General features: G+C 38.8%; 1 protein-coding gene across 2 annotated transcripts; it reads left to right on the plus strand.

Moving 5' to 3' along the window:
* The first annotated feature begins 25,834 nt into the window (after positions 1–25,834).
* Positions 25,835–32,372, plus strand: LOC133778443 (disease resistance-like protein DSC1). 2 transcript variants are annotated; one of them, XM_062218375.1, is made up of 8 exons: positions 25,835–26,467; positions 26,794–27,898; positions 27,981–28,280; positions 28,360–29,676; positions 29,925–30,144; positions 30,340–30,984; positions 31,070–31,566; positions 31,974–32,372. In XM_062218375.1, the coding sequence occupies exons 1-7, from the start codon at positions 25,956–25,958 to the stop codon at positions 31,558–31,560; spliced, it is 4,590 nt and encodes a 1,529-aa protein (XP_062074359.1). In that variant the 5' UTR covers positions 25,835–25,955; the 3' UTR covers positions 31,561–31,566; positions 31,974–32,372. The 2 variants fall into 2 exon arrangements, with proteins under 2 accessions (XP_062074359.1, XP_062074358.1); XM_062218374.1 differs by having other exon boundaries at positions 29,925–30,984.
* The last annotated feature ends 28,493 nt before the right edge of the window (positions 32,373–60,865 follow it).

Below are 60,865 nucleotides of genomic sequence, written 5' to 3' on the forward strand. Positions count from 1 at the left end.
CCATTGTACACATTTGGTGGGTTATTGCCTCTCCTATCTTGAGATAGGTTATTTGGGACATTCCCTCTGTTGCGTACTTCGGACAGGGCCCCCCCTGAGCGAGCCTGGCCACCATCTCTAGCTCGGTCCTCTCTATGAGAGTTGAGGCGATCTCGAAGGTCGCCTCCCTGGGTGGTTTGGTGACTTTGTGCCGAACTTAACCGCTGACGCAGGTCTCCCCCAGAGAGATCACTCCGGCGACTGCCGGTCCAGTGGCTCCTGCTGGATAGGCCTGGAGTCCACCTTTGGTGGTGACGACCTGAGCTTTCCCCTGGCGCACTGCTACGCCGGGAAGGTCCAGCTGATGGCAGGTTTCTCCTACTACTCCCATAGGCTGGGATGTCCCGGACGAGCCGAGGAGGAGACGGATATCTGATCGGAGATGGAGGATGCCTGACTGGGGAGGCGATCCTAGTTCCGTCTGGACGGATCAAGTTTGGTGGGGGCCTTTCGGCCCTGCCAACTTGCTGGTCCTGCGCCGAGTGATCTGGACGAGGCACAGGACGGTCGTCGGGGACGGGTTGACGTCGCGAGCCCTCCCCGGATCTCCTTCGGGAATTTCCTCGAGCTCCCCTGGGCGTTCTCGAGGATGGTTGGGAGCTAGGAGTCGACGTCCTAACCGAATGGCTGTATTGCTGTTGTCCGGTCCTAGGCATTTCCTCGAAGTTTGCCTCTCGATGGTGTGATGAAGGGGTGGAGTTGGCTGCCGGAAGTCTATCCGAACGGCTACGCCTGGACCGGTTACCCCGGCGAGACTTAGGAGCCTCGCCTTGCCTCTCTCCGACGTTAACGTCGGTTGTGAGAGGGGGTAATCGGGCCAGGATATCCTGGATTTGCTGGCTAGCTGTTGCTAACTGGCTCCTCAGTTGAGCGTTCTCCATCTCCACCGCAGTATAATAACATGGGTTCGGATTAGGTGGCCGAGGCGCCGAACTACCGGTATCATCTTGGCCCACCGGTTGCTTTCCTGGCCGCTGCTGGACTTCAGGAACTTGTTCATCAGGGATGGTAGTATGATGAGCCTCCTGCCCATCGTGTTGTTCTGTCTCGTTACCATGCCTGGACCGCGTAGTCACCATAGTTGGATGTTTGCAGCAGCACTAGTCGAACTTGCTCTCAATGAAAGCATCAAACTGTTGACGCGGTTCTTCGCCAACAGGTAATTAAAAGAAGAAGAGAGAGGGATTAGTGCTAAAGGTGAACCAAAACAGATATATGATCTTAGAGGATGAAAGAGGTGACTCAAGACACGGTTTTTAAGTGGTTCAAAGGTTAAAATCATTCTACTCCACTAGTCAATATTATTGATCTATACTGAGTATTTGATTACAGAGTATTTCTTACAAGAGATTATTTTTCCAACCCCTATCAACTCCCAGGGTCTCCATATTTATAGGAGAAGGCACCTGGAAGTTGGTAGGAAGGTCATCCTGTGACCTTCTTACTTGTCGTATCAATTCTGTGACATTCATGATTAATTCCTAAACCTGACACATAAGTGTGGTCAAATCAATAGGTAAGGAGGTATTGGGCCGCACGGCCCAACCCAGTCGTGGGTGTCTGAACACGCACGTTCCTGCTGCGTGTCCGAGAAGTCAGGAGGATATCAGACACGTGATGCCTGATATATGCACGTTTACCTTGCGTGTGTTGACTTCACAAAGGGTCACAGCCTCCATATCAAGCTCGTACCACGAGCTTCATACTTAGCTCGGTCTTCGACCTTCGGAGTCCCTGCCCCGGCCTCGGGCAGTGAAGGTGAGCTCTTGGGGCTTCCTCGAGCTAAGAAGGCACGACATTACGACAGAAGCTCCAGCCTTGGGGATGATCATGAGGTAATCATGGTTAGGCCGCAGCTTGGCTTGCTAATCAGCCCGTGTAAAAATCAGGGCGTACAATCATAATAATATTTTATAACACTTAATTTATATTAATATATATTAAATATCTAGTTTTGTATTGTATATTATTATAATAATGATATTTTATAATATTTGAATTTATATTAATATAATTAATAAATATATATATCTTTAATTAATTTTAAATATATATTCCATTAAATATTTCGTTAAAAGTAAAAATATATCTGTTAAAATAAAAAATTTCTATTATCTACACACTTTTTATATAAATAGATGTATATATATATATTTCAAGAATATATATAAATACATTTATCTTTTTATCACAACCAATATCTTTTCGTTTGTTTTGAAATCAACTTAATATCCTAATATTTAATTTAAAACCTTGTATGCATGTTGTATAAATAACTTTAAATTTATATTTTTCAACTAATTTTGGTAAAAGTAAATATATATTCTAAATTATTTTTTAATTTTTTAAATTATTTAAAATATATTTATCAATGAGAATGTACAATTTTAAACTGCACATACAAAATATTAAAGGGTGCTTCTATAGTCACGCCTTTTTTTTTCTCTCCTTAGCTATTTTCTAGTTACACTCCTCATAAAATTTAAAAATTTAAAAAAAAATCATACTCTTTTATAAAGAAATTGAAAAAAAATATTTACAATAATAATAATAAAAAAAATTAATACTTCTCCATATAAAAAAAAAAAAACAAAGTTTAAGTTTCATTCCCCTAAACACAAAATAAGAGCAAATAATATTAAAATTAAAAAAATAAGCCTACCCTCATTTTTTTTAGTAGGTTACAATATGTTTGACTTTTATGATTGTAATAAAATATAAAATAATGATATGTGCACTAAAATTATGCACTAAAATATTACACCAACTGACGCACTGTTTTTTAAAATAGTAGGTCCCACCTTAAATAAATTTGATTAGTTTAATGAAATTATTATATCAGTTGGTGTAATATTTTAGTGTATAATTTTGGTGCACATATCATTACTCTAAAATATATATCTTCTATATAAAAAGTGTGTAGATAACGGAAATTCTTAATTTTAATGGTTTTTTTATTTTTTCGTTAACTTTAACAGAATATTCTTATATTTAATGGTAGATTGTAAACATGACTTAAACTTAAATAAAATTAAATAAATAAATAATTAAACAAATTAAAATAGGATATTTTTGAGATGTTTTACAATAATAATTATTTAAAAAAACTTAAATAAAATAAAATAATTAAAAATTATATTTTTGAGATATTTTACAATGATAATTATTTAAATATAATAAAAATATATATTTTATAATTTAAATAAAATTTAATTAAACTTAAACTTAATATTATATTAAACATATAATATATAATCTTTTCTTGTCAATGCCAAAATCAAAAATTAGTTAAAACATAAAGTTAAACAAAAAAAATAATTAAAATAGGATATTTTTAAGATATTTTATGATAATTTAAATAATTAAATCATATTTATTTAAAAATAATAAATACATACATATCATTTTTTATCTTGTAAATTTGTGTCATAGTTTATTTTTTATCAAGTGATTGAAACTCTTTTTTCTTCATCAAATTCACCAAATGACATTGTGAGATACATTAGAAACTAAAGATAGTTGATGCATGTATATTACTGTCTACACTATGATTTTTTCTATTATTATTTTATTTCTATTATTAATTTCTTTTTAAATATTATTGTGTTTTATATATATGTCATGTAGCCATATAAATATATATATATATATATCTATGTTAATGTTGTGTTTAGATATCATATATGTAAATAATATCACATTAAACATATAATATAATCTACTGTGAATTAACAACAAATTTTTTTTTTTTAAATCTAGCAAGAAACTTAAATTTAAAATCCACGTATAATATTTAATATTACATTAAATATATAATATATTGTTATCACTCCCAAATTCAAAAACTATAACAAACATAAACTTGAACAAAATAAATAAATTATTTAATTAAAATATGATATTTATTTCAAAATTTATATGACATTAATATAAATTTAATAAAAATAATTAATAAATTCTATAAATAAAACTAAGCAAACGTGCATATTGCACGTTGCTTGTATCTAGTATATATATATATGTGGAAATTATTAATAATAATATTTATATATTTATTAAGACATACAATTTATATATTATGAATATATATCCAATTTGTTTTCCAAAATAACTTAATTATTAATATTATATGATGATAATAATATCTTCGAATTTTGTCCACTTAGGTTATTTAGGAGTTGATTAATTTAAATATATAAGTTTAAAATTTTGGGTATAAATTTTTAGTTATTAATATTTTGTACTATAAATTTTGTGTAAATTCTAAGACCATATTAATATTAAACTCAAAATCCAAAACCCTACTATTATTATAAATATTTAAACACTGCTATTATTAATAAAATTGGACGTTACTTATTAAAGATAAAATTGCAATGCATATATGTCATATATGTTTTTAAATATACTATTTAACTATGATAAAATATGATATATATACTAAATCATATATGTTTAAATATGTATGTAATAATAAAAAAATTAATATTTTAATACTAACCTGGTAGCACTCAAAGTGTTGAAGGTGAATAGAAATGAGTGTAATCCTGAAAGTAAAATTATAATAATAATAAAGTTAAATTTTTAATATAATTATATTTTTTATATAATAATATGTTAATCTACCAAACTATGTTATTTATATATGGAAATTAATAACAATAATATTTATATATTTATTAAGATATACAATTTATATATTAGGAATATTATTATTAATATATATCCAAAATAACATAATTATTAATATTATATGATGATAAGAATATATTCCAAATTTTGTATACTTAGATAATTTAATTTTAATTAATTTAAATATATATAAATACAAAATTTGTTTAACTAAGTTATAAATTTTGACTATAAATTTTTAGTTATTAATCTTTTATAGTATAAATTTTGGATAGATTTTAACATCATTGGTAATAAAAATTACACTTTATTGAACCAAACCCAAACTAATTAACTCAAGCCCAATAATTAAAGCATATTGAGCCAAACCCAAACTAATTAACTGAAGCTCAATAATCAAACCCTACCTACCAAACCCTAGTATAAATATATATCATTTAACAGATGAGAGGGGAGGGAGACGGCTAGGTTTAGAAATGAAATGGGGTGGGGGTAAATGATATATATTTATACTAGGGTTTGGTAGGTAGGGTTTCATTATTGGGCTTCAGTTAATTAGTTTGGGTTTGGCTAATAGGCTTTAATTATTGGACCGTATGTTTTGTTCCATCACCTGTTTTGACTATGTATTTTGAAAAATTATTTTTTAGACCATGTGTTTTATAAAATTGTTTAAAAAGACCATAGCCCAATTTTAATGAAAAAAAATAGAATATGACAGTTATTAGGCAAGAATGATTGTGTGTTCATTCTGAATTGTTAGTTCGGTGAATTATTTGTGATTTTAGTTTAAAATTTGTTGACCAAAATCGAGTTTAGATTTATTTGAACCACTTTTTACAAAACACATGGTCCAAATAAAAGTAATTTATCAAAACACAAGATTCAAACAGATAATTAGAAAAAATACAAGCTCCAAAAAAGTATAAACCTCACACAAAATAATAAATAAGAATATTTTGTTTGGTCTTTCGAGTAAGATCAAGGAAGTTAGGTGCAAGCCATAGCCTTGACAAAACTCAGTGGATCCAAGTACAGCTGTAAATGTGGGTCGGTCCGGCTCACATTTTCGTGCCTCCAGATAATTCGGGCCAGGGCGGGCCGACCCATATTTGAAAGACTAAGCCCAGCACGGTCCATGGGCCCGGCCCATGTTGTGCTCGTGGCGTGTCAGGCTCAAGTCGGGCCGGCCCACTTTCCTTATTTGGACCCAAATTTTGGCCCACTTTTAGGCCCATTTTATTATTGCCAAAAAATGTGAGGATGGATAATTGAACCATCCACATCTTCTTTAAGAATCAATAGACTTACTACCAATCCAAATACATTTCTTTGTGTAAATTATAGTTTTAGATATTTTTATATACTTTTTAACAATACTTTAGCCAAAATTATATCAAAGAAAATTATCAGAATTTGAATACCTACTAATAAATGCTAAAACATTTAACTCATAAATCTTAAAATAAATTAATATAATTATAAAAATATAAACATTGAGAAAAATAATAGACTTTTATTATCATTTTAATTTATAGATAATTGATAAATAAAAATTTATTATCATTATTAATGTCAAAATATCAGATTTTTTATCGTGTCGTGCTTTCGTGTCGTGCCTTTGGGCTTGTTGTGCCTGATCCAAGCCCATATTTTTTCGTGTCGTGCTTGTGCCTCCCGAGCTCATGTCGATTTCGTGCCGTGTAGAAAGTCTGGCCCATATTTACAGCTCTAGATCCAAGTAGGTAGAGAAATCAAGCAAATCTGAGCTCCAAAAAATTATATAGAGAAGAGGAAGAGGAAGGAATGGAAAAATATTTATTAAAAAAAATAAAAAAAGTTTTCGAAAATAGCCATTTTGTTATATAATTCCACATCTTTGCCCACTTTTGTTTGGCATTATTACTTTTTTTTAATGGTAAACTACCAACATATCCTTTTCTTGTTAAATGATTTTTGTCTCATCTTGTTTCTCCTTATTGATTCAAACTCTTGTAGATTTTTCTACATTCTTTTTCAAAATTTTCAATTTCATATTCTATTCACTCTCTTAATCTTTCTTTTTTTTCTTCAAATAAATGATTAATTAATTTAATTATAATTTCATATATGAATTACTGTTTTTCTTTATTTGATATGATTATTTTTTAAATCAAATTTATAATGAAAATCTTGCTATACCAATTGATTATAATACTTTTAAATTATTAAATATAGAAAATTTATTGATTTAATTATGCTTTACAATTTAATATAAATATTGTTTTAGGGTGAAATAATATAAATGTAAGATATTTCTAAAACATTCGTAAATATTAAATTAACTCTAAATTATAAACTCATGTTTACTCTGTCAAACTAATTTAAACATAAATATAAACCACTTGCTTACAATTTAAAAAAGAAACATATATGTAAACTACTTATAATTTTAATTTAAAATCAACATAATTAAAACATAAGTATTGCTTTGCTTGAAAAAAAAAAAAGTATTGTTTTTTTTATGCCTATTTTCAGCTTAGTGTGTCAGAATAAAAAAATATATATAAAAACTCATACATATATGTCACTCTTACAAAAATTACTTGTTTACGTTTCAAATTTAAACATAAGTATAATTTCTGTATGCATATTAGTTAAGTGTTGGTTATTTATAAAAAATGTAAATGTAAGTGTAAATGAATTATTTACAATTTCAAACTAACATCTAACATAAACATACTTTACTGTTTGAAATTTAATAATATAAGTATAAGCTATTCAGTCATAATTTCAAATTTTTGACAAAAATATAATTCACTCTACTTGATAATTATTTAATATTTAAATTACTTTTTTTTTCTTTTAACGTAAAGCAGTAAAGCAATATTATTTTATATTTTTTTGTGAGCATTATTTTACCTAAAAAGAAATATATATTTGAAATTAGGGTTGAAGATATGAGTTAAACTTTTTGGCATGACATGAAATTGGCATGTGCTCAAGAGGCACGAGTACAACATAACATGTAAAAATATTCACCTAGACCAAACACGACACGATGTTGTGGATTGACACGGTATGACATGAAAAATATGGGCTTAAGCATGACACAATACGCCAAGCTTGAATGCACAAGGGAAATTTCAGTTTGTATGCTTGATAAATGTTATAATTACAAAAAAATGTTAGGCATATTAAAGATTTCAAAATAATGTTACTTTTTAGCACTTTATCCAAAATATGGGTCATGTCAAGCTGGCTCGACCCACATCTACACTTTTATTTGAAACCTTACTTCAATAAAAATTAATAAGTGGAAACTACACTCTATATCACTATTTTTTCATTTAATTATTTTTATGAGAATTTTAATTTGTTATTGTTTTAATAGCTTTCTTTTTTAATTTTCAAATATATAGCTATTAGATTTCCATATAAATATATAAGTTAACAAATAAGTGATTGGTTTTGTATAATTGAATTGTAAAATTTGAAACTTAATTATTTAAAATGTCATATATTATATATGATTTTTTTAAAATTTTAATTTAAGAAAGTAACTTGATAAAACTATATTTTTATACGTTAGTTTTTAAAAAACCATATTTTAAAAAAAGTTCACAATTAATAATGTAACTTTAATATATAATATTTTTAGTATGACAGGGTCATTCTAGTGTAAAATCATTTAAGGAAAAAAAAGTATAAATCTAACTTTTCAAAAAAAGTGTAGTTATATGTTGTTTTTTATGTTGGGAATTGGTAGTTATATGTATTAAAATGGTATTATGTATTGGGAAATTTCAATTTGTATGATTGATAATTTTTATAATTACAAAAAAATGTTATGCATATTAAAATTTTTAAAATAATGCTATTTTTGGCATTTTACCTAAAATGTCATTTCCACTTCCTCCTCACTTCTCATTTCTCTCTTCTCTCTTCTCTCTTCTTCCCTCTCTCTCTCTCTCTCTTATTTCACTCTCTCTCACCTCACAACACCACCACCACACTAAATATTATATTTCGAACAGATTTGGACATGATTTTTGGGTTATTTTTGCGATTTTTTTTCAGATCTGAAACTCTGAAATCTGCAGAAAATCGACATTGCTCGATGGTGGTTTGATGGTGCTCGATGTCAGCTCGATGAGACCTTCAAAATCATGATTTTTTATGAAAAAATGGCTTTGCTCGATGGTGGTTCGATAGTGCTCGATGCCAGCTCGATGAGACCTTCAAAATCATGATTTTTTATGAAAAAATGACTTTACTCGATAGTGGTTCGATGGTAGCTCGATAGTGGCTTGATGGTGCTCGATGCAATTCTTGCAAGAGACATAATTTTTCACTCGGGTGTCCGTTTGGGTTTTTTTTTTTTTTTGGTATTTTTTCAAGATCTACACGTTTGATATGTTTATATGCACATTTGTGAAGTGTAACACTTGTAAAAAATACAAAAGTGCAAACATACCTCATGTGTTAAGACATCTTTTGGTATATTTTTAAGTTTTAAACTTCCCAAATGTGCATATGAGTATGTTAAACGTGTAGATCTTAAAAAAATACCTAAAATAAAAAAAAATCACCCCAAACGGACACCCGAGTGAAAAATTATATTTCTTCCTGAAGGGCGTCGCGGCATGCCTCCATTTCCAAACGCCCCAATGTTCTAAGGGGTCGCGACTTAGCAAGAACAGCGCTGCGGCCCGACCCCTCGAGCCCAGAAAAACTCACCATTTTTACCACAAAAACTAATCCAATTAACCCCAAAATCAAACCAACAATCCAAACCATTAATCACAGAAGCTCTACCATGTTTTCAGTAACAAAACCTAACAAAGAACTAGCTCAACACCTCATCAAATCTCAAGAATGATCATTCACCCAACACACATGCAAAACTAACATTTCAGCAGAAAACCAGCTGCAATTCAACACAACTCAATCATATTAGAAAGCTTACCTTAGGCAAAAGTGAATCCCTAAATAAGTTTTCTAAGCTCCAAGCCTCTAGCTCCCAAAATCCCAGCTAAAATTCCTTAGTCTTTGATTAGATTCACCAAGGTTTTCCCAAGCTTCCAAAGGATGAAACTCCAAGAGAGAGAGAGACAAAAGGGTGGGTCAGTTCCTTTTTTTTTCTAAAGGCTTCTTTTGGTTTTGTTTTATTTAACTCAAGTTCCTAAGGTTACCTCAAGACTCGGGGTACCAAAAACGTCCCCAAGGGCAAAATGGTAAATTTCTCCAATATTCCCTCCTAACATTCTAACCTAAAATATATTTCCAAATATTTATTTCCATAACCCGATAACCCCATAAAAATGTCTAATACCCGAATTACCCCTCGACTCGCCCCGAGTCGGATTTTCGACCCCGTTGTGACTTTCTAGCTAACCGCTCCCTAGGACTGTCTCGGATCGTGCGACACAGATTGTAATATCCAACATTTTCATTATACATTTTTTTTATTATAAATCAGAGTTTTAATACATAAAATGTACAAGTTTACAAATTTAAGAAATAGTAATGGAAAAATAGTGTTTAAAATATGATTTTATGTTTTTAATGAGATTAAAGAGAGAGAAACTTGAGTAGTCAAGTATTGGACTCAAATGTCATATAATTTTAATTGAGGATTTTTATAAAATTAAGAAAGTTTTGCTAAAGGGCTTATTTGAAAAGAATTTTAGTATTTTGGGTCCAAGTGTAATTTTTAAAAATAAAAATAAATAAAAAATAAAAAGAAAAGAAAAGGCTTCAGCCTTTCTTATTACCCGAGCCCCTCTCTCTCTCTCCTCAGAAACTCTCTCTCTCTCTCTCTCACTCTCTCTCTCTGCGTGTTACTGTTGCCGACGACGCAGGAGTACTTTCCGGCCACCACTTTTAGCCACGCACCGGATCGTTGGATTCAGAGGCCTCCGAACTATCGACCCACGCGGGAATCTAGAGCTCACTCGCCGATTAAACGCCTCAACTACTCGATTTAAGTTCGGTCACCCCGCGACTTCAAAGTTGCGATTCGGCCACCTCGGGCATCCGTTTGCCGATCCGTCACCACCATCGTGCTCCTCGTGTTGTGGGCTTCAAAACCCAATAACTTATTCCTACATCTACCATAGTTGGGTGGTGGGCCCACCACGAGCCACCGTGATCCACTGTAGACCGACGGTCGAAACTTAGTGTTCGAGGTTCCGAAGTACGTTTTGAGTTTCAAAAAATCATCGTTTGACTTGTTGTGGAACCCGATCATTTTGGTATAATTTCTTTAACCTATATATTGTGATTTAATTGTGATTGATTAGAGTAATTGTTATTATGTGTATTTATAGTATATAATTATATATTATTGATATATGGAATATTTTCTGTAATTTACTGGCTGTCTGGGATTATATGTATTTTTATACAGGTTTTGATTTTGGGATGTCCACTTTATAGACGTTGTGCTGTCTAATTTTCTAGAAAATATTAGATATTAAATAAAGTATAAAAATACATATTTAATTAATTTTATATTAATATAGAAATTATTATGATTAATTAATTTTAATTATTATTGTTATTGTTTTGTTAAGTAAATCAAGAATACAGATTCATATATATATATATATATAAAGTATGATTTATAGTAAACCTATTATCTAACCATTATTATTGTATATTAATATTTTTATTAATATTTGAATATTAAAATAATATCAAATATTAGTTTCTTACAGTTATTGATATTTGTAAGACCAGTGAATTTTGGAGAAAATATATTTATTATATCACTGGAATTGATATTATGACTAATTAATAATAATATAAATATTTATATTTATATTATTATCATTATATTGATTATTACAACTTTATGTTAAAAATATGATTTCTTTTATAAAATTACTATTTGAATATATACATTCATATACGTATTGCTATTGAAGTATTTTGTTATTAATATCGAAATAAGTTTAATTATAGACGATAATTATTATTTTTGTTGGGATTATTATTATTATTATCATAAGAGTACATTATCTTATGAGCAAGGTTTAAAGCATTGTTTTATATGAAGAGTTATTTGCATTACGTTGATAATAATTATTATTATTTATATAGTTTCTGGTATTGTTAATATACACTATCAATAGTGTATATTTACGATTTTGATAGAATTTAATAAATGATGTGCCTTGAATATGATTTGTATGGATTTGATTGATTGACTCTTGCTGAGCAATTTTAAAATAAGCTAAGGACCTAAGGTAAGTAAATCTCATCTTTTTGTGCTTAAGTGTAAGATGCATGACTACATTGATTGTGTACATCTAATGAGTTAAGTATGGTATGATGATGATGCATATGATAAGTATGTGAAGAATGGTTATATGAAAACCATAAGGGTGTTGTGTGATATGTAATTGATGAATTCCGTGATATGTGAAAGATGTCTTACTTGGTTAAGAATGATATGAATTATGTGCAAGTATGTGTTCTTATGTTGATGGATATGTGAATTACTTTATGTTCATGAATTGTTATATGTTATGATATATGAAGGGTTTAAGTTTTTAGGCTGGAAACCTTAGACCTGAGCCATAGCTCTACGTTAAGGTATAACAACGCCACTAACCCAAAGCTTCATGTATTATGACTAAAGATGTTTTGAGTTATATGAGATGTGATACAATGCCTTGATTGAATACCATCAAACATGAATCATGAACATGAACATTGACATTTCAGCATCAGCATGTATGCATGGCATGTACAGTTATATGATACATTATTATGTGATATAAGACCATGCATATAAATATGAGGAAAATTGTGAAATGCATTGAAATGTCTTATGTGAAGTGAACATTTTAATGACACAAGGCTTAAGCAAAGTGATAATAAGATGTTTAAAAAGGGTGCCACTGTTTTGATGAAGCAATCAAGTAAGTTCAGTAAAGAAGACGGAAGTCTATAAGACTTATAGTGGCTGCCTACTAGTGTGGGCTAGGTCAGAGTTGACCATTCAGATATGTTTGCCATGTTTCCGTCTTTCTCCTCCATATGTGTAATAAGTATGGCAGCTATGACAACGATGAAATAAGTGTTATGATGAGCCTAGCTGAGATGATGACTAGCCGGAGGAGAACTCATGGGATTCTATATGATATGTGTAACAAGCCCTGCATGCATTGGCTGAATCAAACAGTGTGCACAAGTGATATTGGGCCCATAAAAATGTGAAACTAAAAGAAATAGCATAAAAGTAAAGTTTGAAAGTGCTTGAGCAATAAATGAAATGCATAAGGATATAAGTCAGCATATTAGTATATGTGCACTACAAACTCACGACATTCATGTGTATGTGTATGCATGAGATTTGCTTACTGAGCGTTAGCTCATTATGTTATTTTCCAACATTTTTCCAGGTGTGGCTTTAGCTGTTGAGCAACTTGTGGAGCACAGACTCAGTAGCAATGCAATAATGGTTTAGAGTTTTCATATGGCTGCCTTAAATTTAAAGTATTCATACGTGTAATAATTTCTACTAATAAGTTTATATAAAAGTTTTAAATTTTTCTGTATTTCTTCGTATCTTTTTTTTAATTCTTTTGGTCAAGTGTCTTACATACTCGTAAACCCTAGAATTACGAGTATGTGGCAGACGTACCCTACCTTAGGGACGTTACACAGATATATCACAAGTATATCACAATTATCACATTTATGCCCTCAATGAGCTGAAATTGCATACATGCCCCTAATAACCAAACGGGGCCCACATGCATATTTAATTCACTTAAACATGCATCACTTATCACATATTCACACAAATTCACATATTATAAAAATAATTCACTTATTGCCTTCCAAGCATGCTAATCAAGGCCCTAAGCCTTATTAGCAAATTTGGGTCATTACAACTATCCCCTCCTTACAGAAATTTCGTCCTTGAAATTACCTGAACAACTCGGGATACCGCTCCCGCATCTCTGTTTCCAGTTCCCACGTCGCCTCCTCAACCTTGTTGTTCCTCCACAGCACTTTCACCAAGGCGATGGTCTTGCTCCGCAAAACTTTATCTTTCCGATCAAGAATCTGAACCGGCTTCTCCTCATAAGAAAAATCTTGATCTAGCTCCAAATTCTCATAACTCAGAACATGCATCGAATCAGACACATACTTCTGAAGCATGGACACGTGAAACACATCATGAACCCCTAATAAGGCTGGAGGCATCACCAACCTGTAAGCTACCTCTCCAACTTGTTCCAGAATCTCAAAGGGGCAAACAAATCTAGGGCTCAGCTTGCCTCGAACACCAAATCGTTTCACTCCCTTCAAAGGTGAAACCCTGAGGAACACATGGTCACTAACCTGAAATTCCACGCTCCTGCGTTGCAGGTCCGAGTAACTCTTCTGGCGACTCTGGGAGGCGACCATTCGAGCTCTAATCTTCTCAACTGCCTTATTGGTCCTCTGAACCATCTCAGGACCTATGTACCTCCTCTCACCGATCTCATCCCAATGGATAGGTGATCTGCACTTTCTCCCATAAAACATCTTATACGGAGCCACTTCGATAGTTGCCTGATAACTGTTGTTGTACGAGAACTCAATCAAAGGAAAATACCTACTCCAAGATCCCCCAAAATCCAGTACACAGACTCGTAACATGTCCTCCAGTACCTAAATAGTCCTCTCAGTCTGACCATCTGTCTGAAGATGATAAGCGGTACTAAACCGTAACTGTGTGGCCATAGCCTTCTGCAGACTCTCCCAGAACTTGGAGGTGAAGGTGGGGTCCTTGTCGGATACTATCGACGATGGAGTCCCATGTAGTCGAACAATTTCCTTCACATATAACTCAACATACTGTTCCACAGTATAAGTCGTTCTGACCGGTAAAAAGTGAGCGGACTTGGTGTACCTGTCCACAATCACCCACACCGAGTCATGTTGTCCCATGGTCTTTGGCAAACCAACCACGAAGTCCATGGCGATATCTTCCCACTTCCACTCCGAAATCCCTAGAGGCTGCTGATAACTCTACAAAATAGAGTTATTTTACCACTTTTTATGTGCTAATTGTTGCTTAATTCTTAAGTTTTTAATTAATTTATTAAGTTTTTAAGTAATTTTGCATTTATTAGGCTTATTGTAATTTTTTAGATTTTTATATGTTTTTATAGATATTTTATTGTTTTATGTTGTAATTTAATTAGTTGAAATTAGTGTTATTAGTTGAATGCTAAAAATATGATTTTATTGAAATTAAATGTTATGTAAATTAAATTTTAATTAATATTTTCATGGAAGTTATATGATATATTTTATTAGTGAAAATATTTAATTTTAATTTAGTTTATGATTTATTTTGTAGGGAGTATGTTGTTTGATTAGTGTTAGAAAAAATTTAAAGCTGAAAAAAGAAAGGTAAAATGTGGCATTTTCAAGAAAGAAACAAAGTAAAGTGGCATAAGCCTCATCAGCCCACAGCCCCAGCCTCCTGGGCCCGCCTGCTACAGTACCTGTCTGCCCAGCCAGGCACAAGGCCCAATTGCCTCCCAACTCCACCAGCACCCATCCATTTCAGCTTGGTTTCTCAAACTTCCCAGCACATAACACCTCAACCGAACCGAAGCACTCTTTCCAGCAGTGCCATTCTCCAAGCCAGCTGTCAACGCCTGAAGACCTTAGCTTGGCCCAATCACCCACGGCCCAGCACTCCATTCAGCCATGCCTGGCTGCCCATTGCCTCCAACCAAATAGCTCTTCCTAAGCGCATGACTCCACACTATCAGCCAGTGCATTGCCAAACATATTTTGTTATATGTTGGGCCAAACAGCCACCAATATGGCCAAAAATCACATGTTTCTTCCTAATATTTTTTTTCCTTTCACTCAAATATCAATTCACTCTTCTCTATTTTTCTTACCTAAATAAACATTCCTAATTTAATTTTTTACCATAACTTTTCACTAATCTTTTACCCAACCAAACATTTCATCTTTCTAATACTCTTACACTTATTCTATTTATCCTACCACTTCCCAACACAATTAAATTAATCAATTTATTTATTTTAATTTGATTAATTTAATATCCATATTTTGCCTATAAATAGAGTCTTGTAAGACCATTTAGGGAGCTTTTCTTCATCTTTTCAACTTCTTCCACACTTCATATTTTTCTCTCTTCTTTTTACTATTTTCTCTACCATTTTCATCTTTTGAAGAGCATGTCAAGTGTGTTATTTTGTAATTTTTATTTCAATCTAGTTATGAGCTTCTAATCTTTTTCAAAGATTATTAAGATGATGATGAAGCAAAATGTAACTAGATAGTATCTTGTGTATGTTGATTTCTCATTTGTACAACATTGTTTAAGGATTTTTCTATCAAAGATATGCATTTTTCATCTAGTGTTGATTGTCAAAGCATATTACACTTAGTTCTTCATTATGCAAAAATATAATATTCTTTGATTAAATGTTTTTCATTAAATTGTTCACATCCTAATTCTTAGAGCATAAGTATCATATTTTGCCTAAACATAATATCTTTGATTTTTTGTAGTTTCATTAGGTTGTAACACAACTAATGCTTAGAAATTATATCTTATATAAGTGAAGAAAAATCCTACCTTTTTTAAAGTAACTTGTGCTTGAATAGAAAATGTATTTTGAAAAAAATATAGTGTGATTTATTTCAACTATATCTAAACTTATGAATCAATATACTTATAAATACTATTGAACTTGCATTTTGTGGATTCTAATATCTTTTTTTTTTTTTTGACACAAATGGATTCTAATATCTTAATAATCTTATTTTACATGTCTCATTTGAAAACCATTTTTCTATTTAATCTTAAATATTTTTATTACTTGTATTTTATTTTTCTAAAACAAAATCTCATCAAATATTTGGAGCTAGGTTAAAATATTCTTGCTTTGTTTGAAATAGTTTCTTTTGATGTTGGCCAACTCCCATGAGTTCGACCTTGTACTTACATGAACATTATACTTCGAAACGATTCGTGCACTTGCGAGTTTAAATATTAAAACACCCTCTTTTGGGATTCAACAGCTGCAGCAACCTTGCTGGCCTCTGATGTTCAGCCTTTACCTGCTGACAAGTTAGGCATTTGGCCACATAATCCACCACATCCCTCTTCATGCCCGACCACCAATACAAAGCTCTCAGATCCTAGTACATCTTCGTCGTACCCGGATGTAAGGAATAGGGAGTGGTATGCAGTTCATCTAAGATCTATCGCCGGATATCTGAATCTATCGGAACACAGATCCGACCCTTGTACTTCAGTAATCCCATCTTCGAGATAGAGAAGTCCTTAGCCGCTCCAACTAAGACATTCTCCCTGTAACCCTTCAACTGGGAATCATTCCCATGTGCCTCCTTGATCCTCTCAAGGAGCGTAGACTGAAGAGTGATGTTGGCTAACCGACCAACCACCAACTCTATACCCGCTCTAGTCATCTCCTCCGCTAGCTTATTGGATATCTGTCTCGAACTGAACAACTGTCCTGAGCCTTTCCGACTCAATGCATCAGCCACTACATTAGCCTTCCCAGGATGGTATAGGATGTCACAATCATAATTCTTAACCAACTCTAGCCACCGTCTCTGGCGCATATTCAGATCCTTCTGAGTAAAGAAGTACTTCAAACTCTTATGATCGGTGTATATCTCGTACTTCTCACCATATAGATAATGCCTCCAAATCTTAGGTGTGAATACCACCGCTGCCAGTTCCAAGTCATGCGTGGGATATCTCTATTCATACTCCTTTAACTGTCTCGATGCGTAAGCTATCACCTTCCCAGCTTGCATTAGCACACACCATAAACCCTGTCTGGAAGCATCACAATAAACCACAAACTTCTCATTGTCTGTCGAAAAACTCAACACTGGCGCGGTGATCAATTGCCACTTTAACTCTTTGAAGTTGTTATCACATCTGTCTGTCCAAACATACTTTGTCTTCTTCTTTGTCAATTCTGTCAATGGCGTAGCTATCCTGGAGAACCCCTCAACAAACCGCCGATAATACCCTGCCAATCCCAGAAAACTCCTCACTTCAGGAACACTGCTCGTTCTAGGCCAGTCTCTCACTGTCTCAATCTTACTTGGGTCAACCAGAATCCCCTCCTTACTGAAAATATGGCCCAGAAATGTAACTTGCGGTAACCAGAATTCGCACTTGCTGAACTTAGCATATAATTTATGCTCCCTTAACCACTGCAGTACCAAACGTAAATGCTGCTCATGCTCTGTCTCTGTTGAGAGTACACTAGAATGTCGTCGATGAACACAATCACAAACTTGTCTAAATATTCCTTGAAAACCTTATTCATCATGTCCATAAAAGTTGTTGGGGCATTGGTTAATCCAAATGACATAACCAGGAATTCATAGTGTCCATACCTCGTCCGGAAAGCAGTCTTTGGTATGTCCTCTTCTTTAATCCTTAACTGATGGTAACCCGACCGGAGATCTATCTTAGAAAACACTGTCTTTCCCTGCAGCTAGTCAAACAAATCATCAATCTTAGGCAGTAAATACTTATTCTTAATGGTCAACTTGTTCAGTTCCCTGTAGTCAATACACATCCTAAGTGATCCATCATTCTTCTTTACAAACAACACTGGAGCACCCCATGGCGAGAAACTCGGTCTGATGAACCCCAAATCCAGTAACTCCTGCAACTGAATTTTCAACTCCTTCAACTCTGCCAGAGCCATTCTGTAAGGTGTCCTAGATACTGGCTCTGCCCCTAGTACCAACTCTATAACAAAATCAATCTCCCACTGTGGCGGCAGCCTTGGCAGATCTGCTGAAAATAAATCTGGAAACTCACATACCAATCTGGTCTTCCCTGGTCCAACCGACACAACCCTAGAGGTATCCACAACATTCGCTAGGAATCCTATGCAACCTCCTTACATTAGGTCTCTAGCCTTCAGTGCTGAAATTATATGTACCCGCAGTCCACTAGCTGTTCCCACAAATACAAAGGGTACCTCCCCTTCCGGTTCAAAGGTCATCATCCTGCGCTTGCAGTCAATCGTTGCCCCATACTTTGATAGCCAATCCATCCCTAGGATCACGTCGAAGTCATCCATTGCAAGCTCAATCAAATCAGCAAACAATTCCCTACCATCTACCTCTACTGGTAAAGCTCTAATCCACCTCCTATAGACTACCAGTTCCCCAGTCGGCAACAAAGTCTGAAAACCCCTAGCATACAAAACACTAGGTCTACACAGCTGATCTATCACTCTAGCAGACACAAACGAATGAGTAGCTCCCGAATCAAACAATGTAGTATAAGAAGAACTAGCACTAGAAATCTGACCTGTCACAACTGAGGGGCTAGCCTCCGCCTCAATCTGAGTCAAAGTAAACACCCTGGCATGAGCGAGGCTGTCGCCCTGCTTTGGCTCCTCCTTCCTGACTTGTGGGCAGTCTTTCTTCAGATGATTGGCACTTCCATAGACAAAGCAGGCCCTAATCCTGCACTCACCCTGATGTCGTTGTCTGCACCGAGGACACACTGGAAAACTCCTCCAGTTGTCATTTCTGCCCTGACGGCCACTAGAACCACCCAGTGCCCTCCTATCTGAACTGGGAGGAACAAAGGAATCTGGAGCCTTCCTCTTCTGCTCGCTGGAGCCACTACCCCGACTGGATCCAATAAAAGGAGGCACCGTCCTCCTGGAATCGCACCTAACAACGTTCTCTCTCCAAATCTAGTCCTCAGCCCCCTCAGCGGTAAGGGCCTTGTCTACAACCTAAGCATAGGTAGTAGTCTTTGGGTCTAAAGTGATCTTCACATCACAGGCGATCATAACGTTCAATCCCCGTACAAATCTGTCTCTTCTTGCCGCATCTGTTGGCACTAATTCTGGCACAAACTTCACCAATCAGTCAAATTTCAGAGCATACTCCGTCACAGTCAACCGGTTCTGAGTCAGGTTGATGAACTCATCAACCTTCACAGCTCGGACTGCAACACTGTAATACTTCTCATTGAAAATGTTCCTGAACTCTTCCCAGGTCATAGATGTCACATTTATCCTCTGAACTACTACATCCCACCAGATGCGGGCATCCTCTCTGAACATGTAGCTTGCACAAGCTACCCTCTCGTTCCCCTCAACCCTCATAAAATTGAGAATAGAGGAAATCATGTTCATCCACTGATCTGCTCGCAGTGGGTCTGGTCCACCTTCAAAGGTGGGAGGATGCTGCTTTCTAAATCTCTCATATAAAGGTTCCCACCTGTTCTCCACAACAGGTTGAATCGGCACTGGCACCATAATTTGCTGAACTGGCAACCTAGGGACCTGTGGAGGGGCCTGTTGCCTCAACTATCGAAGTTCTTCCTCTGCTCGTTGCAGTCTTGCTTCCACTTCGGCAAACATCTGTTGCCAATTCTGTGGGGCAGGTGGAGGGTCCTGACCCTGGTTGTCATCCTCAGCCCTACTGTTGTGAGTCTAGATGATTGTCGAGGCATCTAAACAAATATGCCTGCAATCAACGACGCCGCTCATCAGGCATGATAACAACATCCAAAACCACCTCCTAATCACATCAGTCAACCACAAACAACCATTCACATAACATACCAATAGCATTTAACACTCAACGGGCCATGCCCTAGCATCATGCATATATGTTAACTCATTCATCACGCTCTATATGAAATAAACAGGCAAACATGGCATTTAAGCACATATTCAAATATATAAGTCAATTATTACCAACCAACAGAGTCGAGCTTGTCATTAACAACGAGCGTGCATGTTCGGTCATTCTCCAGAAACATGAACATTGGCTCGCTCTGATACCAAGTTGTAACGCCCTACTGCCTTAGAGTCGTTACTAAGTGAGTTTTAAACGTGCATTTAAACTCGCTAATCGAGGTTTTAAGACAAAAGTGTATTAAAACCATAATCAGAGTCATAAACTTTGAAAATAATCATTTACTGAAAAATACAAAGTGTTTAACCTTTGGGATCCCAAAATACTGTTTGGAAATATTTACAACTAAAAAATTTAATCAAAGTCGGCTAAACGACAAAATTCAAGTTTAGTACAACCATCTCCCGAAAAAAATGCCCTTGGCCATGGCAGCTAGGCAAGCCAAACATGTACGCGCCGCTTCACGCTCTCCGTACTCATGGTTGGTCGACTTTCCCCTGCCCTTACCTGCACCATAGAGCACCCGTGAGCCGAAGTCCAGCAAGAAAACCCTCACAAGCAGATAACATATGTATATTACACACTTAACATATAAACAAGCCACCATCAGGCTAAACACATACGGCCATGCCGTCCCAGGCGCTTACCAGGCCCTGGGTTCGCGGTCCACACCGTGAGGATATCCCAGGTATCCTTTAGGGTCTCGCCCTGGCAACTCGCACTCTGTGTGCTAAACGCTGCTCTCGGCCCTTGCCGTTCTCGGCCTTCGCCGTTCCCGGCCCTCGCCGTTCCCAGCCCTCGCCGTTCCCGGTTCTTGCCGTTCATTCATTTATATGTACACATAATATAGCTAAACAGATACTTAAACACATATAAACTCAATTAAAGGGCTACGCCCTGCAACACAGTCATATAGGGCCGAGCCCTACAGCACAATCATATAGGGTCGTGCCCTGCAACTCAAGCTCTATGGGAACAGTAGTTTTCTTACCTGTATCCCAAGCTTTCCAAGCACCGATGTCCCGAGCACAGTCCTCTAGTCCGAGCCTCGCAGAAACCCTAGTCACAACGCACCAACAATATCCATCCATCAAGTTCTAATCCATTAAATAACTGTGGGTCATAATTCTAGTCTCCAGAACATTGAATTCTATCAATTCGGGTGATAAGATCCATCCCGAGCCTTAACTATTGAATTCCCGAGCCTAAAACCTCTTTGAAACCCAAAAATGCACTAAGCGTCGCGTCCCTAGGAACTCATGTCGTGGCCCTTAGCTCAACCCAAGGCCCTGCCTCAAATCAGCCTACACGCGTCGCGACCCTTCCTGAAGGGCGTCGCGGCGCGCCTCCATTTCCAAACGCCTCAATGTTCTAAGGGGTTGCGGCTTAGCAAGAACAACGCCGCGGCCCGACCCCTCGAGCCCAGAAAAATTCACCATTTTTACCACAAAAACTAATCCAATTAACCCCAAAATCAAACCAACAATCCAAACCATTAATCACAGAAAGCTCTACCATGTTTTCAGTAACAAAACCTAACAAAGAACTAGCTCAAAACCTCATCAAATCTCAAGAATGATCATTCACCCAACACACATGCAAAACTCTAACATTTCAGCAGAAAACCAGCTGCAATTCAACACAACTCAATCATATTGGAAAGCTTACCTTAGGTAAAAGTGAATCCCTAAATCAATTCTCTAAGCTCCAAGCCTCTAGCTCCCAAAATCCCACATGAAATTCCTTAGTCTTTGATTAGATTCACCAAGGTTTCCCCAAGCTTCCAAAGGATGAAACTCCAAGAGAGAGAGAGGCAGAAGGGAGGGTCGGTTCCTTTTTTTTCTAAAGGCTTCTTTTGGTTTTGTTTTATTTAACTCAAGTTCCTAAGGTTACCTCAAGGCTCGGGGTACCAAAAACGTCCCCGAGGGAAAAATGGTAAATTTTTCCAATATTCCCTCCTAAGCATTCTAACCTCAAATATATCTCCAAATATTTATTTCCATAACCCAATAACCCCATAAAAATGTCTAATACCCGAATTACCCCTCAACTCGCCCATAGTCAGATTTTCGACCCCGTTGTGACTTTCTAGCTAACAGCTCCCTAAGACTGTATCGGATCGTGCAACACAGATATATCACAAGTATATCACAATTATCACATTTATGCCCTTAACGGGCTAAAATGGCAAGCATGCCCCTAATAACCAAACAGGACCTACATGCATATTTAATTCACCTAAACATGCATCACTAATCACATATTCACACAAATTCACATATTATAATAATAATTCACTTATTGCCCTCCAGGCACGTTAATCAAGGCCCTAAACCTTATTAGCAAATTTGGGTCATTACAAGAGCCTAGGGTGCTCTCTGACTTGGGGCAGCGCCCCAACACTGCCCATGAGTGCCCCAATGCTAGGTCTGTTTCAGCAAGACCCATTTTTAGGGCTTGGGAGGACTTTGGGGGCTCGGGGGATGGTTCCACCACCCTGTTGGGTGGATTGGAAGTCCCGAGAGCAGGGTTTTAGACCATGACCCTTTTATCATTTATTTTATTAATGAGATTTCATATTTGGTTATGACTAGGTGACCGCTAAGGGAATTGATGACCGATCGTTCTCAAGGGTCGTTCTTAAATTATTTTATGCTCGAGCTTGAGGTAAGAAAACTGCACCTAGTATGTGAAATGTATGGTTATTGATGATGCATGTTGAGTGCTCTATTTGTAAATATGGATTGCATATTAAATGCCTAGTAGTTTTGCTTATTTGTGAATGGTACTGACTTATTAGTCAGAAACGACAATAGTGTCAGTATTGATTGTGAAGCTGTGACTTAATAGTCAAGTTCGGCAGTAGTACTGAGCACTGGTCGTATGGTATTTTCTTATGAGTCAAGAACAGTATTAGCATGTTTAACGCAAGCCAAAAAGATTAGATCTAATCGACATAAGCATTATCAACATAAGCATGAAATGCTTGACCGACCTTAAGTTTGATGAAAACAAAAGCGCTTGTCTAGTCTAAAGGCTAGTTACTTAGAGCCAGAGCCAAAAGGCTAGGGTGACTGATACGTCACATGGCTTAGGGAGCGGATCCCCATAAATGGACTTATTAGCCCTCTATTTAAGGAGCAAAACCCTAGAAATGGATTTATTAGTCATCTATACAAGGAACAAATCCTTAGAGGTTGACTTATTAGTCACCTATATAATCTGTGGCTCAATAGTCACTTATCTGATTAGGGCTACAAGCCCCAACATGATTACCAGAATCATTATTGATATTCACTTATCTGATTGGGCTGCAAGCCCCAGAATGATTACCATAATTATTTATTGATATTGTATACATGCAGTAATAAGTTTTCTTGTTGAATATTGGCTCACGGGTGCTATATGGTACAGGTAAAGGGAAAGAAAAGCTCACTCATCCTTGAGTGGAGAGCTTAGGTGGCGATGTGTACATATGCGGCCGCTTGACCACCACGGCCACCGGTTGTAATTTTTACACTGTAATGACCATTTTGGATTGTAAATAACTTTGTAAGCACTTTTACGGGCCCATGTACAGTTTTATGTTTTAAATAAAATATATCAATTCATTTTGACCGAAATTTTTACTCTGACCTATTAATGGCACCTAGATGCACATTTATAACCTAATGACTTGTTTAGTAAGTTAAGCACTCTTTAAAGTTCACTGTAACGGTCTTGGAGTATCCAGGGCGTTACAACTGTTGTCAAAACTCTCTTGTATTTGAATTATCTGGTTTACAGTGGAGTTAGTATGGCAAAGCCAGCAAGCTGGACGTAGGGGACACATTGTCCCTGAACCAGGATAATCTTCTATGTCTCTTTTACTGTTTTATTGGTCTGTTGTTTTTGTTCTTACTGCTGCCTTTTGTACTTTGTTTTCTGCTGTTATTTGCTTGCTTGTGTGTGTACCGAGGCTACCAATTGTGCATAACAAAATTTATACCGAGTCACCTTCAATCATTAAATGAGTTAATTTTGCTAATATTAAACTTTTATATTGTTATTTTAACAAATTATAACTAAATTATATATATATATATGTTTAGAACTTTCACTCAGCTCCACTTGGTTCTATAGTATTGAACATGATTAATGGCATACTAAAGGCATGAGATTCAAGGACTTAAACTAGATGGGAATATAGCTGTAAATGTGGGCCGGCCCGGCCCGGCCCATTTTTGAAAGAGTAGGCCCAGCACGGCCCATGGGCCCAGCCCATGTCGTGCTGTGTCGAGCCCAATTCGGGCCGGCCCACTTTCCTTATTCGGACCCACTTTCTATATTCGGGTCCACTTTTAGGCCCACTTTTTTTTTGCTAAAAAATGTGAGGATGGAGAATTGAACCCTCCACCTCCTCTTTAACCATCAATGGACTTATTACCAGACCAAATACATTTCGTTGTTTAAATTATAATTTTAGATATTTTTATATACTTTTTAACAATATTTTACACAAAATTATATTAAAGATAATTATTAGAATTTTAATACCTACTAATAAATGCTAAAAATTTAACTAACAAATCTTAAAATAAATTAAGATAATTATAAAAATATAAACATTGAGAAAAATAAGACATATATTATCATTTTTAATTTATTAATTATTGACAAATAAAAATTTATTATGATTATTAATGTCAAAATATCGGGTTTTTTATCGTGTCGTGCTTTCGGGCTACTTTGTTCGTGCTTTCGTGTCGTGCCTTCGGGCTTGTCGTGCCGTACCGTGCTAAGCCTGTGTCGTGCCATGCTTGACCCAAGCCCATATTTTTTCGTGCCGTGCCTGGCTCAAGTCCATATTTTTTCATGCCGTGTCGTGCTCGTGCCTCCCGGGCTCGTGCCGGTTTCGTGCCGTGCTCAAAAGCCCGGCTCGTATTTACAGCTCTAGATGGGAAGACTTGTTTATTCGTCTAAAACTCACCAAGGGTTATTTTTTAAACTTGGTGCTAGTCTGTTTCCAAATTGACTGAATGGCAAAAAGGGTGGGAACATACAAAAGAGACAGATTGAGAATTTTTCTACTTTCAAAAAGAAAGATTAAATTAGAGACAACATGTGTACTCTACTAATGCGGCCATGAGATTAATTCTACTAAAATGGACAGAAAAGAAAATGAATGGTTGGATTAAGAGCATATCCAACGAAGATCTCAAAATTATATATTAATTTTTTAATTAAAAGTAGCCAATCACTTTTTTTTCTTATTTTAAAACAACGAAGCAACGTTGCCCAATAGTAATAACTTTGCTTCACAAAAAATTCATAAGGACCCAGTTGTCCGTAAGCTCGGTGGAAGACAACTCTCACTGTATGCTCTAATAATTATTATTTATATATTATTTATCATTATTATCATATATTAAGCGTGCAACTAAGAATTTTATTTAAATGAAATTTATGGGTTGGTGAATTGTCTCATTTGATCATTCCCACGGTTAAATTGGTCTACCACGGTCCCGAACAAATCAATATTATAAATTTAAAAACATGCTCTAGTCTCCTCTGCAACTACTCTCTCTTAGCAATCGATCGGTCTAGCAATGGAAGTAGTAGCTTCTTCCTCTTCTTCTAAACCATTCCGCACTCCCACCAAAGTGAAGACCAAGTATGATGTTTTCATCAGCTTTAGAGGTGAGGATACTCGCTATGGTTTCACAGGCCATCTTTATGATGCTCTGCGCAACAAAAAAGTTGAGGCATACTTAGACGAGGTCACTCTCAGGAGAGGAGACCAAATCTCACCTGCGCTTCTTCAAGCAATTCGGCAATCCAAGATCTCGGTGATCGTTTTCTCGGAAAATTATGCTGACTCCCCATGGTGTTTGGACGAGCTCGTGAGAATTATGGAATGCAAGGAGATTCATGGGCAGAAAGTGGTTCCCGTTTTTTACCATGTTGATCCTTCGTGTGTGAGGAATCAAAAGGGGACTTACGAAGCTGCCTTTGTTGAGCTTGAACAGCGATTTAAAGATAAGATGGAGAAGGTGCAGGCATGGAGGACTGCTTTGACTAAAGCTGCCAATTTGTCTGGCTGGAATACTCATCAGATCAGGTAATCTTCAAATCAGGGCTAGTTGTCTGAATTTTTTATTTTATAAAGTCTTTTAGATTGTTTCAGTCAAATGGAAATCAATAAAATACGAAATTAATGCATATGAATGTGTTGCTAGCTAGCTATTTCCGTGGTTGAATTAAGATGAGTGAATGCAAGAGAAAGCATATATCCGAGACATTGTTTTTTATTAAAACAAAAGTAAGTAAAAAAAAATGGAGTATTAATAATAATTTATTGAATATCACATAAAATATAAGTATAATTAGTTGGTCTTTGGCCTTGTCTCATCCTTGTCTATTGCTAATTTTGTTCTTATGTGTTAGGTCTGAATCCATATTGATCAAAACATTAGTTGAAGACATTATCAATAAATTGAAGTCTATGTTTTCTTCAAGTGGTTTTTTGGAAGAGCTAGCTGGAATAAATAGACGCACGGAGCAAGTTGAATCCATGTTGTGCCTTGACTCATCTAGTGATCGGGTCGTAGTGGTTGGCCTTTGGGGAATGGGGGGTATAGGCAAGACAACCCTTGCTCGAGCTGTGTTTCAGAAGATTTCTCATCATTTTGAAGGTTGTTGCTTTCTTTCAAATGTTAGAGAAGAATGGGACAATGGACGAAAAAAATATGAGTTACAAAATAAGCTTTTCTCAGAATTATTGGATGAAGAAAGTAAAATTACAAAAATGCTATCCATTTTTGACAGAAATAGACTCCTTTCCAAGAAGGTTCTCATAGTTCTTGATGATGCCAATGATCCAGAGCAATTAGAATTTTTTACTGGAGATGGTGAATGGTTTGGGCTGGGTAGTCGAATCATCATAACAACAAGAGATGTTCAATTGCTGAAGAATCGAGCTGATGAAATATACAAAGTTGAGGGATTCAGTTTTAATGAAGCTTTCCAACATTTTCAAAAGAATGCTTTAAGAAGAAACATTCCAATAGCTGAGTTTACAGAACTATCAATCAGGGCAGTAAAGTATGCAGATGGCATTCCACTAGCTCTTCAAGTACTGATGGGTACCCTATTTAGTAATAAAAGCAAAGAGAAATGGAAAAGTGTGCTAGATGACTTAAAATATTCCCCCAATGAAAAAATTCATAATGTGCTGAAGATAAGTTACGATGGTCTAACTGAAAAAGAAAAAGATGTCTTTCTTGATATTGCATGCTTTTTCAAAGGAAATGATAGAAGTTATGTAGAAGGAATATTAAAAGGTTATGATTCCGTTGTTGGCATGAGAATAGATAATCTGATTGATAAGTCTCTCATAACTATTGAGAAAGACAGCAATTTGCTTTCGATGCATGATTTGGTACAAGAAATGTGTTGGCAAATTGTTTTCCATCAATCCATTAAAGAGCCTGGAAAGCGTAGTAGATTGTGGACTCCTCAAGATGTTTATCATGTCTTCAAAAATAATAAAGTACAAAAAATTGAGCAAGCTTTTCATTTGAAATGCAATTTTGATGTGTATATGCTCATTAGTTTGTTCTTCTTTAATTTAGGTCTCAGCTATGGTTGAAGGAATATTCTTGGATGTCTCTAAGATTAAAAGATTAAATTTGAGCCCTGCTGTGTTTTTGGAGGCAAACAATCTCAGATTACTCAAAATTCATAGTTCTAATGGAATCAACAATAACAAATTATGTTTCCCTGAAGGTCTTCATTCTCTTCCTGATGCACTAAGGCTTTTGTACTGGGAGGAGTATCCATTCAAAACTTTGCCATTAAGTTTTGATCCTGAGAAGCTTGTTAAACTTGTTATGCCAAACAGCCATGTTGAGCAACTTTGGGATGGAGTCCAGGTACATAAAGTGTTTTTAATATATAATGTTATATATTCTAATATGTACATAAAATTATGCTATTTCTCTGTTGATACAGCCTTTACCGAACTTGAAGGTTATTGATCTCAGATACTCTAAGAGCCTGACCTGTATTCCAGATCTGTCTCAAGCTCCTAACCTTGAAATGATATATCTCGATTATTGCATAAATTTGCTCCCTGTTACATCACAATTTCAAAATCTTGAAAAGCTCATTGAGTTGGATATGAATTATTGTGCAAAGCAAAGAAGTCCTCCCAACTTAAGGTCTGTTGAAACTCTTGAACTTAGGGGATGGCAGAATCTTACAAATATTCCAGAATTAAAGGAAAATATGGCTCACTTAGACTTAAGTGAGACTGCAATAGAAGAATTGCCTTCATCTATTAGTTCCTTGGACGAACTCTTTGAATTAAAACTTGAGAACTGTAAAGGCCTTAGGAGTCTTCCTGCAAGCATTTGCCAGTCGCAATACTTGACTGAACTTAATCTATCTGGCTGCTCATCTCTTGAAAATTTACCAGATCTTCCAAGGACTCTATGCTATTTAGATGTGAGTGGAACATCGATAGACCAACTGCCCACATCAATTGAATCTCTTCCTTATCTCTTGAACATTTATTTAAGGGATTGCAAAAGGCTTCAAAGTCTGCCAACATGCATTTACAAGTTAAAGGAACTTAGAAGGCTTAATCTATATGGTTGCTCGAAATTTGATAACTTCCCGGACATTTTAGTGCCTATGAAGAAGCTATATTACCTTAATTTATATGGAACTGCAATTAAGGAGCTACCTTCATCAGTTAAAAATCTACCAAATCTTGGGGAGTTAAACTTAGGAATGTGTGAAAATCTCCAGTTTCTCCCACATTGTGTCTGTACTAAATTCCTGGATCTTTGTGGTTATTCACAGCTTATAAAGTGGCCTATCCCCACAGATGGATTCAGCTCTTTGTCTAGCCTTTCTTTGTACAATTGCAAAGCATTAGAATTTCCAGATTGGCTCGGCTGCTTATCCTCCCTGGAAAATTTATATCTGAGTGGGAAATTTGTTAATGAGATACCTGCTAGCATCAAACAACTTTCTAAGTTGAAGCATCTAGGCATAAGCTATTGGAAGAACCTTAGATCGTTGCCTGAGCTTCCATTTTGTCTAAACATTCTAAATGCACGAGGTTGCACATCATTAGAGACTCTATCACTTTCGAGGATCGAACTTACAAAACCTAATGTCCAACCTCAGCTTGAAAGAGATCAGCTCCTCTTATTTTTTAATTGCCTAAAGTTGGACCAGAACACATGCAACACCATTATAGCTGATGGGCAGCTTAGAATAATTTACATGGCAAGCCGAATATTGTCAACTCAAACCTGTGTATGTCTCTTTTTCCTAGTGTTACATTAATGGGTTGATCATATGCAAACTCCTTGAACTCGTCTGTTATTCCCAACATTATCCCTGCATTTAGCCATCTCTCTTTTAGAGTTGCTGAAATGGTGGACTACTTGGGGGGATAACTTTGGAAATGGTGAACAAGTTTGAAGATTTTTCATTCATTTAATCCTAAATTAATACTAAACTTTTCACGAATCCAACAATCATGATTTTTGTGTATCATGCAGCACTATGATCGCTATGCTTGTATTTGCTATCCTGGCAACGAAATTCCAGAGTGGTTCAACTATATTGCAGATTCTTCAGAGATTGTCCAACTTCCTTTGAATTGGCAAAAATCCAACTTCTTGGGTTTTGCTGTATGCTTTGTAGCTGAATTTGACGAGTACAATCATTCTCATGGAGGTTTAAGAATTCTATTTGAGTTTCAAGCGAAGACCAAGTCAGGTGAATGTCACAAATCCAGATCTATTTTGGAGATAGGTCGTTATAATTATGAGAAGGCGGCAAGTAGAATAAAAAATGACATTGTTAATTCAGATCATGTATTCATGTTGTACGAGTACAAAAGCTTTCTTGCTTGTCAAGAAATAGAAGAAGCTCATAACATGAATGGAGTTTCATTTTCAATATGTCCAATAGGTGAAGATGATGTAACACCTATTCATTCGTGTAGAGTGAAAACATGTGGTATCCGCTTGCTGTATGTTGAAGAAGCTCAGGAATTTGGTCTCCTAACTAAACCTGATTATGGCCGGACTTCAAAAGTAGCAGAAGAAGATGATGATAGTTCTACTTCTATAGACTTGTCTAAATTATCTGATTCCACTGTAGAAGAAGAAGATGTTGATGGGTTCTTTGGCGATTTTAGATCCAAGGATTGTGAAAATAAAATCAGAGATTCTCATGAACCGAGTGAAATTACAAAAGATGATGAATCAAACATAAGTGATTTAGACGACTCTGCTTTGAAAAAGGAAGATTGTGATACACCAAGTACAATTACAGCTGCTATAGATTATGTTGAAGAAGGAGAGGGTTCTCTTAGCTTAAACTGGTTCGAACCAATAAGTAGATGCCATGCAACTCTTAACAGTGCCTCTACTGATGTAAAAGAGAACGAGCAAGAACCAACTGAAAGTGAAATAACACCCAACTCTGCTGCAGAAGAACATGAAGAAGATGTGAAACCAAGCAAAAGTGGGTCTATGGACTCTATTGAAGCTAACAATGAGGATCGAAATTCATTTTCAAATGGTTGCTTACTATTTCTCTCCCATATTAAAGGTAAGATTATTACTCACTATCTCACATCACTTTTTTCTTTTTTCGATTTTGTTTTTTTATTAAAAAAATTGAAATATGGATGCAGGTATTTGCAAGTGGTTTTTCGGGAATAAATCTGGTAATGAGCTTAATCAAGAAACATCATCTTCATCTGGATCAGTACATGAGCGACTTCAGGCTCTAGAGGTTACAATACAACATCTTCAGTCAGAGAACACTAAGTTGCGAGATCAGAACCATCAGCTTTCACAGCAGTATTTGCAGATGCCAGCAGCTATACCTAAATCACCACTACTTGAATCATCATCTCCATTTTCAATGCAGTTACCTGACCAGAACATACAAATCTTGCAGTATTACCCGCAAATGGCACCAGCAGATCAGAATATATTGTACTATCCACAAACTGTGATGACGATTCTGCCTCCTAGATTTCCTGCACATCCATTTGTTCAGAACCAGCATATGTCTCAGCATCCGCAAATGATGATGTCAAGGCCACTTCTTGGATTTTCTTCTGGAATTCCCACGAACCAGGCTAATCATCAACGCCCTTCATCATCATCTCAACAATAGTGGAAGGTAATATAAACATGGTTGATATTGATATCTATTTTTTGGTTCTATTATTCCTGGAAGTGTTTCTGCTCTTCTTTTATTAATTTTGAGTTTATATGATCGATTTGTTTGGTCGTCAGCCAAGCCATCCTAGTGGGAACTTGTTAGCTTGAATTTTGATATAGTTACTTTTAAATTAACTTTTTATGATAATTTTCATTTAAGTGAATCAAATGGCTTTTTGATTGCACTCAGAGTATGAAGATAATATTCTTAGATACCTACAGAAATTGCTATACTTTTCTGTTCTTCAAACATATATATATGTATGTATGAAGAGATAATACAAATTGTAAATTTGATAGTGTGTTGTGTACTATGCATTTATATTATGTTTACAAATAACCATTGGAACATTGCACTGACCTCAGGTAAAATCCTTTGTTTGGAAAATTTGTAAGTTCTGACTGCCCTGCTACCTGCTGCTGTTTGTTTCAATAGAGAGAGGTGGAGAGGTGAGTCGTTTGTGACTTGTTTAGTAGATGTTTAAATCAATTTTCATGTTCTGTTTGCTTAGTAAAGAGGTCTGGAGGTGTTACGAGGGATGTCCAATGTTTTTATGAGTGTGGATTAGCAATTGTTGTTCCATAGATTTCAAATTGTATGAAACTTGGGCTTTAAAAGTGTACTTTTGAGCTTGACTTTATCTGCTTTGTAATGCCTGTTAAAAGTGTTTGGGTGAACCAGTTAAATTTGGCTCATATAAAGAACTTTTACTTGTACTATTCAGATGCAAAAGTTAAAGCTTTGTGAAGCAGATTGACAGATTCTCTCACTGTATTTAAAAACAAGCAGGAAGAGAACCAAAACAAGAGCACTAATTTTAGTAGGAAATTATTCTTGTTACATTTTATAATTACTTAGGTAGAAGCAGTACTAATGCAAGATACTAGCCGACTTACATATAAATATATAGATTTTTTAATGCTTTTTTTTTTTGTTTTTTTTGTATTCCTTACTGATGGATTCTGAGATGGATGTCACTGCTACTAGCGTATGCTTCTTTCCCAGTTGACAAATCATATTGAATGGCTGAAACTATACATCATACAAACACAAATAAATTCAATGCAAGATAGTACAAAATTAAAAGAAAGAAAGTGATATTTTACAAAATTTATCTTCACAAATTATTCCAGTTAGTGAATACTGATTATTTGTGTCATGTTTTGACTTCTTGAATGACCAATATTTTTTCTTGTTTGTTAATTTATATATTTGTTTGGATAATTTTTTTTAGGATATTTGATAGTAATCAAATTTCGAACGTAATTCTCTACAAGAGTTCTAGTTAAAAGTAATAATTCTAAATTATGACTTCAGCAAATTGTTTGAAGAACAATATATTAGACAACACTCAACATGTTAGGTTTGGTTGTAGGGCCGGTCTTGGGCCGTAGAGGGTATTATACAAAATATGTTATTTTAAAAAAATAATATGTAAAATGATATTTTTCAAATTTTTTGGGATCTTTGTAAAATAATGGTATTTTAAAAAAAAATTGGACCTCATTATATGGGGACCCTAGGCACAGGCCTAGCTCGTCTGGGCCAGGGCCAGGCCTGCTTGGTTGGTGTCGACTTTAGTCATGAATGTTATTTTGTAAATAATTCTTAAACATAAATATTTTTACAAAAACATATTTGAAAAAATAACTAATTTTCACATCATGGATATAAGTTGCCTAAATTTTCAAAAAGAAAAAGAAAGATTAAGCATCTTTCACTATGGTATATTAATCAACAATAAGTGATCTTCTTTCTATGAGAGATAAAGTGATCTTCTCTCAAGTTTATTATTAATAGGTCTCACTTTTGGCAGTAATTTGATATGTGATATTTGTGTTCGTTATGAAATTTTAGGGTTTTGTCCGATTATGAAATTTGGGAACTTTTGTTCGAGTTTGCATTTAGAAGTTTGTGTTTGTTTTTTAAATGGCTAGTAATAGAGATGATTTCCTTTAATCCATTAGTGTGAGGTTAGATGGAAAGAATTATTCTTATTGGAACTATGTAATGAAATATTTTTTGAAAGTGAAAAAGATGTGGAGTTATGTCTTTGAAACTTTGGTTAAACCTACAAATGACAAAACCGATTATGCAACTTTGCTAGAAAATATTGGGAAGTGGATAATTCAAAAACTATCACTTGGATAAACAACTCTGTAGAACACTCATTAGGTACCTGTTATCCCCATTTCCTGCGTGGCCCCGGAACGACCGTCCAGGGCATTCAAAATGTGGGCCCGGCCCAAGGCCTCTTGGCACGGGAGTGTCCAAGGGGGGCACGGGCCTAGTGCAATTCTGGGCCAGAGGGGGGGGGGGGGGTGGGGGCCGGTATGGTTATCCGGGACAGTCATCCGGGAGACATGCAGGCAGCACGGACCCCCCGGCGGTATACGTGGCTGGTCCCGGAACCTGGTAACGGTCCGGGCCTATGGTAAATGAAGAGGGACAAAGGTAAACGAACGCGGATCACGTCGTCCCCGGTTGGTGGCAAAAGCGTCCAGGACCCTGAAGCCGCCCCACTCCGCATGGATGTTGTCCCTACTTTTCACCTGCGGAAAATGCCACCTCGGGATTGCACGACGTTGTTTCAGATCTGCACCGCCAAGTACTCTGACTGGTCTTGTCCCCTGAATCTGCCTTGTAACTCGAAGTGTCCAGACCAAAAGCACCGTTTTGTCGGGCGAAACATGGTTCTTGGGCCACCTTATTGGGCCTTAATTGGTCTGGAATTTATGTATGTTTTATCTTTTATATTGGGCTTCCACCAGAGAGGCCAAGAATATCCATATCTCTGATGGGCCCAGGTCATACCCGACCCAGACCTAGTGTTCCCATGAGCCTATAAATACGGGCAGTAGAACACTGGAAAATTGATCTCTCTTCGACTCATATACAGTTACTCTGTCAAAATATAGAGAGAAACTCCATTGTAAAAGACTTTCCAAGCTCTAATACAACTGACTCGTGGACTAAGGCTAGTTAACGCCCCAACCACATAAAAACCCTGTGTTAATCCTTTAAATTCCATATCATTAGTCTTAGCTAATACTCATTAGTATAGTTTCCGAAAATCTCGTTAAACAGTTTGGTGCTTTCATTGAGAGCTGAAGAAAGCTAGTGCTGACGTTAAGCCTTTACTACAATGGTGAACACACGACACACCACGTTCGACCCTAGCAATCCCGAACATGGCAACGGGGACCCACGACCTTCGCAGCATCCCCCTCAGGATCCGCCCGAGAACGCGCCTCCTCAAACATCTCACCATGAGGAGTCACAAGACTACGAAGGTGGGACGGAGTACGAAGAAGAGAATGAGGAGTATTACGAAGAGAAAAATGAGGGGGAGTACCACGACGAGGCTGCAGATCCCGAGGTCCTCGAAGAAGAGCCCAACCAGCAGGATCTGGAAGTGACTATACTAAGGCAGCAAGTCCTGGACCAGGAGGCCAGGATCGCTGAGTAGGCGGAGGTGCATCGATGAATGCACGAGTCCCTCTAAGCCCTACAGGCATTCATAGCTGCGCAGGGTCCGACAGCCAATCCCGCGACTGGCCCACTACCAGGAGCGCAACAGCCCGCTCCACAAGCGCGAGCCGGGGTCCCCGAAGGAGCAAGCCCGGCCCCTCCCCCAGAGACGTTTCCTGAGCCAGCTCCAGGAAACCCGGACGAGGAGAAAAAGAAGGCCGGTGGAAAGACCCGAGAAAAGACCACCCCCGTCGCAAAGGCCGGGACCCGTTCCCGGCCGCTCCTTAGGAAAGAAAGAGTATGCCCCGTTCCAGGACGAGGCCACCCGATCGATCCACAGGGAACGCGGCTGCGAAACGCATAGCCCCAGCACGCCCCAGGGCGAGACGGGCGGGAAAGATCTTTGCACCCGAGTGCCTTGGTTAACAAGAACCATCGGGAGCAACCTCGCAGCGAGGAACGTCATGCCCTCAGTTTAGGGGATGATACATCTCGGATAAACTTACGCGACGGACTGAACGCTCGGAAAGAGCGGGCCCGCAAGGAAAAGATCCTCCCTCGAGGTGGCGACCTCAGAAACAACATCAACGACAGGAGGAACGAAAGAATCCCCCTAGAAGATGGCACAGCCAGGCAGCTCATGGAGCAGCTGGCCACTTTGAAAAAGGTCACTGATCGTTTGGTCCGCAAGCAAGAAGGCGCGGACACTGACTCCGATGAAGATGATAAAGAGCCCTGCGCAAGGCACATCCTGGACGCCGTACTCCCCAAGGGGTTCAAGATGCCAAGCCTCACCACCTATACTGGAAACACTGACCCCAAGGACCATCTGTCCCGATACAACCGGCTCATGACAGTGGCCCATGTCAGTGACGACGGCAAGTGCCTCTGCTTCTCGATCACTTTGGGCGGTCCCGTCGAAGAGTGGTGGAAGAGACTCAAGCCGGGGTCCATCCAATCCTGGTCCGGGCTGCAGTCAGCATTTCACAAGCAGTTCGAGGCCGCCATGAGGATGGATATGCAGATCAACGCCCTCGCAAATATCAAGCAACTCCCCACGGAGACACTGAGGGCCTACATCCAGCGCTTCACTGAAGAAGCCTCCAAGACGAAAGTGGACGACGTACAACGCCTGGTGGCGCTGCAGTCCGGAATTCGGGCCAGGTCCCCCCTGTGGGATGACATGCAGCGTAGTAAGGCCGCTACCCTGGAAGAATTCATCAGGAGGGCCCAAGGATTCATCAACTGGGAGGAAGCTCAGATCCAGGCTTTCGGGTGGCCTCCGGCTCCGCAGCCCGTCCCCCAGGCGTTCCCGGGATATGGGGGACAGTTCCCGGCACAATCCTATACCGCGCCCCCCATCGCCCCGGGACCGGCCGTCGCGCCTGGGGTCAGCTACACTCCTACGGCGTATGGCCCTGCCACTTCAGGGTATGCCCCGGCCCAATCCACCCACTTCTCCGGTTATGGCGTCGCGCCGGCAGGACACAACATCGCCCCCGTCGGGGCCCAGCAGTCACAGGCAAGAGCGACTGAGGCGAGCGTGAACCCCTCCCGGGGGAAGCGATCTGGCAAAGGCCAGAACCGGCCCGAGCCGGTCAAGAAGGGAAAGAGGGGCTACGAGCCCCAATATTCAGAATACACCAATTTGGTGGACACCAGAGAGAACATCTACCTGGCCACAGAAAGGGCGGTTCACTACCGGCAGCCTAGCCCCATATTCAAAGGGGGAAGGAATCCGAGGAACACCAGCAAAAGGTACGCTTACCATAAGGATGTGGGCCACACCACCGAAGAATTCTGGCAGCTCAAGGATGAGATCGAAAATCTCATCAAGCTGGGGCACCTCCACCAGTGGGTTAGGATGTCCGTGGGAGTCCCGGGCCTGTCAGCAAGCCCAGGACAACCCACGGTCCCGGGAACGCCCCGGGCATACCCCCCTTAGGGAGGGTATGCACAGGGACCCACGGTGCAGGCCCCTCAGAGGGCCCCCGTCGCACAAGTTCCCGGCCCCGGAATGCCTTACCCCTCCGGGGCGGCACCCCCTCGAGTTGACGGGCATGTGGCCACCATCTCGGGCGGACCTCACCTGGGAGGACCGTCCAGGAACGACCAAAAACGCTACCTAAGCGAGCTAGACCACGATCAGGAGGTGTGTGCCCTCGTCCAGGCCCCGGCTCAACGCCCTAAATTGATGAACCTCCCCATTACCTTCATGGAGGACGACGCCCACAGTGTCCATTTTCCGCACCACAACCTGCTGGTCATAGACACTCAAATCGCCAACAAGTTGGTGTTCCGCGTGTTGGTGGATGACGGGAGCTTCGTCAACCTATTGTTCAAGCTCGCTTTCACCGCCATTGGCTTGACTGAAGCGGATCTGGCATCGTGCCCGACCCAGATTTACGGCTTCAACGGAGATGCACTTCTCCCCATGGGAAAGATCCAGCTGCCCGTCACGCTGGGGAATGAATTGCAACACTCTTTCAAGTTCTGCACCTTTGTAGTGGTGGACTGCCCCACCGCTTACAACGTCATCTTTGGCCGACCCGCATTGGTCGAGTTCGGAGCCATCACCTCCATCCGTCATCTTTGCATGAAGTTCCCATGCGACAACGGAGGGGTAGGAACTGTCCGGGGAGACCAGAAGAGCGCCCGGAAGTGCTACCACGTGTCGGCCCGGCCCATATGCATGATCCGGGAAGAACCCGTTGAAGACTTCGGCGAACCAATCCCCCCCCCCCCCCCCCACCTGCTGAGAGGATGGTTCGGGAAGAGGATGACCTGGACCCGCGGATAGGGGACGACCGCGTCCTAGAACCAATGGACGAGATAGAAAAGGTGTGCATCAGCGACACCGATCTGACCCGGATCATCCAAGTTGGAAAAAGTCTGACGGCAGACGTTCGGGCCGCCATCATCGCCCAAGTTAAGGGAAACCAGGATATTCTAGCCTGGTCTCACTCAGACATGACTGGGATCGACCGCAATATCATTTGCCACGTGTTAAGTATTGACCCAAATGCGACCCCGGTCCGCCAGAAACGCAGGCCTTTGGGGACGGAGAGGGCCGAGGCCCTTAAGCTGGAGGTTGAGAAACTGTTTTCCATCAACTTCATACGCGAGGCTGTGTACCCCGTGTGGCTGGCCAATCCCGTCTTGGTGCTGAAACCGAACGGGACGTGGAGAACGTGCATCGACTTCACGGACCTCAACAAAGCCTGTCCAAAGGACTGTTTCCCGTTGCCCCGGATCGACCAAATGGTGGATGCTACGTCCGGGTACGAGATCTTGAGCTTCATGGACGCTTACTCCGGCTACAATCAGATCTCTATGCACGTGGCAGATCAGGAACACACCAGCTTCCAAACCGACAAGGGAATTTACTGCTACATAGTCATGCCCTTCGGACTGAAGAATGCCGGAGCAACTTACCAAAGGCTCGTCAATTGAATGTTCCGGGCTCAGTTAGGGCGAAACATGGAGGTATACATCGATGACATGCTGGTCAAGTCCAAGACGTCCCGGAACCATTCGGATGACCTGGCGGAGGCCTTCGCAGTCATCCGGAAGTACGGGATGAAGCTGAATCCCAAAAAGTGCACTTTTGGTGTGGCCTCCGGAAAGTTCCTGGGCTTCATAGTGAGTTTCCGGGGAATAGAAGCCAATCCAGATAAGATCAAGGCACTGATTGATATGGCTTCTCCCCGGAAGCATACGGACGTACAAAGCCTGACGGGGCGAATAACCGCCTTGAGCCGCTTCATTTCCAAAGCCACGAACAAGTGCATCCCGTTCTTCAATGTCCTTCGAGGCCAGCGTTTCGAATGGTCAGCCGAATGCGAGGAGGCCTTTCGTAAGCTGAAAGAACACTTGGCCCAAGCCCCAATCCTGGCGAAACCGATAGAAGGGGAGCCTCTGTATCTATATCTGGCCGTGACCGAGCACGCGATCAGCGACGCGTTGGTACGAGAGGAAGAAAGGGCACAACTCCCAGTATACTACGTAAGCAAGCGATTGCTGGACGCTGAGTCTCGGTACCCATTGATCGAAAAGCTGACATTCTGCCTGCTGATGGCATCCCGAAAGCTTTGACCTTATTTTCAGGCCCACGCCATAAAGGTCATGACCAACCATCTTCTGCGGCAAGTGTTACAGAAGCCCGAGTCATCGGGAAGACTCCTGAAGTAGGCCATGGAGCTAAGCCAATTTGATATATCCTACGTCCCTAGGGTGTCTATCAAGGGGCAAGCCCTAGCCAATTTCATCGTTGAGTGTTCCAGGGTATCTCAGGAAGACAGTGTTCCCGAGGCCCCCGCGGCACCCATATGGAAGGTCTCCGTGGACGGAGCCTCGAATGAGAACGGGGCCGGGATCATTTTAGTATCACCACAGGGACACCAGTTACAAAATGCTCTCTATTTCCAGTTCAAGGCGTCGAATAACGAAGCGAAGCATGAAGTTATCCTAGCCGGGCTGCGTTTGGCCCGGGAGGTAGGGGCATCGAACCTGGAAATCTACAGTGATTCCCAGCTAGTTGTCAGACAAATCTCGGGGGAATATCAAACTAAAGGAGAGAGAATGGCGGCCTATGTGACCCAGACGAGAGAAATGCTACAGGCATTCACCAAGCACTCCATCCGGTGATAAAAATATAAAGAGGACCGAGCCCAAGGTCGGTCCCACCCCGGACGAACGATGTACGGGGGTATAAAAATAAAGAGGACCGAGCCCAAGGCCAGTCCCACCCCGGATGAGCGATGTCCGGGGGTATAAAATAAAGAGGACCGAGCTCAAGGCCGGTCCCGCCCCAGACGGGCGATGTCCGAGGATAAAAATATAGAGAGGACCGAGCCTAAGGCCGGTCCCACCCCGGACGAGCGATGTCCGAGGGTAGAAATATAAAGAGGACCGAGCCCAAGGCTCGTCCCGCTCCGGACGAGTGATGTCTGGGAGATAGAAGCATCCAGTTTGCCCCAGGGCAAAGCCATGGCCTAAAGCTGATAAAAGGAGAACAAGGTTCCAAGTTAAACTTAGCCCCGTTGGCCCTGGCCTTGGGAGCCAGGATTAAAAACTGGGCAGTTAAATCTGAAAACTCGGCAAGTTAAGTCAGCGGGTCTAGCCCAGGCCGTTGGAACTGGGACCAAACCCTCAGAATCAGTTAGGCGCAGCAATAAGGTGAAATTTCCACTGGAGATAGCGAAAAGAAACTTATATAAAAACCAGAGAAAACGGCAGTGTTTTGAACTTAGTTACAAGTCAAAATTACAAAGAAGATATAGAAAATAAATATATATAAGGCCGGGATTCGGGCCTAGACTTCATTCGCCCGGAGCTCCGCGTCCTCTTTCTCCTTGGCCTCGAACTCGGCCTGCTTTGACTCTGGATCAGGGAAGACAAGGAGGTTCATATTCTTGTCCTTGCACCAGGCCATGTAAATGGCCTCATCGAAGGTGACCTCCTGCATGCCCTTGGCCTCCTCCTTTTCGCGGCGGGATGTTTCGAGCGCCGCCTTCTCCTTAAGGAGAGAGTCGCCTAGTTCGCAGACCCGGACCTTCAAGGCCTGGATCTCCTCCTTATCCAGGACGGACTGAGTCGCGGCTGCCTCCAAGAGTGTTGCCCGCTCATCGGCCTCCTTTGACTTCCGGGACAACGCCTCTTCCAGTCTGGCTTTGGTGCGGTCGAACTCCTCGCGCTCCGTTTGGGCGCGGGCGATCTCTCGGCCAAGGGCCTCCTTGGCAGCCTCCCTCTGATTCACGGCCGCCTCCAGCTCCAACTTGGCCGTCTCCATCTTCATGGCTAGCTCGGCCACCAAATCGGCACTCCGATGGGACAACAGACCAACTTGGAGCAAAGAAAAGTTAGGAAAAATCCTCATCAACAAATAAGAGGGAGGAAGTAAGAGAAAAGAAAAGTTACCGCCGTGGCCTGGTGGCGGAGCGCCTGAGAAATGAACAATACGTCCGGGTTGGCTATCGTGGCATACCTCTTGAGCTGGAGGTTGGACATGGTGTTCCCCACCTGGTCTAGCAAGTCAGCCGCCAGGGGGGTCGTGTCCTGTCTGAGTTTAGGGCAGAAGCCTGTTTCGGCGGCTGGCCGGTCCACGATCGGCTGAGGAGCGCTGAACGCGGCCGTACGCTCCGCGAATTCCACCTGATGGCGGATCATCAGGGCCCTGTAAGTTTCGTCCCTCCAGCCCCGACCGTTTTCCCAGGTCCGGTTGATCAGCCGGGACTGCTCATCCCGCAAAGCGGACTCCCCCTCCTCAAGAAGAGTCGGACGTATAGGGAGAACGGGCAGTGCAGGGACCTCCTTCGCGGCGAGCCGACTCTCACCGTACGACTCGTCGGCCGAAACACCCCGCCTCGTCTGGGGCCTCTTCCCGGTGTCGGCTTCTTCGGCACCAACGTCCAGGCCCCTTTTTCCGGAGCTTCGGTTGGCCGCTGCACCCGCCTCCAAGTTGATTACCGGGTGTTGGGCGGGGGCGGAGACTACAGCCTGCTCCACCGCTTGAACAGGGACCGCAGCAAAGGCTCCCCCACCGGGACGAAGCTCCGTCTCGGACACCTCCTTGTTGAGGCTGGGCTCCAGGCCCGTCGCCTCGTTTGCCTTCCTGGTCGCTTTCCTGGCCGCCCTGTCCTTGAGGCGCTGCCTCATTTCGCTGGCGGGAGTAGACATGCCGGAGTCTCCAGCAAAAACATAATAAAGGGAATTAGTACGGCAAACCAAAAGAAACTACTTCAAGACTAATAATGGCCCAGGAAGAATCCTCATCTATGCCCCGGGCGCGACTCAACTCCTCTAAAGCGAAGGAATGGATCTGATCCCCCATATCGTCCGGGTTCAAGAAATTCCCGTACTGAAGGAACCTGGATAGGAACATGAGGGCCTCCGAGCCTATGGGGACGGGAGACGAGGGTCTTGTCTCCCCGTCAGCCCCGAACGCAGGGCCTCAGAGTACTAGCCTATCCCTAGCTAAGTCCTCGACGTGGGGAGCATAAGTTAAGATTAGAGGAGAGTTACCTCGCCCCGATACGCTAGCCCCGGGAGTCCCCGTGTTCGGTAAGGCGTCCTCGAAGAGCTCCTCCGAGGCGGCCGCCTCCGCCTGGGCCTGGTCCTTTCTTCGCCTAGCCGCGTCGGCCCGCGCCTTCTTCTCCACCTCCGCGATGTAATCCAGGGCAAGTTGTTCCCGGATGACAGCGTTCTTTTCGCAGACAATGCCCCGGAGGTTCGGGATGAGGATTGTTTGGGTGGGCGCGAGCATCCCGACCAGTCGGAGATTGTCATCCGTAACGTAGCCACCTACATCCAGATCCTCCGCGCTCAGCCCGGAGTAAAACCTCCTCCTTTCCATAATGAACTTGGTGAGGGGAGTTTGAGCGAAAGGCCTTGCCACCGGAAGACACTATGAGAAACGACGGAGAAGAGTGAAACCAGGAAAAAGGAAGAGGACCAGGAAGGTACTTACCCACTCGCTGGAAGTCCAGCAACAGTGTGGGGTTCTTCTCCACGAGGAACCCGGACATCATGAACCAGTAGTGACGGACGTCCGGGGGGTGCTTCCAGGAGATGGTAGGGGCGGGGTAGCTACTCCACGGTTTTAGTCTGTAGAAGCCATCCAGGGTTTTGTCCTTGACCTTGACCTGCAGCTCCAGCTTGTAGAAATACAAGACCTCCGCAGGAGTGGGCTCTGCGATCTCCTTCGCGATACAAAACACCCGCCATCCTGCGAGTAGCCGGTACGCTTGCGGTAAGAGCTGGAACGGCGCGATCCCCGCGAACGTCAGGAAATGCACAAAGTACTCGTGAAGTGGGAGCATGGCTCCCGCGCTGATGTGGCCAGCGCTCCAGGCCCCGAACCCCTCTACGGACGTGTGCGCCCGTTCCTTGATCCTGGCCATGCGGTTATAGAAGAGTCCGGGAGTGGATTCTATGCCCAGACGTTGTTCCAGGAGGTACATCATTCGGTAGTTTCAGAAAAGGTTGGGCGCCACGTCCATTTCCCACCGGTTACCCTTGGGTGTCCAGGACTCAGCTATGACGACATGAGCCCTGTTGACTTCTTCCTCGGAGTGGAGTGTGACACCCGTTGTCATAGTTGATCTGGGAACACAGAAAGATAGCCAAGCAGTCAGTACCTAAACCCAAGAAAGTTGGTCAAGGTATGGGGGGGTCTCCTAAAGACTACTTGGAGTCCCTGCAGATCGGGTCCGGGATCACCTAGGAACCTCGAGACCCCAATCGGGAACGGAAGAACTAAGGCCCCGCCATCTGTCCGGGAAGCCTCCGGATACGGAGCTTCCCGAACCAGGCGGCCTTCCTAACAACTCCTAAATGTATTCATATTCTAGCACCCTAAAAAAAAAGCGAATTAAAAGAACGACCCAAGCCCATATATTCATCAAGAAGGTCAGAAGGACTTACGGTGAGTTGTTGGCCTGAGAGGATGGGGGTTGTCCGACGATAAGGACGGCATGACTTCGTGTAGAGTCCAAGAACTTTACTTAGCTAAGATAGATAGTAGTATTATAGTATTTATAATATTATCTTTGTAACTGTGGATTTTTGGTTCAGACCGGGAATTATTTGGACACTCATAGTAGTACTTATAGATTTTCTAAGTTTAACCTATAGTTTAAGAATATTAAGTTTAACCTAAGGTTTGATTAATATGACTGATATTAAGGATAATATTTATTATACTATAAGATTTAGATAAGAACCAATAGGATTTTAAGCACATGTTATGAATGGGAGATTAAGGATTAAGTATTTTGAGGATTTAATTTAATAAGGGGAAAAGTTTGAATGCTATAAGGTCAGTCAGCAGCTTTGAATACGTTGAGGGCTTAGTCAAGGCTGTTTACTCCATTCAAACTTAGCTAAAAATGTGTAATTTCGTGTTTAAATAATCAGCGTGTGCCGATATATCGCAGCACGTAGATACGGAAAACACGAGACGATGCACGACAGCCTCGGGCATACTGGCCCAGGCGATATATCGCCTACAGGGGGCGATATATATCGCCTCCTTCAGTATATTTTGAAACATTTTGAAATCGTTTTCCTTTCAGCCATTCAACCTCTTGATAATTCCAGCATCTTTTTGAACGAGTCTTCAGCCTCTGCTGAACGATTATTCAAATTATTTTCACCTAAAAAGCTATTATTTTTATTCAAGTAAAATTAAGATCCTTTCATTCCTAAACTCTATAAATAGGACCTAGTACCCAGCCATTATTCATCTTTTGCTCTAAGTTCAGAGGCTGCAAGTGCTAAGTGAGTGTGAGAGTGTAAACACCTAGGTTGGGGAATTATAAGCTTGATCATCATAAGCTTATCAAACACTTTGGGAAGTAAGGTTCTATAGTATTTCAGTTTGAGGTGTAGATTGGTCTTACAAGACTTCAAGGGAATCTAAGTTCTTGAGCCAAAAAGGTTTTGGAGTGTTCCAAAAGTCTCAACTCTGTCCTCACATCCCGGTAACTTTGGTAAGGAAAATAGGATAGAATCTATATGTTATATGCTTATGTTATCTTATGTTTTATGCTATGAAATATGTTATAAAATATGTTATGAAATATGTATGTTTGTAGGCTTGGGCATATGACCCATTTGACTAACAAGCCCCAAATAGATTATGGGCATATGACCTACTTAGCTAGTAGGACCCCACTAATCTAACGGGCATATGACTTGATTAGTCTATGAGACCCCAAGTAATAATGGCCATTATAGTATGTGTATGATAAAGTGTTATGTTATGTCTTTATGTTTTTTTTTATGAAATTTATGTATATGAAGTATGTGTTAGATTCTCCTTGCTGGGCATTAGGCTCATTCATTTTTGTTTATATGTGCAGGAAAATAGCTATTAGTGGCGGTAAGGTTCGTAGATGCTTGGAGATTGTGTATCGATGGTGAATGGATTCAAGGAGTCGAGAGTTCGATTTCGAGGATGTAGTCTTTTATTTATGGGTTTATATGTAATTTTTCCGCACTTGCTATATAACTCCTTTATTTTAAATTATGTTTTGTTTTTAAGACAATGGGATCCCATATCCTTCTTGATTTTTTGTAAGTAACTCTTATTTTTACAAGTTTCCTAATAAAATTATGGTATTTTCGCAATGTAAGCTTTATTAAGGATTTGTATGTATAGTTTCGTTAATGGTCCAAAAGTCTAGAGTAGTTGGGTCATTACACTTCATTTTTGAAGTGGTGAAGCCGGTTCAACAGCTCGTCGATAGGGCACTCCCCGGGCGTGCTCTCAGGCGGATGGACTGATGCTAGGGGTGTTGGAAATAGGCGACGACGTAGAGCTAGCAGACGATAGTGGATGTCGTCGGCAATATCGGGCATGCGACACTCGGGCAACGCTCAGGCGAAACTGATCAATTCTTGAGATGGCTAGAGAGTGTAAAGGTGTTAAGTGAGCGTCTGCGAAGTATTTATAAAGGCCCCAAGTCATGGCCCCTGATCCAACGGACAGGTGTCTCCCCATCGGACGGTCCAGAATCGTGGAAAGGCATTTATGAGCCCTCTCAAGCCGATCCTCGCCATCCCAAATCTAACGGCCCAAGAGGGGCAGATGCCAAAAGTCGCCCCATCCTACGGTCCACCTCAGCCCAAAGGTGTTAATGATGGACCCCCATGTGGATGGGACGCTTCGTGACCTGTGCTGACACACTAGCCTAGGCCTAGCGACCCTTGAGATGGCTAGGCGACCCTTCAAGATCCGTGCAGCAATCACCCGGTGACACATGTACCCTTGCCACGAAGCGGGACTAAGGTAAACGTACCTGGACACTGGTAAACGGTCTGGGCCCAGCATACGGCCAGCATCACCGCCCTCAGTCACGGATCCACGATCCCAAGCAGGAACTGGGGAGACAACCGTGCGAGCGTTTGGGAGCAATGTAAGCCTCCTCCTGGCGGGCCTAGGCGAAGGCTTGAGGGGTAAATGTTATCCCCATTTCCTGCGTGGCCCCGGAACGACCGTCCAGGGCATTCAAAATGTGGGCCCGGCCCAAGGCCTCTTGGCACGGGAGTGTCCAAGGGGGGCACGGGCCTAGTGCAATTCTGGGCCAGACGGGGGGGGGGGGGGGGGGGCCCGATATGGTTATTCGGGACAGTCATCTGGGAGACATGCAAGCAGCACGGACCCCTCGGCGGTATATGTGGCTGGTTTCAGAACCTGGTAACGGTCTGGGCCTATGGTAAATGAAGAGGGACAAAGGTAAACGAACCCGAATCACGTCGTCCCCGGTTGGTGGAAAAAGCGTCCAGGACCCTGAAGCCGCCCCACTCCGCATGGATGTTGTCCCTACTTTTCACTTGTGGAAAAGGCCACCTCGGGATTGCATGCCGTTGTTTCAGATCTGCACCGCCAAGTACTCTGACTGGTCTTGTCCCCTGAATCTGCCTCGTAACTCGAAGTGTCCAGACCAAAAGCATCGTTTTGTCGGGCGAAACATAGTTCTTGGGCCACCTTATTAGGCCTTAATTGGTCTGGAATTTATGTATGTTTTATCTTTTATATTGGGCTTCCACCAGAGAGGCCAAGAATATCCATATCTCTGATGGGCCCGGGTCATACCCGGCCCAGACCTAGTGTTCCCATGAGCCTATAAATACGGGCAGTAGAACACTGGAAAGAGGATCTCTCTTCGACTCATATACAGTTACTCTGTCAAAATATAGAGAGAAACTCCATTGTAAAAGACTTTCCAAGCTCTAATACAACTGACTCGTGGACTAAGGCTAGTTAACGCCCCAACCACGTAAAAACCCTGTGTTAATCCTTTAAATTCCATATCATTAGTCTTAGCTAATACTCATTAGTATAGTTTCCGAAAATCTCAGTAAACAGTACCCAACTAGCCAAGTATGAAACGTTGAAGGAAGTTTGGGGCCATCTTGCAAGGCTGTATACTCGGTCTAACTTTGCAAAACAATATCAGCTGGAATCAAATATTAGAGCTCTTGAACAGAAAGATATGAGTATTCAAGAGTTCTGTTCAATTATGACAGATCTCTGTGATTAATTGGCCTTTACCGAATCTATAGAGCTACGAGCTTTTGAACCATATATTGCTCATATGGAGGAACAACGATTGGTTCAGTTTTAAAGGCACTTCGTGATGACTTTGAGGGACTCTGTGGCTCTATTTTTCATCGTACTTCACTTTCTTCAGTTGATTTAGTAGTTAGTGAATTGTTGGCAAATAAAATTTGTCTTAAGTCTCAAATAGGAAAATGCATCCTCCCACTACCCAGTCTTTCTATTTTGGCAGTTCCTCCTAGACCTTTTACTCACCATGAGAATAAGCCTCCCACAAAGATTGGGGTTGATGAATGCAGCTTTTGCAAATAAAAAGGTCACTAGAAGGCTCAATGTCCTAAACTAGTGAATCTTGCACCACAACAACAGATACATAAGTTCAGACCTCCTCAATTTTGTAATGAATCGCCTTATTATGGTAGGCAACCACTCACAATTTTGACCATACTGTCCTTCGCAATTTAATGTCACTGCTACTATACCTCCATTAGACTCATATGATTTTGAGGTCTCATCTTCAAATCCTGCTCTTGTTGCTCTCTCAGAATAGTTTCAGAAGTTTCTTACCATGCAGCCGCATGCCATGTCTGCCTATTCTTCAGTAGGTCAGTCCCCTACTAGCACTGTAATTCACATATTATTAAACAATCATGCAAATTCCTAGAACATTACGAGATCTTGTTTATTTTCATGTAATTCATATATTATTAAACAATCATGAAAATTCCTAGAACATTACAGGATCTTGTTTATTTTCATGTAATTCACATATTATTAAAAAATCATGCAAATTCCTAGAACATGCTCCTATTAAATTGACATAAACACATAGTAAAGTTACTAGAAACTTACATTATGTAGCGAAACTAGAACAACTCCTTCCTTCAGGTTCTCTAATCCTTGAATTCTGATAGTAGCAGAGTATAATCAACAACCTGAACTTGATCAGCAACACAGTCTTCCTCAACAAGCATTTGATCAACCTATAACTAGTGTGAGTTGGTTCACAACACATAAGATCAAGAAAATAGAGAAGAGACTATGTGAAAGGCTATGAATGGATGCTCTAGGGAATTGTTTCTTTTGAATTAAACTTACTCCATCCAATTCTATTCAAAATCCTAAAGTTAAGTATCCTTTTATAGACTCCACTTAGGCATTATTTAAATAAATAATTAATTAAAATAATAGGGAAAAACCCCTATAATGGCCAAAATCATCTATGGGCTTTGGGCCTTGGATTTTTGCAATTTAAATTCAAGCCCATTGGACTTAAATATTTAAATCTGTATTCAAATTAAATATTTATAATTTGAATATTAATTTAAATTTATTTATTAACTTAACACAAATTTGTCATAATTAATAAATTTGCCTAATATTCCTTTTTATTCCCCAACTCACATATCTCTGTAAAAATTTCTAAAATTGACCTAATCAACTTTAAAAATCTTAATTAATAATTAGGTCAATTGATTGAGACATTCTAGATGATTTATTTCAATATAAAATACAAAAAAATTAATTAAAATCATAAACATTCAATCTATTTGATTAATCAAATTTCACAACTCATAAAAACTATAGCACATATGGTTGTTTATAGATAAAAATTACCATCAATGCCCTACAAGATTTTCTTAAAATCACATTCTTTCTCATTGTAGAAAAATTTGATCAATTCAGCTTTTCCATAAAATATATGGCTACCTAGGATTCACATCAATGGAGAGAGAGAGAGAGTCAATTTCAATTAATGAATATTACTGGTTTCTCAACCAAAGACCAGAAGTGAACATGAATAGAACCAAATAGATAAAGGTCTTAATCACTTTTACTTTTACCTCGTTATTCAACAAATGTAAAGCCAAAAAATTAGATCATTCAAACCTACTCAAGATTATTAAATATCATAATCAATGATCTTTTAATTCATTTTCTTAATATTATAAGGCTAGTGACTTTTGTTTTGGAGATTCAATATCATGAATAGTTGGAACATAATTTTATAATATTGGAATTCATGCTTTCCTAATAGACCGAATATTGGTTCCCTTAAATACTAATTCTAGGACTGAAGTTATTTAGCTTAAATCTATAATATGATTATAGATTAATTATTCACTGGTAAATTAATGGTACTTAAGGAACAAGATGCAATTAGAAAGGTAAAATGATAATTCTTGACCAGGTTTAATTAGCGAACCAATAAATGGAGGACATATCTACATATATTGTGTAACGTCCCAGATTTTTAAGACTCGTTAACGTGGAAATATAAACGTTTTCATTTAACAAAATGTCTCAAAACCCATATAAAAAAAAAACTTTTTAAAGTCGTATGGCCATACTTAATATTTAATACAAACATGGTTTATGAAAAGTAAACTGAGCCTTGTTTATGAAAATAAAACAGCATTTCCAAAACAAACAGCATCCCAAAAGGTCGATCCACATGTATATCCACAAAGTAGACTCCAGCGCTCACGGCTCAGTTTTGCCCTTGTTCTTACCTACAATAGGAAACAACTAGGCAAGCGAAAACGCTTAGTAAGTTCAACTTTAAAAACAACAGCATGTAGAGAAGACAGGTGGTCACTGACCAAGTCACTGACCACTGATAACAATAGCTCGACAAAATTAGGGTTCCAGATCCATCCAGACCCTAAGCAATCAATTTCAAGAACGCAAAAGCGTCCTGGCAAACTTATGGTCATGCCCGATAACCAATGACAACCTATTTCATATAAACAGATAAATCCCTGCACTCAGAAAATCCCAAAGCAAACAGATATAATATATCACAATATAATTTGAGACCAACGCTCGACAATTTCCAACAATTTGGGCGTACCACACCCTCCAACATTTTCGCTAATCAATAAGGGAGAACCGAGTCTCAACACTAAGATCTAGCCAATAAATATCCCTATCAAGGGTAACTATCGAGTTACCTAGGGCATCGCTACTTATCTAAAAGTAAATCCATCACAAGGGTAACCATCAAGTTACCTAGGGCATCGCTACTTATCCAAAAGTAAATCTCTCACAAGGGTAACCATCAGGTTACCTAGGGCATTGCTACTATTCAAGAGTGTAATCGAAGTTACACGGGTTAACAAAGACTTCTATGTTAATCAGTGGTGTTGGCGAGCAGTTGCCCCTAGGATATTCAACCTCACTCAAACTTGGCAACCCCTAGTATCTCTAGGCACTCTCACTGAATGACCAATATTAACAACTATTATCCGGGAATAACTTATCAAAGCACTTGCTCGGGTTCTAACCGTTCAATGATTAAGTAAGCATGAGGGCCCCTAGGTCCCATTCATTTTGGCGCCCTTAGGTTTAAACCAGCAATCCTCACCTCTTGGCCACTCGTTGCGGTAGTGAATCGGACATAATAAAATCAAACAAGCAGTGTGACGGGGATCAGCCATCTAGGATATGACGGATGTCTACCGTTCATATTTTCTGAATCAATACCTACTAGAATAATGTCTCTTTGTAAACTTTCTACGACAGTGTATACATGTGCATTTGTCTCTATACTAACATACATTACACTAGTCGTTTCATGTTGTAGCCACACAATAGAAGTTGACTTACTTAGAGTCCTTAGCTTTTAGCAAGATTTCACCCTCCAATGTACCGTCCAAGTATGCTTAGCCAATACTATGATTATCCATATAGTATACTCAGATTAATTATGGCACTCATAATTAATTATTATTATTTTGGGCAGTTTGGTCATTTTCAAAATCATTTGTAAGGATTAAAGATCTTTATTTGGTTTTAAACCCATTTAAGAAATTCGTATGCAAAAATTTGAGACTAAACCCTAAGTCTCGAGGAGACCTATTATATGGTATCGATACCTAGGCTCGGGTATCGCAATAGTATTTCCCATAATCCGCTAAAATTCTTATTCTTTAAAAGTTCCGCTATTAACCCGTGCTTTCAACAAGTCGGTTTAAATTATATAAAGATTTTTAGCCGGTATTATATCCAGAAAATACTAATTAAATTCCTCACTTATTTTTCAAGAAAATAATCTCTTAAATTTTCCTTTTATTTTTCTTAAGGTTTTAATCTCTAAAAATCGTTTTAAGAAAATAGCCTAATCTTAACTTAATTAGGAAAACCGTTAATAATTTCTTATCTAGACTAGTTAATTTTCCGAAGTCAATTAATCAAGTTTACTTACTAGAACAATAATTCACTTAATTATTTTATCAAAATATAGGGTTTTAAACCCTCTTTTAATTTATTGACTTATTAATAAATTAAATCTTTTATTTTTAGAAAGAATAAAAAAATTCTTTAATAAAAATAATTCTCACTAATCTCAAAGTGGTATTTTAGGTCAAGATCTTTTTAAGACTTACCAAGTCTTTATTTTGTAATATGCTCAAAATGTGCTTTTATCTTAAGTTCCAAAATCTCATTTTTGCACTAAGTGTGAAAACATCATTTTTCACATTTTTAACTACATATTTTGTTAGGTCATAACTTGAAATTTACTTACCCAATTGTTACAAAAATTTCTCAATTCCAACTTTGGTATGTAATTTAGGTCTTTGTAAAATCTTAGGTCAAAATGAGCATTTTTGATTGGTGAAAACATTTTTCAAACATTGAGGTAAAAATGATCTTATTTTCAAGTCCTTATTTTTTTCCAAACTTTGGCACGTAATAACTCTCAAACCATTTAGTATTTTGTTACTATATTTTACAATGGCATACTAGGGGGTATGACTATATATATTTTCCTAGTGTGATATGATAAATATAATTGGTTAATCATATCATATTGACAATCCTCAAACTTGTCTATTATTCCCAACGTTGTCCCTGCATTTGACTTTGAGGGATAACTCTGGAAATGGTGAACAAGTTTGAAGATTTTTCATTCATTTAATCCTAATAAATTAGTGAGTAAATTTTCATGATAAATGTGTACTTTGCAGGAGCATTATATGTTAAAAGTCATTACCGTATCCAAAATGTTCTAGAGTTCTAGAATGTTCTAGAATATACTAGGAAGAATATAGAACATTCTAGAAAGTTCTTGCAAAAACTTAGAACTAATTAGACAATGTATAGAGAGTTCTAGAATCATTTAGAAAAAGGTAGAAAGTAGTTAAATAAATTATAAAGTTAGAAAATTCTAGAAAGATTTGGATGTTTCCTTTGTAGCCTATAAATACAAATGTAATGTGGTCCAAGTTTGTAGAAAAGTGTGTTTAAAAGAGTGTTCCAAAAATGTGAGTCTAAGTGAGTACTATATAAGTGTGTCTAAAAAGAGTGTGAGAGAAGTTATTAAGTGAGTGCTCCAAAACAAAGTGTGTAAGTGTTTAGAGTGTGTTGTGATAAAATATTGTATTCAAGTCTTGGTGTAATTACTTTTGTAATAATAAAGTAATTATGTTTTCACATGTTGTGGTGTTCAACAATTGGTATGAGAGCTAAGGTTATGAGATCCTTTGAAATTCTGAGTATGCTCTGTGGTTGCAGCTTTGACTGAACTTCCACATCAGAAAAGATTTCTTGAGATTGTCATTGAGAGAGCTTTCTTAGATTCGTTTGTTAAGTTTCTTTGAGAGATCGTGTGTGGTTTAGTACCACAAAGTTTGTTGTCAAAATTAAGCTTGCTTGGAAAAGAAATAATTTTTGCCAAGCCACGATGGGTGACCTTCAAGTGATCAGTGGAATTAAGAAACTTAATTGTCAAAATTACAACACGTGGTCGTTGCATATGGAGGCATATCTCCAAGGTCAAGACTTGTGGGAGATTGTTAAAGGCAATGAGGTCACACAACCAGAGGAGGCAGCTGCTCTAAAGAAATGGAAGATTAAAGCTGGAAAAGAATTGTTTGCTATTCGGACCACAGTCGGAGATGAAATGTTGGAGCACATCAGGGAATGGAAGACATCAAAGGAAGCATGGGATACTTTCGCATCATTATTCACAAAGAAGAATGATGTGAGATTGCAACTTCTAGAGAACGAGCTTCTCTCTATCACACAACGCGACATGACGATCAACCAATACTTTACCAAGATAAAATCTCTTTATCGTGAAATCTTTGCATTAGACTCCGACCAAGTTCTAGTAGAGGTTCTAGAAGACATGATGACAAAGATGGTCATCATGGAAGCTCCCAAACAGGGGGAGCTCAAAAGAAAGACAACTGGGGTGGCCAATTTAAGAGTAACAATAGATATGATGGTAAATGCTACAAGAAGGAAATTCGATGTATCTTTGTGGGATACGATAGCCAAAGGAAAGGGTGGAAGTGTTGTGATCCTAATACTGGAGAATGCTATACGTCAAGGAATGTGGTATTTGATGAAGCCTTATCATGGTGGTCACCACAAAAGGAAGAGTTGCCAAATTCTAAAGAAATAGAAGACAATTTGCAAAAGAAGATGGGGGAGCAAATTGTTGAACTATATTTGACTCCAGAAATGGATGAAGAAAAATAAAGTGAGCAAGACAACGAAGAGGCAACACAAGTCTCTGGCAAACAGGAGTGCATCAAAGAGCAGCAGACGATGCAAGTGATATTCAACCTGAAAAAGTAAGCCCACAACATCGGAGATCGCGAATCCTAAGTATGCCAATGTTGTTGTAGTCGAAGAAGAAAAGTTCAGAGAACCAGATACATATGAAGAAGCGTTCTAGAATATCAAGTGGATAGAATCTATGAAAGAAGAGATAAGTGCACTAGAGAAGAATCAAACTTGGGAGCTGGTGCCAAAGCCAAAGGAAGTAAAACCCATTTCCTGCAAATGGGTATACAAGGTAAAAACTCGTCCTGATGGATCGATTGAGAGACATAAAGCCCAGTTAGTAGCTCGTGGATTCTCTCAAAAATATGGCTAGACTATGATGAGACGTTCAGCCTAGTTGCCAAGATAACAACAGTACGAGTCATGGCTGGCGCTTGCAGCATGTAAAGACTAGAGACTATGACAGATGGATGTGAAGAACACCTTTCTACATGGAGAGCTAGATCAAGAAATATACATGGTCCAACCAAGAGGATTTGAGGATAAAGTTCATCTTGAGTATGTTTGTAAATTGAAAAAGGCGCCCTATGGATTGAAGCAGGCTCCAAGAGCATGGTATGGCAAGATTGTTGAGTTCTTAGTGGAGAATGGATATGTCATGGCACATGCAGATTCAAGCTTATTTGTTAAAGTAAAGGAAGCAAAGATCACAGTTGTTTTGGTATATGTTGATGACCTCATCATCACTGGCGATGATGAAGCATAACTTTTCCAAACAAAGGAGAACCTGTCAGTTCGCTTTCAAATGAAGGAACTTGGAGAATTGAAACACTTCCTTGGATTAGAAGTTGACCGAACTAAGAAAGGTTTATTTCTCTGTCAACAAAAGTACGTAAGAGATTTATTGCAAAGGTTTGGAATGCTCAAGTGCAAGCCCATCTCAACACTTATGGAAGCTAATGCCAAGTTATGCGCGCATGAAGGGAAGGACTTGCGAGATGGAGCAATGTACCGACAGCTTGTTGGTAGTCTAATTTACCTAACATGGACTCAACCAAATATCTCGTATGCAGTTGGTGTAGTAAGTCGGTATATGCAACACCCAAAGAAACCTCATTTGGAAGCAGCGCGATGAATGTTGAGATATGTCAAAGATACCATTAACTATGGCCTCTTATATAAGAAAGGTGACGAGGTTAAGATAGTTGGATACTGTGATGCTGATTATGTTGGAGATCATGATACCCATCGATCAACTACTGGGTATGTATTCAAGCTTGGATCTGGAGCTATATCTTGGTGTAGCAAAAGGCAACCAACAGTGTCTTTGTCAACCATTGAAGCAGAATATAGAGCAACAACACTGGTAGCTGAGGAAAATACGTGGTTAATGCAACTAATGAAGGATCTACACCAATCTACAGACAATGCAATGCCGATTTATTGTGATAATCAGTCTGCTATTCGCTTAGCAGAAAATCCAGTATTTCATGCAAGGACAAATCACATGGAAGTGCATTATCATTTTCTGAGAGAAAAAGTTCTTCAAGAAGAAATAGAGATGTGACAAATAACCACAGGTGATCAAGTTGCTGACATATTCACGAAAGGACTAAGCACAATCAAGTTTTCGAAATTCAAAACTCAACTAAATCTCGTCAAACGAGAAGAAGCTTAGAAATTCAGTAATGAGGGGGAGTGTTAAAAGTCATTACCATATCCATAATGCTCTAGAGTTCTAGAATGTTCTAGAATATACTAGGAAAAACATAGAACATTCTAGAAAGTTCGTGAAGAAACTTAGAACTAATTAGACAATATATAAAGAGTTCTAGAATCATTTAGAAAAATGTAGAAAGTAGTTAAATAAATTATAAAGTTAGAACTTCTAGAAAGATTTGGATGTTTCCTTTGTAGCCTATAAATACAAATGTAATGTGTGTCCAAGTTTGTAGAAAAGTGTGTTTAAAAGAGTGTTCCAAAAGTGTGAGTCTAAGTGAGTACTATATAAGTGTGTCTAAAAAGAGTGTGAGAGAAGTTATTAAGTGAGTGCTCCAAAACAAAGTGTGTAAGTGTTTAGAGTGTGTTGTGATAAAATATTGTATTCAAGTCTTGGTGTAATTACTTTTGTAATAATAAAGTAATTACATTTTCACGTGTTGTGGTATTCAACATTATAGGCCCCATGTTTGTATTTGCTATCCTGGCAACGAAATTCTAAAGTGGTTCAACTATATTGCAGGTTCTTCAGAGGTTGTCCCACTACCTTTGAATTGGTACAATTCTAATTTCTTGGGCTTTGCTCTATGCTTTGTAGTTGAATTTATGGATTACAATTATTTTCTTGAAGGTTTAAGATTTCTAATTGAGTTTCATGGGAGACTAAGTCAGGTGAATGTCACAAATCCAGTCGTATTTTGGAGATAGGTACTTCTGCATAGGCTAAGACAGCAAGTAAAACAAGAACTGAAGTTCTTAAATCAGACCATGTATTCATGTTGTACGAGTACAGAAGCTTTCTTACTTGTCGAGAAATAGAAGAAGAAGATGATAACATTACTGGAGTCTCATTTTAAATCCGCCCAGTTAGTGAAGATGACACAACACCTATTCAGTAATGTAGAATGAAATCATATGGTATCCGCTTGTTGTATGTTGAAGAAGCTCAGCAATTTGGTCTCTTAACTAAACCTGATTATGATAAGAAATTAAAAGTAGAAGAAGTAGAAGAAGAAGAAGATGTTGATGAAATCTTTGGCGACTTTAGTTCCAGTGGTTGTGAACCGAGTGAAAATACAAAAGAAGATGATGATAATGAATCAAACATAATTGATTTAAATGACTCTGCTGTAGATTATGTTGAAAAAGAATGAGAAGGTCCTCCTCTTAGCTTAAACTGGTCTGAACCAACTAGATGCCATGAAACTCTTAACAATGTCTCTGTTGATGCAACAGAACACGAACAAGAACCAACTGGAAGTGAAATACAACCCTACTATGTTGCAGAAGATCGTGAAGAAGATGTCAAACCAAGCCAAAGTGGGACTATGGACTCTACTAAAGCTGACAATGAGGTTCTAAATTCATTTTCAAATGGTTGCTTACTGTTTCTCTCCCATATTAAAGGTGAAATTAATATTCACAATCTCATTTCACTTTTTTCCTTTTCCATTGTATTTTAAATATATGCATATGTACACACATGTGAATGCAGCTATTTTCCTGGGAAATTGGGGGAATAAATCTGGTAATGAGCTTATTCTAGAATCATCATCTTCATCTGGATCAGTCCAAGAGCAACTTCAGGCTCTAAAAATTACAATACAAAATCTTCAATCAAAGAACACTAAGTTGCGAGATGAGAACCATCAGCTTTCACAACAGTATTTGCATATTGATAACTCTATATTTTAAAGTTATTAATTGAGCTTTTGAACTTAAAAATTTAAGTGAAATAGAGTGTTTGTGTTATTATTGTGTGGTTTTAGTCATTTTGTCTTTTAATTTTGTTGTGTATTTTGTTTTAATTAATGTTAACTCTTGTGGAAAATAATGGGATTATGTTCTAAAAATGTGGTATCTATTTTGAAGGCAAAAAGAAAGGGTGCTTGGAAAGTTTAGTGAAACATGTGCAAGGAAATCATCTTGGAGCTGAAATTCTGGCACTTTGTTGTAGCATTAGTCAACTTTGCTGCAGCAAAGTGTGTGTAGCCAGTAACATTGATGGACCCAAAATGAGTATGTTTTAAATATTTAGAAATCGCAAGCGCACGAATCATTCATATAGAATAGGGATCGTGTAAGCAAGGATGTCGAACCCAAAGGAGTTGTCTAAAATCGAAAAGAAAACTATTTTAAACCAAAATTAATAAATTATAACCTAACTCCAAAGATTGATGATGTAGAGTCCAAGAACTTTACTTAGCTAGTTAGATAGTAGTAGTAATAGTAATAGTAGGTTTATTACTGTGGATTTTGGTTCAAGCTGGGACTTAGTTGGACACTCGTAGCAACACTTGTAGATTTTATAAGTTTAACCTATAGTTTAAGAATATTAATTATAACCTAAGGTTTGATTAATATGACTGATTATGAAGATGATAATTATTATATTATAAGGTTTAGATAGACCCAATAAGATATTAACACTTGTCATGTGTATGTTTAATGAGAAATTAAGTATTTTTGAGGAATAAGTTTATTAAGAGTAATATTTGAAAATTCTAGAGTCTGCCAGCAGCTTTGAAATCGTTAAAGGACTTAGTCAATGTTGTTTACTCAATTCAAATTAGGCTGAAAAAGTGTAATTACGTGTATAATATTTCAGCATATGCCGATATATCGCATCTCTAGGGGGCGATATATCACCACACGGGGATACAAAAAACACGTAACTTCGCACGACAACTTCGACGAGCCTCGGGAATATCAGCCCAGGCGATATATTGGATGCAGAGCATGATTTTTGAATAATTTTGAAACCGAGTCCATTTTAATCCTTAACCTCTTGATAAGTCCAGAATCTTTTTGACCGAGTCTTCAGCCTCTGTTGAACGATTATTCAAATGTTTTTCAATTAAAAAGCCATTATTTTATTCAAGCTAAATGAAGATTTTTTTTGTTCTTGAACTCTATAAATAGGACCTAGTACCCAGCCATTTATTCATTCATCAAGCTGAGTTCAGAGTCTACAAGCTGCTAGGTTTACTTTGGAGTGCTAAACACTTGGGTTGGGGTTATAAGCTTTATCATCTTAAGCTTATCAAACACTTGGGACGTAAGGTTTATAGTGTATTTCGGTTTCGAGGTGTAGTTCGGGTATAGAAATTTCAAAGGTATCTCTATTCTTAGTTCATTTATGTATTGTTTCATTAAGTTCTAATAGTTTTTCTCCACTCAAATCCTAACTCAGTATTCTTTATTCTTGGTTAGGCATCTAAGTTCTTTGAACTTGAGGTTCTTGTTGGTAAGTATCTTCTCGATGGTTTAGTTCATTCTTTTCATCTCTTTTCTTTTAGAATACTCACCTCTCTATTAATGGTTTTTAGGAGTGTTCCAAAATCCCGACCTTGTTCTCATCATCCCGGCATTTTTGGTAAGGAAAATATAATAGTTCTTATGTGATATGTGCTATGTTTATATAAAAGTGTTATGATTATGATATAGTATGACTTTATGTGTTATGATATATGTATGTGTGGGGCTTATAGTTGTTATATAGCAAACCCTATCAATTTTATGTTTTGGGGCTTATAGTTGCTATATAGCAAACCCCAACACTTTTATGTTTTTGAGGCTTATAGTTGCTTAACGAGCAAACCTCATTGTAGTCTGAGGCTTATAGTTGCTTAGTTAGCAAACCCCAATAGTCACCATGTACATGGGTTAGAATTATGATATGTGTTATAGTATTTGATATATGTTCATAGTTTATGTGTATGGTTATGTTTCATGCTTGTAGTATATTTTCCTTCCTGGGCATTAGGCTCATTCCTTTATGTTTTATATGTGTAGGAAAATAGTTTTGGCGGTGGGAAGGTTCTTGGCAGCTTGGGAATGTGTATTGAGGGAGAATGGATTCGGTGGACTGCGCGAACGATTCGAGGATGAAGTTGTTTAAGTCTTTTAATTATGATTTATATGTATTTTTCCGCACTTAATTTTGTAACCAATTTATTTAAGTTATGTTCTATTTTATTTTCAAACAATGGGATCCCATATCCTAACTGAATTTTATGTTAACCTTTGTTTTACAGTTTTAATAAAGTTATGACTATTTTGTATGTAAGTTTTCTTAAGATTAGTATCTATGAGTAGTAGTTATTAATGATCCAAAGTCTAGAATAGTTGGGGCATTAGAGATGAGGTTTTTGTATAATGAAAATAAATAAAAGATAATAATAAAGATATTAAAGACAATATATATAACTGAATTAATAATAGAAATCAAGATGGTAAAAGAAGATTATTAAGGTATTAGAATCCACAAAATATAAGTTCAATAATATTTATAAGTACATTGATTCCCAAGTTTTAGTGATAGTTAAAATAAATCAAACTATCACTTTCCAAATAGATTTATAATTTTAAGCACAAACTACTTCTAAAAATATAGGATTTTTCTTCAATTTCAAAAAGTATAATTTCAAAGTATATAATGTGAATCAACCTAATGAAAAAAAAAAAATCAAATAACATTATTTATAAGGCAAAACATAATATTTTTGTTCTAAGTATTTTTTTTTTTTTTTTTGGTAACTCAGCAGTGTATTTCATTACTTCAAATCCAATTTACAAACAAATGGCACCCATTAAGGTCCAGTCATACTTCTGTTAACTATACAGAGGCTATATTCTATTTATAAAAACAGTATACCATTCAATATCTTTGGCAGATACTTTCTTTGGCCATACACTTTGTATTCTAGTCTTACAAGCTATTTTGGTCTTCTGTACAATACTTGTTGGGTTATCAAGTGATGATAACCAAATACTTTCATTCCTTGCCCTCCATAAGTGGTACACTAGTGCAGCCATGATTGCTGAAAGGACCATTTTCCTGAATCTTGTTGCCTTCAATCTGCCTATTGCCCTCACAAGACCAGATAGTTGGCTCCCAGTTATGCTCCAGCAGACCCATTGTTTAATCTATTGAAGGCACTCCCTAGAGTATGGGCAATTAAAGAATAGATGTGAGGTTGTTTCATCTGCTAGTTTGCAAAACTGACAGTGAGCTTCCGAAATAATATTGAATTTGTGTAATCTAGCTTTAGTCTTCAATCTGTCTTGTATAGCTAACCATAATATGAAGCTATGCTTAGGGGTATTCAGTCTCCCCCAAACCTCCTTGTTCCAGTTAACCCTCTCCTGAATTGGGTTAAGAAGATTGTAACCCTCTGCTATCTTATACTTCCTGTTATTTGAACCTGTATCAACCTGCTGTTTAATCTGGTCTTTCAGGGCTATAACCTTCCTCCAATACCAGCTGCTATTGGCTGGAGCAATGTAATCCCACCATTCTCTACCTTTTATGTACACGCTATGCACCCACCGAACCCACAAGTTGTCTTCTTTGGCTGCCACTGCCCACACGTATTTAAACATAGCAGCCTTGTTCCATTCAGATATTTTTTTGAAACCGATACCTCCTGCTACTTTAGGCTTACATAAGTTATCCCAAGCTATTTGCCCTGCTCCAACCATCAC

This window comes from Humulus lupulus, chromosome 5 (assembly GCF_963169125.1).
Source record: "Humulus lupulus chromosome 5, drHumLupu1.1, whole genome shotgun sequence".
NCBI classification, from domain to species: domain Eukaryota; kingdom Viridiplantae; phylum Streptophyta; class Magnoliopsida; order Rosales; family Cannabaceae; genus Humulus; species Humulus lupulus.

Coding starts and splice junctions, on each gene's coding strand:
- LOC133778443 (XM_062218374.1), top strand. CDS start 25,956: ATGGAAGTAGTAGCTTCTTCCTCTTCTTCTAAACCATTCCGCACTCCC. Junction 26,468..26,793: donor TGGAATACTCATCAGATCAG/GTAATCTTCAAA, acceptor CTTATGTGTTAG/GTCTGAATCCATATTGATCA. Junction 29,677..29,924: donor TATTGTCAACTCAAACCTGT/GTATGTCTCTTT, acceptor TGTATCATGCAG/CACTATGATCGCTATGCTTG.